The sequence below is a fragment of the Sinocyclocheilus grahami genome, unplaced genomic scaffold, assembly GCF_001515645.1.
Source record: "Sinocyclocheilus grahami isolate Dianchi unplaced genomic scaffold, SAMN03320097.WGS_v1.1 scaffold822.1, whole genome shotgun sequence".
Classification (NCBI taxonomy): Eukaryota; Metazoa; Chordata; class Actinopteri; order Cypriniformes; family Cyprinidae; genus Sinocyclocheilus; species Sinocyclocheilus grahami.
Genome location: NW_015506001.1, coordinates 609029 through 664364, shown reverse-complemented (window position 1 = coordinate 664364; position 55336 = coordinate 609029). Strand labels below are relative to the sequence as shown.

General features: G+C 38.2%; 1 protein-coding gene across 1 annotated transcript; it reads left to right on the top strand.

Annotated features, from left to right (window-relative positions):
• The first annotated feature begins 19771 nt into the window (after positions 1-19771).
• On the top strand, positions 19772-29632 carry lyplal1 (lysophospholipase like 1). The gene is made up of 5 exons (XM_016247041.1): positions 19772-19877; positions 24520-24619; positions 25628-25797; positions 28885-29000; positions 29095-29632. Exons 1-5 carry the CDS (start codon positions 19790-19792, stop codon positions 29317-29319), a joined length of 699 nt encoding a protein of 232 aa, XP_016102527.1. The 5' UTR covers positions 19772-19789; the 3' UTR covers positions 29320-29632.
• Positions 29633-55336: the final 25704 nt, after the last annotated feature.

Below are 55336 nucleotides of genomic sequence, written 5' to 3'. Positions count from 1 at the left end.
CATTTACTCACTCTGTGTCATTCCAGACCAGTATTATTTTCTTTATTCTAAAAGAGATCTTATGGAAATTGTGTAAGTTGTATAACAAAAGTGGATGACAAAAAGTTTATACAACATGTGCGCTATATTCCAAGTCTTCTGAAGTCATTTGATAGCTAGGCATATGATAGCAGATGAAAATCACGTTGTTGTTTTTTTGCCCTTTTCCTCTTGCCATTTTAAATCAATTGTGTGGAAAGCTAAAGCTAAATGGAAATTCTGCCAAACATCTTATTTTGTGCCTCACAGAAGAAAGAAAATAATACAGGGTCAGAATGAGGTTGAGTGATGACAGAATTTGAATTTTTGGGTAACCTATGTCTTAAACACCTGAAAACACAAAGCCACTTCGCCCCATCCAAAGAAAAATTATTCTGGCATTTAACTTAAATCTCCTGTCTTAAGTTAAAGCACTCCACATCACACATGAGTGGGTAACCTGAGAGCACAAACCCCAGACAGATCTTAATGAGAGCTGTTTAATCTACAGTACCCCACTCAGAGTGTCACTTCAGATAGAACATTCTTTCTTCAATGAATATGTGATTTTGAATCGCACTGCTTTGTCCAAACTGGTCTCCCGAATCTCTTCTATCATATCAATTTCCACATCTACATTATATCTCGGTGGATAACGAGTTTGTTGACTTGAACAGAGAGGTTGGAACAGTCTAATCTTTATCCTTCTCCAAGTCTGGATTTTGTTGAATAATTAAATTCAACTCAGGCTCATTGGAATAACATGCCTCTATCATTTTTGCAAAATACAATACACTTCAGTTTGCGGCAGTAAAACACCAACAACTTTCATTCCTTTTCACACTAAGTATGATTACAGGGCAGATTATTGATTGATAAAGACTTATTTTTGCACAGTTCCTTGCACAATACTGTGTTATGACCTCAAAACATTTAATATGTAAACCTATGCAATACACTTGTGATGTGGAGCGCATGGGTACGAGTCCTGTCAAATATGAGTCACAATAAAGAGCTCAAAGACTTGTAGAAGTAAGATAAAATGGCATGGCTCCCTTAGCAAGTGTGCATTTATCTCCCATTTGCGTTTGTTAAAAACATTGGTTAGGTTTAGTGTAGGTAGTGTTTTTTTTTTCAAATGTAATAGAGCATTAAAGGCAGGGTAGATGATTTGGTTCAAAAACATTTTTTGCTATGCTGGTTGAAAATCTCTTCACATCCCGACAGCAATCGCTGAGTTAAGTGGTCTAAATGTATTTATATGTATTTATATCGTCTGTGGAAAGCGTAGGACCATAAAATGTATTTTAATCATATTCCTCGGTCCGAGGGTTACAACAGGCTGTCTTACCTGCTTGTCAAAAGGAGATGTAGACATGAAACGTCATCAGTGCGTTCCTTTATCGATGCAGTTTCCAGTTGAAATGAATACTAGAAGCAGTAAAACTCTTTTATGTTATGACTTCAAAACAATTTGAACATGCTGCAAATTTTAGCGTCACACATCCCGCTTCATATGTATTGTTTTTTTTTTTTTACGCATTAGGTTTGCTTGGTAGCTCACGCAATACGGAGTTGCGCTTGTGCGGTGAAGCAAGCGCTCTGGCACAAATCCCGTGAAATTACGGTTAGACAAAACACCTTAAACCCGTGTTTAATGAAGTTCAAATAAAACGGTTGCATCAGCGAATGCATTTTTATTTCACTTTTGCTTTCATTAACACTATCGGCTAGGTTTAGGGTTGGGTTTGGTGTAGGGGTTATGTTATTTTCCAACATGATGGAGCATAATCCTTTTAGCGACACTCCCCGGACATTTGAATTATGATTTACCGCAATACGTACCTGAACCACCGTTAAAAAAAATGCCGCTATGCATGCCTGTATCAATAAAAACGTGGCCACGGTCACATATTGAATGTGCATTTAAGCGACACTCACTGGACATTTCAATATGAAACTACTGTGAAATGTGCATTAAGGCACATAACATCTGTTTTGCAGAAACATCACCATAAGCATTTACTCACTCTGTGTCATTCCAGACCAGTATTATTTTCTTTATTCTAAAAGAGATCTTATGGAAATTGTGTAAGTTGTATAACAAAAGTGGATGACAAAAAGTTTATACAACATGTGCGCTATATTCCAAGTCTTCTGAAGTCATTTGATAGCTAGGCATATGATAGCAGATGAAAATCACGTTGTTGTTTTTTTGCCCTTTTCCTCTTGCCATTTTAAATCAATTGTGTGGAAAGCTAAAGCTAAATGGAAATTCTGCCAAACATCTTATTTTGTGCCTCACAGAAGAAAGAAAATAATACAGGGTCAGAATGAGGTTGAGTGATGACAGAATTTGAATTTTTGGGTAACCTATGTCTTAAACACCTGAAAACACAAAGCCACTTCGCCCCATCCAAAGAAAAATTATTCTGGCATTTAACTTAAATCTCCTGTCTTAAGTTAAAGCACTCCACATCACACATGAGTGGGTAACCTGAGAGCACAAACCCCAGACAGATCTTAATGAGAGCTGTTTAATCTACAGTACCCCACTCAGAGTGTCACTTCAGATAGAACATTCTTTCTTCAATGAATATGTGATTTTGAATCGCACTGCTTTGTCCAAACTGGTCTCCCGAATCTCTTCTATCATATCAATTTCCACATCTACATTATATCTCGGTGGATAACGAGTTTGTTGACTTGAACAGAGAGGTTGGAACAGTCTAATCTTTATCCTTCTCCAAGTCTGGATTTTGTTGAATAATTAAATTCAACTCAGGCTCATTGGAATAACATGCCTCTATCATTTTTGCAAAATACAATACACTTCAGTTTGCGGCAGTAAAACACCAACAACTTTCATTCCTTTTCACACTAAGTATGATTACAGGGCAGATTATTGATTGATAAAGACTTATTTTTGCACAGTTCCTTGCACAATACTGTGTTATGACCTCAAAACATTTAATATGTAAACCTATGCAATACACTTGTGATGTGGAGCGCATGGGTACGAGTCCTGTCAAATATGAGTCACAATAAAGAGCTCAAAGACTTGTAGAAGTAAGATAAAATGGCATGGCTCCCTTAGCAAGTGTGCATTTATCTCCCATTTGCGTTTGTTAAAAACATTGGTTAGGTTTAGTGTAGGTAGTGTTTTTTTTTTCAAATGTAATAGAGCATTAAAGGCAGGGTAGATGATTTGGTTCAAAAACATTTTTTGCTATGCTGGTTGAAAATCTCTTCACATCCCGACAGCAATCGCTGAGTTAAGTGGTCTAAATGTATTTATATGTATTTATATCGTCTGTGGAAAGCGTAGGACCATAAAATGTATTTTAATCATATTCCTCGGTCCGAGGGTTACAACAGGCTGTCTTACCTGCTTGTCAAAAGGAGATGTAGACATGAAACGTCATCAGTGCGTTCCTTTATCGATGCAGTTTCCAGTTGAAATGAATACTAGAAGCAGTAAAACTCTTTTATGTTATGACTTCAAAACAATTTGAACATGCTGCAAATTTTAGCGTCACACATCCCGCTTCATATGTATTGTTTTTTTTTTTTTACGCATTAGGTTTGCTTGGTAGCTCACGCAATACGGAGTTGCGCTTGTGCGGTGAAGCAAGCGCTCTGGCACAAATCCCGTGAAATTACGGTTAGACAAAACACCTTAAACCCGTGTTTAATGAAGTTCAAATAAAACGGTTGCATCAGCGAATGCATTTTTATTTCACTTTTGCTTTCATTAACACTATCGGCTAGGTTTAGGGTTGGGTTTGGTGTAGGGGTTATGTTATTTTCCAACATGATGGAGCATAATCCTTTTAGCGACACTCCCCGGACATTTGAATTATGATTTACCGCAATACGTACCTGAACCACCGTTAAAAAAAATGCCGCTATGCATGCCTGTATCAATTAAAACGTGGCCACGGTCACATATTGAATGTGCATTTAAGCGACACTCACTGGACATTTCAATATGAAACTACTGTGAAATGTGCATTAAGGCACATAACATCTGTTTTGCAGAAACATCACCATAAGCACATATTTTCAATGAGCCGGTGTTGGTAAACTTGCTCATAAGCGCACCTGGTAAAACACTGCATTTGCAATGTGGAGTGCTTGGGTACAAGTCCTGTAAAAAACGAGTCACAATAAAGGAGTTTAAAGTCTCCTTTAGCAAATGCATTTTTATCTCACATTTGCATTCGTTAACACTATCAGTTAGGTTCAGTGTAGGTGGTATGCCATAACATCTGTTTTGCAGAAACATCACCATAAGCACATATTTTCAATGAGCCGGTGTTGGTAAACTTGCTCATAAGCGCACCTGGTAAAACACTGCATTTGCAATGTGGAGTGCTTGGGTACAAGTCCTGTAAAAACGAGTCACAATAAAGGAGTTTAAAGTCTCCTTTAGCAAATGCATTTTTATCTCACATTTGCATTCGTTAACACTATCAGTTAGGTTCAGTGTAGGTGGTATGTTATTTTCAAGCATGACAGAGCATTAACCTTTTAGGCATTTAATTTCTGAACTGCTGCGATACATACAAAAACCAATGTAATAAAACAAGGGCAGATTCATGTTCATTTGTTTCAAATAAAATGGAATGCTTTTCAGCACCAACTTCTAGACATTTCACTTCTTAAAATGTCGCAAAACATCCAAGAAGCAATGTAATCTCATTTTGCAGAAACGTCACACACTTTTTGAAGTGAGCCTGAGTTGACAAACTTCACTCTGTAAGATTTTGGTTGGGTGCAAATACTTGAAATGCTCTTCCAGTAGGGATGGGAAGATTCACCGATTCGCTCGTGCATCTGCAAAAAAAAGTTAACGATGCGATGCATCGGTTTAAAAAGTGTGCATCGGATACAAGTTGGCATTTGTGTTATAATGTTAGAAAGTCATGCAAATATATACATTTTGATTGCTGTCAGGAGTGGGCGAGGCATTCGCAAGTGAACGAGCGCTGCTGCACGCATGCACGCTAAACAGACGGAGCGCAATAATTCTGAGTCAAATATGCAGTTTGCTAAAATATTCGTTGTTGGACATTAAATGTGCCTTTTGTAGAATTTTATACCTACATATACGCAAAGGGTCTGAATATTTAGGACCATGTGATATTTCAGTTTTTCTTTTTTAATAAATCTGCAAAAATGTCAACAATTCTGTGTTTTTCTGTCAATATGGGGTGCTGTGTGTACATTAATGAGGAAAAAAAATTTACTTAAATGATTTTAGCAAATGGCTGCAATATAACAAAGAGTGAAAAATTTAAGGGGGTCTGAATACTTTCCGTACCCACTGTAGGTGTATTCTTAAGATATCAGCAACTGTAAAGGGACTATTGTAATGGGTAAATAAAATGTAAGCTAATACAGTCCTAATTACTAAGCTTACTACTTAATTACTACTTAATGTGTGTTTCTTATAGCAGTTCAAATGTAGTTTTAATTTAGTGATTTTCACTTTTAGTTTAGTGATTTTAATGCTTTAAAGAGCAATGTTAGATTGTAAAGTTCTAATGCTATCTGTTCTAACTATAACAGGTACAGCTGTCATAAAACCAGAGAAAAAGGCTGCATGGCTATGGTAGTATGTGAGAGAGTCAGTGGTAATATCATTGCATTCCTATTGTTCAGTGTTAGAGGAGCTCAGCTTAGTCTGACAGTTTGCCTGCCCTGGACCAGGTTAGCTTTCCAGCATAAGTTGCCACAGTGACTGATTTCGATCTTTGTTACATTTGTTTCATGGAACCAAATCATTTGACAGTGAGTCAGACTAACTGAAATAAGCCTGGCCTATTTGGTAAACTTGTTTTATGAAACAGGCCTCGAGGCGTTAGAAGTCAGAAGACACATAAGTTAATTTATGATTTGCTGTCTGTCTGAACCAAAGAAATAAATGCGATTATATTTTTCCATTGCATCATATTGCATCGAATCGCATTGTGTTGAATCGGATTGCACTGCATCGTAATAGGGGTGAATCGTATCGTATCGTATAGCATCGCATCGCTAGCTACTTCAAATGTATCTTCAATGTATCATTGGCTATGCATCAAGATGCTTATCGCATCGGCCTCAGTTATGGAAATGCACATCCCTATCTTCCAGATTCCCAGACTCATTAGCCAGCATTCACTCTAGTTGGGGGAAAGGGGAAACAACGCTTTGGGTTACCAGCAGATCCATGCACTCTGCTATGGCATTTGTTGGCAGCAGCTACTGCTCTGACACTACTGAAAACCTTGGCCAAAGTCATCAAGATAGTTTGCGCCAAGCCACAATAATTGCTTTACCACCATAGAAGATGGATCAACAACTGAAAAAAAACCTTCCAACTCATATGCAATTACAAGATACAGACCACACAAACTTATTGACTTAGGATCCAGAGGAAAGCTGTACTCTTCAGAGACTGCCCTTTCAAAGTTCATTAAATTCTCCTAAACATCCTCAGAAGAAATAAAAATAGATACATAGGAGAAAATTCTTGGCATCCAGTAAGTGTATAGAGCTATAAAAGTAATGGGATTTGCATAACCCTGACTAACTGACTCTTGATTGCAGATTTTGTTATCTTGGAAATCTCTTTGGAAACTCTAGAGGAGTTTTTTCTCAGGAGAAAGAGTTGAGAAGCAGGAGACTTTCGCAACAATAAACATCAGAGATCACAGTGAAGGCAGTCACAGAAATCTCTGAAACTTGAGATGGATTTAAACAAATCTGGCTTGATGTATACTTGAAACTCTCAAAGTTTCAAAGAGTCATATGATACCAGAAACTGGATGATCTCAAACAGGTCTGGATATGCGACATCACTGTTGAGGGTATGGATGTTTAAAATAACACAGGCCTGACTTCAAGGTCTGCTTCTGTGGGAACAAGTAGGTCTCTATGCCTTTACTTTGCATAGCTGCCAAGTTGAGATTTGGCCACTGTGCGTTCGGTAGCTGGGCTTGGATACTTATCGAGGGGAAGAACGAATATCATGTTGACAGAGAGAGAGAGGAGGAGATTTCAATAACTCCCTTTTCCACCGAAAGCCTCTTTTCTTCTCACTCTTCTCTCCCCCTCTCCATTTCCTCCAGAGGAGAATGAGTGGGGAGGACGGAGAATAATAAATAACTTCATCATTCCAGTGTCTAATTTCAAAGCGAGGTGAAAGGCAGGGTCGGGATATGATGAAGGAAGTATAGGTGGACTCCTTGGAAGAGCCATGTAATGAACTGGGACCCAAAAGCGAGGGTGGGGAGGAATGGGCCTTGCAAATTAGATCTGGAGCCACCCAGCCTTTCCTCTCCTGGAGACTATAGCATTTCAGCTGAGGACAAAGCCTCTTGCATCCAGTGCAGACTGCGTGTGACCTCGCGCGAGGAGGGAGGATGAATCATCTCAATTTTTGAATGTGAAACATAAAACATTTTCCATTAAAAGAAAAATATTTCTGGTGTTTAAAGATAAAGCATGTAATTTTTTTGATGCTACTCTCGACTATAAATAAGCCATTCTTGGGTCAACTTCCTGAAGAACACTGTGACCCAGTGGTGCTTTCAGAAAATTGCTTTTTTTATCACTCAGTATTACTATGTATTTAGAAGGCTTTTGTCCTTATGTAATGCAGGGATTGCCAAACTTTTTTTTGTCAGCCAAACCTGTTTCCACCTAACATGTTGACTTGAAGTACCTTGAGATTTTAAATTCATAGTTTTTCCCTGTTTGGGGCTTTGATATCACAGTTCATGAACATAGAGCAAGGAGTTGTAAAAATACCAATAAGTTTGAATAATTGCTTATGAATGTGATTCTCAATTGTAGTTGAAATTCAAGTCATGACACCATTTAAGGCAAATATAACACGTACGGTCAGCCACTCATTATCACAACATAAACCCCCACCGTGTGATCAAGCCTTCAACGTGAATCTCAAGCTTTGAAACATTTCTTTTTTTTTCTGTATAATTTTTATGTCCCCTCTCCTTGACCGAGCCATCATATTTCTACAGTTTTTCTTACTTTGTTCATTCCTAATGGCAGGTCTATGAAAACAAAGTGTGGAGATCGAATCCAGAGTGCCATGGCACTCCAAAGTCAACTCTACAGTCCATGACTCTCTCGTGCAAATATTTCTGTAATGCTTTTTTATAACCCTCATTTTCCAAAAATAGAGTTGCATTTGCAAACGTGAGAGAGATGAAGTGTGGATGAAAACATGGGTTCCCACCTCCCATTGCAACTGCTTTCTTCAAAGTGCATTCCACTGAAAAAAAAAAGACATATATGTAGGTGTGGAACAACATGAAGCTTAGCAAACGACAGAATTTTCATTTTTGAGTGAACTATAGGTCTATATAGTTTTATATTTTTGGTTCGGTAGATTTTTCCAAACTGCTGCCTTTGAATTGCCTCTCTAACATGAAAGTTTGATAATAATAATATCTTAAACCAGATGTGGCATTTACATTGCATTCAGCAGATGCTTTTAACTGAAGTGACAGCAGAGGAACATAAGCAAATGGTCACAAAGCCAAGCAATACAATGCCAGGTTTATATACTGTATATTCATACACTGAAAAAAATGAACATAGCAGGTCTTTGAAATTACAAAAGTGAAACATGTATGAACAACACAATTAATTTATATTTCTGTTGTGAGCATGCTTTAATCAAGTAGATTTCAATTGTTCATATTGAGTGTTTTATGTACACATTTCTCTCACGTTGATTGAAACTGATTGCATCTAAACTGAAATCAATATATAATGTATATATTCAGGCTTCCATATATAATGTAATATGGAGAAATGCAAAAAAGGAGAAATTATTTTTGCCAAAACCAATGAGACGTGACAATACATGGAACGTTTTAAAGTCTTATACAAGGCCCTCTTTTAACAATTCTGACTTTTTTGTTTTTGCCACAGAACAAAAAATAAAAAGGTAATTGTGGAGTTTTATCTTACAATTCTATATTTTTATTTTTGGAATTTTTTTAACCCTTTTTCCCTCAAAATTGCAAGAAACAAAGTCCGAATTGTGAAAGAAAAAGTTGTAATTAAATTTTTTTTAATGAGTTTACATCTCATAATTCTGACTTTTGTTGTTTCCGCAACAGAATAAAAAAGTAAAAAGGGTAATTTCAGCTTTTTTCTTGCATTTGCGAGTTTGTCTCACAATACTGACTTTATCTTCTCAGAATTGCGAAGTTCTCACAATTCTGTTTATATTTTGCAATTTTGCCTTTTTTCAGAATTGTGAGAGAATTGTCAGAATTCTGAGATTATTACTGAGGTTATTACCTTTTTATGACCTAAGCAATACCTTTTTTTCAATATATATATATATGGAAACAGGCTTCCATACTGTAGCAGAGGTGAAATGCAAACCAGGAGAAATTATTTTTAGCAAAGCCAATGAGACGTGACAACACATGGATTGTGATAAAAGTCCTATACGAGGCCAATCAAAATATGCAAATTTCCTTCCACCTACAAATAACTCACTTGTATTTGCTTTTGCATAGCTGTCTTGAAAATTATTCAGCTGTAACACTTTTATGAATGACTTTTTACTAGATTAAATTACAAAACTTAAGCTAAACAAAGAGAGTGGTACAAATTAAGTCACTTCAATATTTGTTCATAGTTATTGCTTTATAGGGGAGGACTTCTTATAACACACAACTTTGTAGTAACTGTTTGCGTTCTTCTTTGACCCTTGTGCTGACAGGCTCTCATCCAATTGTCCCCTATTAAAGAACGAACAGAGAAAACGTTGACCGACATCAAAGTCAAACTAGAAAATAAAATCACATTGGCAAAAAAATTCTTTGGCTCCACATTGCACATTACTAAAAACCCAATATCTCGTCATAGCTGTAAGTCTATGGAATTATGACCTGGGCATAATTGTTAATCACAGTGAGCGAAACCTGCAACAGCTGACTGCAAGCAACAAATAAACAAACCCACAAGGCTACGGCATTGTTCTCCTACTTATTAAACGTGTTTGGCTTCGGTGTGTTTGTTTCAATCTTTCGCAAAATTTACGACAGACTTTACTTTCATGTTGGCTGAGTTATGTGGCGCTCTCTGGCAGAGCTACAGTAGGAGCTTTGAAGTGCAGCCATAAATGCTGCACGTACGAGGCCAACATTGCATGCTGCTGTAGAGGTGGAAGCAGGACACAGGTTTGAGCCGACAGCGGTGGGGCAGAGAAGTGTTAAAGCCGTTCTGATATCACCAGCTCTACTCCAAGCTTTTGCAGACCCCATGAGAGATGAAAGTGCGCCGTACTTTTTAGCCACGCCAGAACGCCGGTCAAGGAGTGTAGCACACTGTTTCATGCAAAAGCTTGATCTGGATCACAAATATCAAAATGAAAGACAGGTGTTATAACATAATTACACTTAAGTAAAGCTGCCACCCCTTGTGAAAAAGAAATACACTTGAGCATACTTTTATAAAGAGCACTTATATTATTTTAAAAGAATATACTGAATGTAATGTTTTCGGACACTTAATTGCATGTTAATTGCCATTACATGTAAATGTTTTATAGTTTATAGCAATTTTTGATCCATTTGGACTTAAGTACATCTTTCTATATAATTTCATAATTCTATTGTCTTTGAAATATGATTAAAGTGTTACTGCTGAATGTACTGACAAGCATTTATGCTAAACTAAAATATACTTTAATTCCAATTCTATTAAAACTTGTATGTTGTGTATTTAAATATTTTTCAATTACACATTTGCAATTTACATTAAGTTGCACTTTAGTACATTTAAAATACATTAACTTATTTAAAATACACCAACCTAGTGTAATTCTGAATAACACAATGGTTAAAATACTAATCAAGTACTTTACATGTGCGTTAATATGTTAATCAACATCAAAATAAGTGTAAAAGATTAAGATTATTAAAACAATGCTTTCACTTAAGAGTACAGTTAAGTGGTCTTTTATTTCATTAAAATTATCTATCATTTTAAGTATACTTGAAGTACACTACAAGTGCACATTCAATACAATTAAACACTTCTTTTTCACGAGTGAGAGGACAATTCAAAACTGATTTTCATGATTTCACAATTAACACTGCACTACTTTATTTAAAACAAACATACATTTTCTAGTAATCATAATGGCAGTTATTCATCAAATTCAGGGGAAGATTTTTTTTTGGTCACGTTTGCTTTACCTGATTTCCATAACACTTTCAGTGAATCATTTGCTGAAACAATGTGCAAATAAAACACGCCATCCACAAGCACTAGTGAACTCCTCCCTGAAAATCATAATACATTCCGATTATGTGATCTTCATTTGAAGAGAGACTTCTAACGTGTGAATGACCAGAGGATGACCTGCGAGCTTCGTCTATGTGAAAGAAGAGCTTTGAGAGCTCATCTGGAGGCCATCATCCACTATTCATACTGAAAACTTAAATCACCTCAGAATGGGCTGACTCAGAATGGTCAGTTGTTTTAGTCATTGCTATGCTTACTATGAATGTGGCAAGACTTTCATCAACACTGACTGATGAGCACTAAGTGGTGTGCCATGAGAGCCTCACGGGTGATGAACCTGTGAGATCATGCTTTAAAAATTTTTTAAAAAACATGAAAAGAAAACTCAAAGAAAAACAATGTGATGAAAAATCACAGCCGTCAGAGAGCAGTTCCTCCCCTCTAAAACTGTCTAGTATGATAAAAGCAGAGAACGGTATTAAGCTCGTTGACATGACATGTTTTGTTATATGTCCAAGGTGTCAGGGGAGTGAGGTTTACCTGCACAGCACCTACCGCTGGCCTCCCGTTACACTCACCCCCCTAAAACCTCACTCCCATCTGGGTCACGGCACCAACGTAACCCCTCTCCCCCGGATCAAAAGGGTGCTTCTACTAAATACTGAGCAAAGGGTCTGAATACTTAGGACCATGTGATATTTCAGTTTTTCTTTTTTAATAAATCTGCAAAAATGTCAACAATTCTGTGTTTTTCTGTCAATATGGGGTGCTGTGTGTACATTAATGAGGAAAAAAATTTAACTTAAATGATTTTAGCAAATGGCTGCAATATAACAAAGAGTGAAAAATTTAAGGGGGTCTGAATACTTTCCGTACCCACTGTATATATTCAGGCTTCCATATATAATGTAATATGGAGAAATGCAAAAAAGGAGAAATTATTTTTGCCAAAACCAATGAGACGTGACAATACATGGAACGTTTTAAAGTCTTATACAAGGCCCTCTTTTAACAATTCTGACTTTTTTGTTTTTGCCACAGAACAAAAAATAAAAAGGTAATTGTGGAGTTTTATCTTACAATTCTATATTTTTATTTTTGGAATTTTTTTTAACCCTTTTTCCCTCAAAATTGCAAGAAACAAAGTCCGAATTGTGAAAGAAAAAGTTGTAATTACATTTTTTTTTATGAGTTTACATCTCATAATTCTGACTTTTGTTGTTTCCGCAACAGAATAAAAAAGTAAAAAGGGTAATTTCAGCTTTTTTCTTGCATTTGCGAGTTTGTCTCACAATACTGACTTTATCTTCTCAGAATTGCGAAGTTCTCACAATTCTGTTTATATTTTGCAATTTTGCCTTTTTTCAGAATTGTGAGAGAATTGTCAGAATTCTGAGATTATTACTGAGGTTATTACCTTTTTATGACCTAAGCAATACCTTTTTTTCAATATATATATATATGGAAACAGGCTTCCATACTGTAGCAGAGGTGAAATGCAAACCAGGAGAAATTATTTTTAGCAAAGCCAATGAGACGTGACAACACATGGATTGTGATAAAAGTCCTATACGAGGCCAATCAAAATATGCAAATTTCCTTCCACCTACAAATAACTCACTTGTATTTGCTTTTGCATAGCTGTCTTGAAAATTATTCAGCTGTAACACTTTTATGAATGACTTTTTACTAGATTAAATTACAAAACTTAAGCTAAACAAAGAGAGTGGTACAAATTAAGTCACTTCAATATTTGTTCATAGTTATTGCTTTATAGGGGAGGACTTCTTATAACACACAACTTTGTAGTAACTGTTTGCGTTCTTCTTTGACCCTTGTGCTGACAGGCTCTCATCCAATTGTCCCCTATTAAAGAACGAACAGAGAAAACGTTGACCGACATCAAAGTCAAACTAGAAAATAAAATCACATTGGCAAAAAAATTCTTTGGCTCCACATTGCACATTACTAAAAACCCAATATCTCGTCATAGCTGTAAGTCTATGGAATTATGACCTGGGCATAATTGTTAATCACAGTGAGCGAAACCTGCAACAGCTGACTGCAAGCAACAAATAAACAAACCCACAAGGCTACGGCATTGTTCTCCTACTTATTAAACGTGTTTGGCTTCGGTGTGTTTGTTTCAATCTTTCGCAAAATTTACGACAGACTTTACTTTCATGTTGGCTGAGTTATGTGGCGCTCTCTGGCAGAGCTACAGTAGGAGCTTTGAAGTGCAGCCATAAATGCTGCACGTACGAGGCCAACATTGCATGCTGCTGTAGAGGTGGAAGCAGGACACAGGTTTGAGCCGACAGCGGTGGGGCAGAGAAGTGTTAAAGCCGTTCTGATATCACCAGCTCTACTCCAAGCTTTTGCAGACCCCATGAGAGATGAAAGTGCGCCGTACTTTTTAGCCACGCCAGAACGCCGGTCAAGGAGTGTAGCACACTGTTTCATGCAAAAGCTTGATCTGGATCACAAATATCAAAATGAAAGACAGGTGTTATAACATAATTACACTTAAGTAAAGCTGCCACCCCTTGTGAAAAAGAAATACACTTGAGCATACTTTTATAAAGAGCACTTATATTATTTTAAAAGAATATACTGAATGTAATGTTTTCGGACACTTAATTGCATGTTAATTGCCATTACATGTAAATGTTTTATAGTTTATAGCAATTTTTGATCCATTTGGACTTAAGTACATCTTTCTATATAATTTCATAATTCTATTGTCTTTGAAATATGATTAAAGTGTTACTGCTGAATGTACTGACAAGCATTTATGCTAAACTAAAATATACTTTAATTCCAATTCTATTAAAACTTGTATGTTGTGTATTTAAATATTTTTCAATTACACATTTGCAATTTACATTAAGTTGCACTTTAGTACATTTAAAATACATTAACTTATTTAAAATACACCAACCTAGTGTAATTCTGAATAACACAATGGTTAAAATACTAATCAAGTACTTTACATGTGCGTTAATATGTTAATCAACATCAAAATAAGTGTAAAAGATTAAGATTATTAAAACAATGCTTTCACTTAAGAGTACAGTTAAGTGGTCTTTTATTTCATTAAAATTATCTATCATTTTAAGTATACTTGAAGTACACTACAAGTGCACATTCAATACAATTAAACACTTCTTTTTCACGAGTGAGAGGACAATTCAAAACTGATTTTCATGATTTCACAATTAACACTGCACTACTTTATTTAAAACAAACATACATTTTCTAGTAATCATAATGGCAGTTATTCATCAAATTCAGGGGAAGATTTTTTTTTGGTCACGTTTGCTTTACCTGATTTCCATAACACTTTCAGTGAATCATTTGCTGAAACAATGTGCAAATAAAACACGCCATCCACAAGCACTAGTGAACTCCTCCCTGAAAATCATAATACATTCCGATTATGTGTTCTTCATTTGAAGAGAGACTTCTAACGTGTGAATGACCAGAGGATGACCTGCGAGCTTCGTCTATGTGAAAGAAGAGCTTTGAGAGCTCATCTGGAGGCCATCATCCACTATTCATACTGAAAACTTAAATCACCTCAGAATGGGCTGACTCAGAATGGTCAGTTGTTTTAGTCATTGCTATGCTTACTATGAATGTGGCAAGTCTTTCATCAACACTGACTGATGAGCACTAAGTGGTGTGCCATGAGAGCCTCACGGGTGATGAACCTGTGAGATCATGCTTTAAAAAATTTTTTAAAAACATGAAAAGAAAACTCAAAGAAAGACAATGTGATGAAAAATCACAGCTGTCAGAGAGCAGTTCCTCCCCTCTAAAACTGTCTAGTATGATAAAAGCAGAGAACGGTATTAAGCTCGTTGACATGACATGTTTTGTTATATGTCCAAGGTGTCAGGGGAGTGAGGTTTACCTGCACAGCACCTACCGCTGGCCTCCCGTTACACTCACCCCCCTAAAACCTCACTCCCATCTGGGTCACGGCACCAACGTAACCCCTCTCCCCCGGGTCCTCTCCGCCACACCTCGTTCTCGAAATTATCTATCATTTTAAGTATACTTGAAGTACACTACAAGTGCACATTCAATACAATTAAACACTTCTTTTTCACGAGTGAGAGGACAATTCAAAACTGATTTTCATGATTTCACAATTAACACTGCACTACTTTATTTAAAACAAACATACATTTTCTAGTAATCATAATGGCAGTTATTCATCAAATTCAGGGGAAGATTTTTTTTTGGTCACGTTTGCTTTACCTGATTTCCATAACACTTTCAGTGAATCATTTGCTGAAACAATGTGCAAATAAAACACGCCATCCACAAGCACTAGTGAACTCCTCCCTGAAAATCATAATACATTCCGATTATGTGTTCTTCATTTGAAGAGAGACTTCTAACGTGTGAATGACCAGAGGATGACCTGCGAGCTTCGTCTATGTGAAAGAAGAGCTTTGAGAGCTCATCTGGAGGCCATCATCCACTATTCATACTGAAAACTTAAATCACCTCAGAATGGGCTGACTCAGAATGGTCAGTTGTTTTAGTCATTGCTATGCTTACTATGAATGTGGCAAGACTTTCATCAACACTGACTGATGAGCACTAAGTGGTGTGCCATGAGAGCCTCACGGGTGATGAACCTGTGAGATCATGCTTTAAAAATTTTTTAAAAAACATGAAAAGAAAACTCAAAGAAAAACAATGTGATGAAAAATCACAGCCGTCAGAGAGCAGTTCCTCCCCTCTAAAACTGTCTAGTATGATAAAAGCAGAGAACGGTATTAAGCTCGTTGACATGACATGTTTTGTTATATGTCCAAGGTGTCAGGGGAGTGAGGTTTACCTGCACAGCACCTACCGCTGGCCTCCCGTTACACTCACCCCCCTAAAACCTCACTCCCATCTGGGTCACGGCACCAACGTAACCCCTCTCCCCCGGGTCCTCTCCGCCACACCTCGTTCTCGCTCCGAGTGGGTCTCAAACCCAGGTCTCCGGCATGGGAGGCGGACGCACTAACAAGGAGGCTAAAGACTGCAGCCACTAGCGTCAGTCGCTAGTGCGTCTCTTGAGATCAGGGGAGTGAGGTTTACCTGCACAGCACCTACCGCTGGCCTCCGTTACACCAGCACACCTTGTTCTGTGGTAAATGCCCCTTATGACATAATGAACACTTCTTCAGCCTCCTGCATGGGTCCATGTCACAGTTTCCAGCTGTCTTTTATGTCAGGTTTGTGAAAAATGGGACAAAACAAATATAGTAGTCTGCCAACCTTTGGAAAGCACATGCCTGGGTTTTGATCCGTGACTGAGGAAGTTACTTCACTGCTTCAAACTTCTCCTGGAGCTTTACCAATCAAACCCATTTATCATACTTTGGCAGGCCAGGACACTTTTGGGGGTGTTGATGATTAGTCAAGCCCAACTAGCATCTTTTGAAAACCCAGAAGATGCTTTTTGAGGACTCTGAAGGAATCGCAACATCTCCCAGGTAGGCCAAGCCAAACTGATGGTGGAGTCCTGCTGGATACTGTAAATAAAGAGTTTAGAATTGGCAGCTAAAAGAAAAAATGAAACACTAAAGGGTCCACCATTTTGAGATCAGTTCAACCATTGCAATTAAAGTTTCCAAACAAACTGTCCCAGCTGGAGCAATGACACAAACCACGACAGCCCACAGAGCAAGGACAAATGCCACAGCCACAGCCTCTCTTTAAAACACAGCAAAGAAAGAAACAACAGCAACGTCATGCATGGGACTGAATCTAAGAGTACATTTTATGAGAGAAAACATATGAAAGTATTTGTTTTGTATATGCAATTGTGTAGTGTTTTTCAGGTTGTTATTTATATTCATATTTGGTTATATTCTAACATTAATGTTGTTCCAAACCTGCATACGTTCCTTTATTCTGTGGAACACAAAAGATGATACTTTGTACAATGTATTTATTTATTTTTTGTCAGTATGGTTTACATCCCACCATTCTTCAAAATGTCTCATTGATATGTGTTCACTAAAAGAAAGAATTCATAGAGATTTGGAACAACATGAGAGTGAGACAGCATTTCCATTTTGGGGTGAACTATCCCTTTAACATGGTATAAATAAACCCGTCATACAAATAAAAATCAGCTTTAATAATGCTTTATGAAACCTAAAGGCACCTTTTGACATCACGGAGGTCACTGTACTTAAAAAAAAATACTGTAAGTCTGAGCAATTACTCTATTCGTACAATGATTATTGCATTTGATCAAAACCTTACTGCATTAATCAAATTATCTATAAATAATCATAGACCTTGAAGGTTTTCTTCAGCAGCAATTGAGATTAATTAGCTACATTATCTCAGTCAATACCATATGAACAATTTATCATACAGTATATTCAGTTCAGACTTTGTGACAAAACACAGATCCACTATCAAGCTGCCTATAGCGGGCAGGCATAAACAGACAGTGTGGTACAGGACTGATTTAGCACATGGGGGATCTCCTCCAGTCATTTGTCAGTATTGGAGACAGAGTCACAGTTAAACACAAATGTAGTCCATCCCTCCCACACAGTGAGAGAAAAGGTGGAAGGAGGTGAGATTTAGGACGCAGAATGTGTGGTCTGAGCATTCAGAGCAACTGAAATTTACCAGAATCAAGTGAAACGGCACGAAAGATAAGACCCCAGTATGTGTTTAAAGTAACTTGTAGACATCTCCTAAATCTCTGTGAGCAAACAATGATGTTCAATGTAACATCAACATTTTATGAGACAGGGATTTTTATGCAAGTACGTAGAGCATTCTTCTTCAGCTAAAGGGTCTGATGTAGGTCCTGAATGAAAATTTGTAATGGGTGTGAATTAAGAAAAGTGACTGGCTATAAATATGTTTAAACAGCCATGAAACTATATTCTGCATTATCTCAATATATGCTAAATTCTGATGTTCTTATTAACAGTGCTGGGGAAAGTTACTTTTAAAAGTAATGCATTACAATTTTGCGTTACTCCATAAAAAAGTAACTAATTACGTTACTTAGTTACTTTTTTTGGAAAGTAATGCGTTACGTTACTTTTGCGTTACTTTTTAAATCTGGACAGGGCTTGCTTGTTTGTTTTTAAAATAAAAAAGTTATATTTTGGGCAAATATAAAAGCCTTTTCACACCAAAAGTGAAATGAATAAGCCTCAGGCTGAAGGGAAAGTACAGTCGAATGCAGAAGAAGAAATTCCAACACACTTCAGCAATAAACAACAAAGACACACAAATGTTCGTCTAGAGTAATTTGTGCTTATTAGTACGCTTGAACTGGATCATCAGAGGTCAGAAGCAAAGACATTGCTTTATAGAATGGGATTAAATACATAAAGGATATTTGTGTTGTTTAACATTTTATTATTGCAGGTTTGCGTCATATTCTGAGTTGCATTATTTGTATTTATTTTGAGGAATACTGAATCTGTTTTTTGTTGTTTTTTTGTGAGTGAGATGAATTAATGCACATTCATATTTATTTTAGAACTACAGTAACATCTTCTGATTTCTGTCGCCATGGCAACACCAGAGCTGTCAATCAATAAATTGTAAAAAAAAAAAGTAACTTGCGTCACTTATTTGAAAAAGTAACTCAGATATTCTCTTGTAAATTAAAAAGTAATGCGTTACTTTACTAGTTACTTGAAAAAAGTAATCTGATTACATAACTCGCGTTACTTGTAATGCGTTACCCACAACACTGCTTGTAACAGAAATGGGAAAGGGTCAGAGTATTGTTCTCACTTTGCAGTTGAAATCATGCATCATGTTATAAGCAGCCAACTAAAGAACGAGGGTGTTTAAATGTCCTGGGTTCACCTCACTTTAAACTACTGTAAAAGTCTAGATGTCAAAAGTTATCAGTACGTCATAACAAAGTCGATATATCGAATAATCATGCAGTGCTGACTATGACCAAAAACGAGTCATTTTAGTTCAGATTCGATTACTTTGGGATTTACTTGTTCAATTTCTACAGCCAGCTGCAAATTCTTAGTGATAATAACCTTGCAGTTAAAACTAAGGGTTTTATTAGATTACAGAGATTTTTTTGGCATATTAGCAATGATAAACTTCAAGCACTGTTTTCTACTTAACTGATGTTCTTTTGTTTTTATGTGCTCTTTTGCTTTACTTGTGCTTGTGTTCTTGTATTACTGACTTATAAGACCGTGAAGCAAGCCTACATGTGCCACAACTGGACTAATGGGCAAATGAACTGCTGTACTGAATCTTTTCTGTGTTACTTGACAACAAATCAGCTGTACTGCAACACTCACCCTAATATTAGCTCACCATCAGAAGACATGAGAAGAGAGGCATCTGTTTTATACTTACATGAAGCAGACCTCATTCATTCATTCATCATTAGTGAGAAGTTTCACAGTGCTGGAAGGTGAACGCGATCTGTGACGCAGTGAGTATCGCGAGATAACACGGGATGAATATGGCCGCAGTTAAACTACAGACGAGTGTCGTGAGTCAGGCTGGAAAACACACTGCTTCTGTCATCTTTCTTCATGGCTCAGGTGCTTTTAAAAAGATTAAAACCTCGCTCATGCAGACGCGGTGTGAAAACTATTTTTAAAAGAGAAATGATGTCCTACTAACCTCCGCAGACCAGCGCGGCTCACGCAGCACGCGACGCAACTGAATGAAGCGCAAGGGTGCAGAGACCGTGAGGTTGAGCATGCTCTGTTAAAAGTGCATGGCTTATGGTAAAAATAATTACAAGAAATAGTGAGCGTAAGAACGCGAATGCGCGTAGACATGACCACAAAGTGAACACGTTTCTCTGTCGCAATCTTCATAATCCTGCACACTGCATATCCTTTGGATTTATTTAGCATTTTAATACGGGTTTCTAAGGCAGACATCACTGTTATGGTGGTTCATACTTGGGGACATAGGGATTTGAACAAGCCCATAGTATTGGTATGTTGTTCTGCTATGGACATAATAGATATGGTTTTTCAGATCAATCAAATTAGCATAAGAATCCCAAAGATTTATACTGAAGAAAGGAATGTCATATCTCGATATGAGGTGCGTCTCAATACTCAATACTATTTAAGATACGCTTAAAAAATGAAGCATGGAAAGTTGGACTATTCATGCACTCGACTGTCACAGCTTTAAAGGGGTCATATGATGCTTTTTTAAAATACCCCTATAAAATTCATACACCTAGACTGTTTCCACCACTGAAAGAAAAAAAAAAAAAAAGGGTTATTGCTACTTTTTATCTCACAACCCTGACTTTTTTCTTGCAATTGCGAGATTACATCTCACAATTCTGACTTCGAGATATAAACTCGCAATTGCAGTCTTACTATTCCGACTTTATTCCTCGCAATTGCGAGTCTATTGGTGCATTTAAGTCATGTCGGATAGATCGTATTTACGAGTTGAATGCACATGAACACCACCACAAAGTTGTTATTACGAGTGGGAAACTCGAAATTTTCTTTAAGCCCAGAGTTTCCGAGTTGGGGGCGTGTCAATGAGAAACATGGTGGAATCGATGGATGCCTGTAGTTGACGTAAATTTTTGTTTAAATTGATAGTTTAGTTGTCCTATAAACTTAAATTGGTAATGTTCTTGTTATGCAGCTAGTTAATGAAATCCAAGTAAAAAAAATGCAGACCCTGTTGTATTTTCTTGTAATTTATTAAAAGAAGGTACACCGCCATCTTGTGCCGACTAAACTAACTTGAACACACCTGACGTCGTAATTTGTCAACTCGTTAGTACGATCGTCCCAGGAGGATTGAACGCAGCATAAATCTCATAATTTTTAGAAAAAAAGTCAGAATTTTAAGTTAAAAGTCTAGGGTTGCCCTCGACTAAAGATTTTTCTAGTTGACTAGTAGTCGTTCATTTTCGCAATTAGTCGACTAATCGCACGTTTATATCAATAAACAATATAATTCTTAATAATGAGCCTTTATTGCCTATAGCCTATCAGCGCTCAAGTGCATGCATAAAACTTTCCACAGCGCACCGGCAGAAGTAATAATTATGAATGCGTCAGGGATAAAAAAAAGGGGGCAAGAAGACTGCCTTAACATTAATAATGATAAACTAGTGTTTTCTGTATTTTCGGCTGCAGCGATCTTCACAGAGGACGTGCACGTTTCATATGGATTAGGCTACATAATCTGAAAATATTTGTTTTCCGTTTGAATTGGTTCATTTAAAAGTAGACAATTCTCTTTCTATAGATATATTTTTCATGTCAGTGAGGCAAACAGAGTTTCGGTGCCTTTGTTAAATTCTTTATATATATTTTTTTTTACCGCTCAAGTTCACAGAGACCTAATAATGTTTGCTTTTGTTATTTTACAAAAGCACAATGTTCTGTTGTTGTTGTGAGTGCACGCAAATAAAAGTAGACCTTTTACAGATTTGAAAGATGCATTACTCTGGATGAGCAAAAATGACAAACACTTCAATAGCGCACATTTTTCTAGGTTAACGTTAAAACGAGCGGCCATGTAATGTTGTGTTGCTGCTACTTACATGTTTCAGATTATAAAACACATTTGAGGTCGATGAACAAAATGAACGTTTGGATGTCCGATGTACTGTAATTACCACTTAAACCAGCTGTTAATGATCTGTCCATCACGACTTCATGACTTCGCCACTTCACCAACAATTTTGTTTCTGCGACTAATAAAATTTTGATCGACCTTGTTCACACTGCACAATTTTAGCCTGATTTTTCACTCACCAACAGGTTTTGCGAAATGGCCGACAAATGCCTGAAATCGGAGGCAGATCGGTGCTCGTTCATGCGAGTGACAATCACGCAGTGGCAAGAAGACTGCCTTAACATTAATAATGATAAACTAGTGTTTTCTGTATTTTCGGCTGCAGCGATCTCCACAGTGGACATGCACGTTTCATACGAATTACATACTCTGAAAATATTTGTATTCCATTTGAATTGGTTCATGTAAAAGTAGACAATTCGCATTCTATAGATATATTTTTCATGTCGGTGAGGCAAACACAGAGTTTCGGTGCCTTTGTTAAATTTTTTATATATATTTTTTTTTACCGCTCAAGTTCACAGAGACCTAATAATGTTTGCTTTCGTTATTTTACAAAAGCACAATGTTCTGTTGTTGTTGTGAGTGCACGCAAATAAAAGTAGACCTTTTACAGATTTGAAAGATGCATTACTCTGGATGAGCAAAAATGACAAACACTTCAATAGCGCACATTTTTCTAGGTTAACGTTAAAACGAGCGGCCATGTAATGTTGTGTTGCTGCTACTTACATGTTTCAGATTATAAAACACATTTGAGGTCGATGAACAAAATGAACGTTTGGATGTCCGATGTACTGTAATTACTACTTAAACCAGCTGTTAATGATCTGTCCATCACGACTTCATGACTTCGCCACTTCACCAACAATTTTGTTTCTGCGACTAATAAAATTTTGATCGACCTTGTTCACACTGCACAATTTTAGCCTGATTTTTCACTCGCCAACAGGTTTTGCGAAATGACCGACAAATGCCTGAAATCGGAGGCAGATCGGTGCTCGTTCATGCGAGTGACAATCACGCAGTGTGAATTATCAAAGACGCGATCTGAGTGAATCGCCGGTGCGTCGCTGACGCCCGTCAAATATTTGGCATGCTAAATATCTGGAGCTGTCGGCGATTCATAATCACGCTGTGTGAAATGAGTTCTGACTGAAAAACACATCGGCGATGACCTACAGCCAATGAGAGACCAAGATACAGGGCAGCGGAAAGTTCGGGGAGGAGTTATATGAAATGTAGTTTGCGGACCAGTGTTGCCCAATCCGCGATTGCCGCCGGTTGTTTTTTATGTCAGCAGGTTGAAGCGACCCCAATAACGTGATATTTAGGCCCTGGAATGTGAATTTGAATGTGAACGCGATTTTTACTGGGGGACCTGGCAACCCTGCACTAGACAGTCGTGCAGTGTGAACTCGGCATAAGCCTCTTCTCGTCGACTAATAGTTATGCCGAGTTCACACTGTATGATTTTCAAACTCGTCGGATCGCCGTTGTTTTCACACTGCGGGACTATCTGGGGTAGCATTCAGTTGTTGCTGTGTTCACATTGCACGATGGATCGGCGACAGGGGGTTTCACACTGCATGACTTCACAATAGGAAGAATCGCCGACAGCTCTGTCTGGTGCAGGGTTGCCAGGTTTTCGCTACAAAACCCGCCCAATTACTACTCAAAACTAGCCTGAAAATAGCCCAATTGCTTTCGAGGGGGTCCCCCAGTAAAAATCACGTTCAAGGGGTAAAATACACATTTTTTTGGCGGGGTTCTCCTGGTACAATTCACATTCCAGGGCCTAAATATCACGTTATTGGGGTCACTCGCGTGAACGAGCACCGATCTACCTCCGATTTCGGGCATTTGTCGGCGATTTCGAAAAACCTGTCGGCGAGTGAAAAATCGGGCTAAAATCGTGCAGTGTGAACTCGGCATTAGTCCACTATCAGGGGGCAGCCCTAATAATGTAAAAAAAAAAGACTATTTTCCTACAATTGCAAGTTTATATCTCACAATTGTGACTTTATAATTCTCAATTGCTTGTTAATATCTCACAATTCAGACTTTTTGAAATTGCATGTTATAAAGTCAGAATCACAAGATTCACAGAATTGTGATTTATATCTCGCAATTCTGACTTTGTAACTCGCAATTGCGAGTTTCTATCACTCAATTCTGAGAAAAAAAGTCAGAATTGCGATAAAAAGTCACAATTACCTTTTCTATTACTTATTCACTGGCACAATCAGGCTTCCGTACTGGACAGTTGAGTACGTAGTATGCAGTAAGTGCATATAGTGTGTAGTATGTAATTTGGGCCACAGCTAGAGAGTCGGGTTTGGGTTCTTTAGACTTGGTCCAGTACTACCCAGAACACTGTATAAACCACATTATAACAACCTAACAAACCAGAGCACCTTAGTAACCATATACTTATTCAACATGCAACTATTATTTCCATGTAAGTTTGTTTCTCTGTAAAAAAAAATAATAATAATAATAGTTTGTACTGTTTGCATATGTTTAGACCTATGTTTAATTTAGACACATTTGAATAATTTAGTCCAATATAAGACGTATGGTGGTGTAATAACTTTCATCCATTTCATTTAGGCGACACAGGGCCGGGTTTGCGCAGGTGGGTTTATGATGTGTTGGGACAAAACCTGGCATTTGAAAACATCCGGGTGATTTATCCCACAGCGCCAGCCAGGTAAACATTCCCTTTACATCGCCTTCACAACACCTTTACAGTTATTGGTTAAATACAATAATTTATTAAAACAGTGAGAGAAATTATTGGTTTTGTAGTAAATGCACATGTTTGTGTCTGACATTTTTCTATTTTTGTGGAGTCTGCTATAGTCTTAACAGTCAAAACTCTAGTTTTGTGAGATTTATTGATTTATAAAACTCTAGTTTTGACTGTAATTGAAACTGAAATAGTAATGAGTATTAATGAGAATTTTACAAAAAAGAGAATAATAGATAAAAAGCAACCTGATACAATATATTCTCTTGCTTTATAAGCAATATTATATTTGGAAAAATGGATTTGATGAGTACCTGTAGTGGATGCATGACAAAGATGGATGTGGTAGATCAACACGAATAAATGAAAACTTATTAAACAATGAAATCTCAAATAGAAACTAAGAAGACATAATGCTGTCTGTAATTATAATTCATAAATATAACTTTTTATGTCAAGTGGACTTATAAGCCCATTAACAAAGAACATGTTGAACCAGCTTCTAAATGGTATTTACTGAATTCATTGTGTTCAGAACACATCTTTTAACTCTTACCACAACACAAACTTTACCCACTTACCCGTATTATTAAAAAGACTTTAATAGACTAGGGAGTATAGGGCCTAGAAAACAATAGTAATTATAATAATAATAATAATGAAGTCTCACAAGCTTTTGATAGGAAGAACCTGAAAGAGAAATGTGATTCAGATTATAATAAAAAAAAATTACAATTTGGATTTGGGTGGGATTGCACTGTATTTTATTTATTAAAACCTTAATTGCAACAACTTTATAACATAAATGAAAATAAGATCACATTTTATTTTTCAAGCAGAAATCCATGTAATTCCAAACATTTAACAATCATTTCTCACAGCTGTGTGAATGCAGTCATTTATTTAGCAGTTTCTTCAGCTTTGTTTTGATTGAATTATTACTTCACCGCTACAGTTGTTTGTTTTTAGGCCGTACACACCCATGCGAGGGGCTCAGTCTCATGTGTGGTTCGATCGTCACAAGATTTCCCAGGATTGCCCGGAACATTTGGAGTCTATAGATTCCATGTGCGAAAATTTAAGCGCCATTGTCCAGGAGGAGATCCGAGCAGGGATCCCTAAACACAGGATGCTTATTGGTATGGCTACTGGCTCGTCTCTCTCCAATCCTCTCTCTCTCTCTCTCTCTTTCCTCCCCATCCATCTATCTCTTCCTACCTTATTGCTTTCCTCCGTCTTACACACTCTCACACTCCACTTGTTCCAAATTAAGCAGAGTCTCAGACCACTGCTCATAAGTCTCTCCCTCGTTGTGTAAAATGAAGAATGAAACTTATCAAGTTTCTCATTCCTTTCATTTGTTGCCAGAATGGGCCAAGAAGAATTTCTGGATGATTCTCATATTTCTGCTAAGCTTTATCTCAGAATATTTGGGTTATTGGGTTCACATATATATCACAATGAGATAAAAGTGGCAGAAAATCATTCAGTAAAAAGAGATCTTAGAAGAACGCAGGTAAATTCCCTCAGGGTGTGAGAAGACGACTGGATAGACATTAAAAAGAGGTTATGATTTGCTCAGCGAGTTAAACCAAATGGCAACATTCAAGGAAGGGTTAACCAAAAAGCCAATAACACATAAATACCCTTAAATAGTTGCAAGTAAAATGAGAAAAGTGAAAAGTCTTTGTGTGAAAAGGCTATGTGTGGAAGAACAGAAAAGCCCCTGAACTCGGTTCCAAAGAAACTGATTCAAAAAACACATGTTCCTGTGAGACTGCTGAAATATTATCTTCCTAAATCATAACATTTTGTCATTAACTATAAATACTCATTGGAGTCACTCGAAGAAACGAAGTGGTCTGTACCCTGAGTCCACTTCCTAGACTGACAAGCGGCATAACTTTCCATGGAAAACGCTTTCATAGATATATATATAAATACTGTGTTTTTCAACCTTTTAGGTGTCGTAGTTAATGGGAAAAGCCAAAGTCAAACATGCATGCATAGAATTTTTTAGCCAAACAGTATGTGGATTTCTCAATAAATTCAATATTAGGATGGAATTTTTTGGTTTTGTCTCTTTGATTAAAAATTAGTAGACTTAGTTAATTAGCCCTGGAGATATAATTGCTCACAACATCTAGGAGAGGTTTGAAGAACATGTGAACTCCATCCATCCTCCGTCTCAACATGGCTCTGACAGACTGATGGGTACGTTTTCCCAGATGTAGTGCCCAGATTTGCCCAGATGTGTAAGATTAAGCACAGGCATGAAAGAAGACTTCAGAAATTTTCTCAGTTTGATGATGTGGAACTGAAGGCCAGCTTTCTTTTCTCTTTCTTTTTTGTTTTAAATTTCAGTTTGGGGAAGACTTTAAATTGCATACACTTATTGATGTCCTCCTGACTCAATCACTCCAGAGTGAAAGGGTTTTCATATCCTTAAGTCAGACATAACAATTCTGTCAGACTGTGTTTGCATATAAAGCAATAATGCGACAATTGTCAATGACCAGAGTGTATACATGCCTGCATAATGCGACTAAACTCACAGACAGGTATAGAAGTGAAAAAAAAAAAACATTATTTAAAATATATAATAAAAAAAAAATAGTGGTTGAATCAATGACTCATCAACACTGATGCATCTGCCACTGCTGAATGAGAAAAGATCATGGAAAGGGTTTACAAGCAAAACCACCTGCGATTTGCCACTTGCTGCATGCCTTTCATTAAAAAAACTAGCTAAATATGCGACTGTCGCTGTTTGCGTTAGATGCAATAAACAAGCATGAGCTGAATCAATCTGCGACTTTATTAACAGGCCTCTGCGCGTGAACCAACACAACAACGCCATCACAGGATACAGGGCATATATGGCATTACGCCGTGTAACAGTCACATCCCATGTGAAGCAAAAAAATTATGCATTTACAATTACAGTGGTGCCTTTCCCATCTAAGAAGTTCAGTTCAATCTTAATCATGAAATTTTGGGGTTTCAGATTTCTATAGCCTTTCATTTTCAGACACTGGCTCTGTTGTTTGACACAAGGTAAATTGTCCCTTGTGAAAAAGAAATGTACTTTAGTATACTTTAACAAAAAGAGTACTTCTTTCAGAAATCACATGCTATGAAAGAATATACTTAAAGGGATAGTTCACCCAAAAATTTAAATTTGATGTTTATCTGCTTACCCCCAGGGCATCGAAGATGTACGTGACTTTGTTTCTTCAGTAGAACACATATGATGATTTTAACTCCAGCCGTTGCAGTCTATCAGTCGTATAATGCATGGCAATGGTAACAAAATCTATGAGAGTAAAAAAAACATGCACAGACAAATCCAAATTAAACCCTGCGGCTCGTGACGACACATTGATGTCCTAAGACACGAAACGATCGGTTTGTGCCAGAAACCGAACCGTATTTATATCATTTTTTACCTCTAATACACCACTATGTCCAACTGTCTTTGGGCGCGCGCGCGGCATCCGGTGCGTGAGGTGTGTACGCGCTCTGGCGTAGTTTACGCAAGCGGCGGAAGTGATCTCTCGCGCGTATACGTCACTCATTGTTTACACAGTGCACAGTCATTGTAGGTACGACGGCTAATCAAAATGGTACGTACTTGCGCTTATCCGGATTGTTCAAACCGACTTAAAACGAAAAGATTACGTTCTCTCGCGCGAACTCATTCGAGAGTGGTGACTTTCCACATATTCCCAACTTCTGATCCTGAAGTTATGCTTGATTGCTCTTCGGCTGGATATCAACACACCCATTAACGTAAACTACGCCAGAGCGCGTACACACCTCACGCACCGGATGCCGTGCGCACGCGCGCCCAAAGACAGTTTTTTAACAATTTATTAACTTTAAATATAATATTGAATGACACGTTGAAGTTTACATGTGCTTTTTTAAGTTAGTCAACACATCGAGGTAAATGAAAAAAAGATTACAATGATTTAAAATGTACTTTACAGTAATGCTTTAATTTAACATTATTACCAAGTGCACTTTTTTACAAAATGTACTTAAGTGTGTTAAGAAGAAGAATCATATATGCTGGCTGCTAAGATCACACATTTTTAGCAATTTGAGAGCATTGCACTTCATGACTAGCACAGTGGAAAAATTTTTACAAAAAAGTCAGCTCAACATGTTTTAATACGAAGCCACTGAATGCTTGTCTAATGTCTGTATGTTTGATACTATAGGTGGCTTCTCGATGGGTGGTGCCATGGCATTACACCTGGTTTGCAGGTACCACCAGGATGTTGCCGGCATCTTCGCTCTGTCCAGCTTTCTCAACAAAGACTCAGTTGTATATCAGGTAGTTAATACCCTCCAGAATGCCTTATGACCAAAGATTTTTCATATCGTGATGTAGAGCACAAGTAAAAGATTCTGTTTGACCTTCTGCACAGGCAGTAGAAGATGCATCCCAATGCCCGCCTCTGCCTGAGCTCCTTCAGTGTCATGGCACTGCAGATGAGCTGGTTTTCCATAGATGGGGCGAGGAGACCAACTCACTGTTGAAGAAAGCTGGCCTCAACACGTCTTTCCATTCCATACCAGACCTCAACCATCAGTTGTGTCGACAAGAACTGGAGTTACTACGCTCCTGGATCCTGAAGAAACTTTCCCTTTAGAACATCCATAATGCTGGACAATGACTACTGCTTCCCTATATACAATACAATAATCACCATTTACTCTCCCTTATGTTGTCACAAGATGTCATTTTATTATATACATATACTGTATATATATATATGGGGGGTGGGGTGCTTTTGAAAACTTTTTTTTTCTCCATAAGTGGAGGTTAACCCAACTCCAGTAATCTAATGTTAGTGTAATCTGTTAACAACGCACATCATAAACCTGTATTTTTAGGCAAGTGCCAGATAATGGGTGTCGTCGTAAAATATTTTTAATATGACCGAATTTGTATTTAACGTGATCACAATTTAATAAAAACATTGTAAGTTAGGCCTGTTAATTGTAACAATTAAATTTCCACGCTTATTCAAACAATGAATGAATAATATAAAGGAAGCGAGCAAAGAACATTTAGGCTACATTATCAAAGAATATTATCACTGACTTCAGTCTAGCGTGAGTTTAAGAACTCTCAGAAAATTATAAACACTGAAGCTCTATGAATACACTATGATGAATGAATCTCTTACATCTTAGGTACATCTGCACTTTGTTGTTTATGATGAGAGAATTCGCGAGAGAGCAGAATTCAGTCAGCGAGCGCACGCCCTGAAATAAACTGGCTTTTCAGCGATGGCTCATCTGAACGCTTCTGATTGGCCACTGCTTCGATAAGCTCAACGGAAACGTTTGTGATTGTTTCAAATGCTTAACACTGCAAAAACATTTCAAAAGAAATGCAACATCTAAATGCATGATGCAGATCTAAATTTAATGCCGCAATTGGCACACTTCAATTCATTTTCACTTTATTCGCGACAGCCGTAATAGATTTAGTTTAATTGTGCAAAGACATTTTTGCCCCAATTCCCCGTTAATTTCCAATCTGGCCAGAGGAACGCAAAGCTCGTCCAGCCTTACACACGCTCCAGCTGTTACAGTAAGAATTATATAATAATAATGAATTATTAATTGATCTTGAGAAACTTTGAGTAGATAGATTTCATAGCTTAATACTTGGTTAAAATGACAGTCATTTCTATCAGCCTGCCAGGAATGCAAGATCATGAATAATCAATCGGTAGTTATTGATATTTTGAATAAAATAACTAATAACTACATATTCAGTCACGGTTGCTCCCATTTATTTTTGAACAAAGAGCTCCGCTACTCAACATCCATTTGGGCTTTTTTCCTATTCACACACTCTAAAAAATGCTGGGTTAAATATAGGGGAATTATGACAAACTAAAACGTTTCTGATTGGCCATTGCATTCAAGAGATCAACAGATATGTCTGTGATTGGCTACATTGCTCAACACTGCAAAAACACATTGTAAATAGTCACTTTTGACGCTGTCCAGAGCGCAAACGCAAATACGCACTGGATAGTTTGCCATCTTGGAGTGTATTTAGCACCCTCTAGTACCCCTGTAGAACCTGTCTTGGGCTTGGCTAACCGCTCCAATTGCAGTAGGGCTGACATCAGGGATTTTATTTCCTGCAGAGCGAGGTATCTCTCACTCCTGTTCTACCTGTTTTGTGTTTTTTTCCCTCCACACCATTATTGCTCACCATGAAATCTGCGGTACACGTGTTTGGAGGTTCGCTCGAACAGTATCTTCATTAATGGTTATTGGGAGGAAGTGGTTAGCAGGTTTAAAGTCCTGTAGATGAGGTGAGGCTACAGGCCAGTACCAACATGCACCGTCTGGACACTGAGTATGACTTACCGACAGCGCTAAAAGGCCTTAATTCATCAAAGATACTGCAAATATCATCTGTAATGGGCACAGTGGGAATATACACTTCCAGTCAGGAGTGCAAGCACACAGAATCATTCTTTATTATGACTATTTTTCACATGCTAGGATAGTCATCAACAGTAAGAAATGACACAAATGGAAGTATGGGAATAATTTAGTGACCAAATCTCTCATATCTGAGCTGTTTCTTTGTCTGGATTCCGGCTGAGCTTACTTTGAGTGTTATAAAGGGTTTAATTTCTTTATCTTAGAGGCAATAAGACATTTGTAGGTTGATTACCCCAAAAGCATAATGGCGTAAAGCAGTATCCAATCATTGCTCTGTTTGTTGGAGCATTTAAGCCAGCCCAGCCCAGCAAAATTGACTCCAGTGTCGTGAGTTTGGTTCGGATTAACAGTTTATCTGAGCGGACACAGAGCAGGATGTTTGAAAATGCAAAAATAATTACCTCATTGTTTGATGATGCTACACACTTCACCTTGAAAATATGTGTAAACCACTTTTACAGACAAGACAAGTAGAATTTTTTTATTTGAAAGGTCAGCACTATAAAAAGAATATTTTATATATAATGCAGGGTTATTATTAAACTAAAATAAAACCATAAACATTTTCATTACTTGAAATAACCACTAGCTGGAAAATAAAAATCATTTTCATTTGGTTTAAGTTGAAATACTAAAATAACGAAAACTAAAACAACTAAAACTTAAAATGATATTTCACCCAAAATGGATAATTCTGTCATCTTTTACTCATCCTCATGTCATTCCAAACCCATAAGACTTAATCTTCAAAACACAAATGAAGATGTTTTTAAAGACACCTAAGATGTTTCTGTCCTTCCATTGAAAGTCTAGATAAACAAACCTTAAAATATCCAAAAAGGTCATAAATCGTAAAACAAATCCACAACAAAACATCAACATTTCTAAAACTTTAAAATGAAAAATCTAATTTAAAATATTACTTTTAAAAAAAATTTAAAAGTCTTAAAAATTCTTAATTCGCCCTTCCACAAGTTAAGGCCTTAAAAATTCTTAAATCTGAGCCAAAATTCTTGCATTCATAAAGTTAAGGCATGAAATGTTTAAAGTATTGCAAAAAAATGAATATCTTCTCCAGCATTTATGTCTTGTTTTCAAGTTTAAAGTCCCCATGAAATCAAAATTAATGTTTTTTTGGTGTTAGTATCAATATATTAGACTTAAAGGGATAGTTCACTCAAAAATAAAAATGTGATGTTTATCTGCTTACCCCCAGGGCAACCAAGATGTAGGTGACTTTGTTTAATCCAAATTAAACCCTGCGGCTCGTGACGACACATTGAAGTCCTAAGACACGAAACGATCGGTTTGTGCGAGAGAACCGAACAGTATTTATATAATTTTTTATCTCTAATACACCACTATGTCCAACTGTCTTAGAGCGCGCGCACGGCGCACGGCATGCGGTGCGTGAGGTGTGTACGCGCTCTGTACGCGCTCTGGCCACTTAAATGAAGATACTTAAATGAAGTCTTGTTTTTTTGAGAAATTTTACATCAAGTCAGCTTATTACAGAGCCCCGCACATGGCATGCAGAAAAAAATAGTAGGCTAAATTTACTATTTACTAGTTTGTTCCCTCGATTTGCTAAGTCGTGCACACGATTTATAAATCGAGAGAATGAATTAGTAAATCGTGCGCACGATTTAGCAAATCGAGGGAATGAAATAGTAAGCGTGTGCACGTTTTAGAAACATTGAGGGAACGAATTCGTAAATCGTGCGCACAATTTATTTATTTTTTCTTGCATGTCATGTGCGGGGCTCCGTAGTTTATGCTTATCTGTCAATGGGGTAAGAAAACTCGTTTTTCCTTTGAATCGAGTTGATTTTTCTGACCCCACAAGCAGATGTTTGTTTTAATCATAAACAACAAGACTTGTTTTTCTTCTGAAGTAAAATGATCTTGATTTAAGACCCTTTAGACATTAGCACTGGAAAGCAAGACAAAAACACTGGGAAAAGACAGCACTTTTTGCAATGCGATCAGAAGGTACAGTAAAAGTTATTTCCAAACAAGTAATACATATCTCTTGGAAGTTGTATTTTCAAAATTTGAAGTGTTGCTAATAGAACTTGTGTGCTTCTTAGACATTTTGTCTAATTGTGTTCAATTTATTCCTTACATTTTCTTTACTTGGTCTCAGAAAGATCTTAAAAAGTCTCAGATTTAGCTTCCTAAAACCTGCAGACCCTGTATTAACAAAAGCTATGAGTACATTAATGATACTAATATAGCACTGGTGTGAAGGTGGACACAAAGGGTTAAACTTGTTATGATACATAATATCCGCACATTTGTTCTCTGCTTTCCTCCTGGACTTTCTGTCCTCTTCGTTTTCTGTTTTTGTCATGTCTCTCTCCCTCTCTCTCACTTCCAGCTGTTTGTACAAAGAATGGTAGAGCAGGGCGTCCAGCAGCAGCTCTTCCCCACCTCACTCTCTCATCCTCTCCCACACTCCCTCCACTCCTCCTTATCCAGCGGCGGAGCCAGACTGCACTCAGGCATTTTATGATTTAGCTGCAGGGATAGATGACGGTAATGAGGACGGCTCCTCGCAGTCTGCTCATCATGGGGTAACATCAGGTGAGCAAATGAACACATCAGTGTCTTTTAAACTTGATGTCTTTAAGGGAGTTGTTCTCACAGAATGAAAATTCTGTCATCATTTACTCAACCCATATGAATGGGTCTTTTTGCTGTGAAGAATCTTCATGCATTTTTTTTTTTTTTTTGTCAAACAAGCACAGCAGAAGGACAAAAAACACTATTAAAGTATAATAAAAGATGTCCATAAAACCTGCACGCCACTTTCTAACTCTTCTGACATCAAAGAAAACAGACATATACATGTAGTAATAATTATAATATTTTATTTTTATCTCACAATTCTACGTTTTTTTCCTCTGTATTGTGAGTTTCCAAACTGAGATATAGATTCAGAATTGTGAGCAAAAAGTCAGAATTGTGAGATAAAAAGTCGCAATTGCCTTTTTATTTTTCATTCTGTGGCCGAAATGGGCTTCCATAACTACTTTTATATAGCTTTTATATAGCTGTCGGTAAAAAAAGATGTAGTTGCACCTACCAGTAGAGACTAACTAGTGTATATAACCCGCCAAATTTTCAGCACAGAATATCAATATCATATCATGCACTCAATAGTCTCTTGTACTCAGATAAAAAAAAGTGTAAAATAACATGCACACTGATTGTTATTACAACAGACTTTAAAAAGGAGAACTATAACGGCGCATCAGCGTCCTCTGATATTTTAGAACAGTGTTACGTTCACATCGGTGGAAGAATGCAGACGTTCCAGAACTGTTAGCGGAACCAAAGTATTTCTGAAATAATGGTTTCCCAACCCGAGACTCAACTAGGATGATGTGTAATATTTACATTCCACAAACTCCCGGTGACCATTTCCCAAATCCCATAACTGCCTCATTTTCCCATGGTGCAATTACCCTCCGTGAATGGTGTTGTTATAAGGTACCTCCTCACCCTGCCTTTGAGGTTTCCATCTTTCTCCAAACTGTGCTTTGTCCACTTAGATGATAATCTGCTTCACAGCATATGTGTCAGATGGAAGGAATGCTAATCTGGAAGAGGTGCAGAGCTTGGACTTTTTGGCAGCCAGTTTCCACTCTGCACTTATTTTCCATGTGGTGCCGCTCCAGAGGCTCCGGGCAGGAGAAGCCTGTTTGGGGAACGGAGGTGTTGACGGATCCCAGATCGCCCCATTGGCCACGCCCCCCATCTGAGGGTGACGGCTCTGCTGGACAACTGACCTGAACTTCTGTTCCCACACCGTATCCAGATCTGTAGTTCATATTAAGGGTAATACAATCACACTGTGTGTTTGCTCTCACCCTGGGCTTTTACTCAAATCATCTGTCAGACAGTGAATAATCAAGACTTTCCTCTCTTTTTAGTCTAGAATGGAGAAACGTGATTTCTCAATGAAGATGTTAAATGTGTGAGACCCAGTTTCCTGATCTTCACCCATCATCAGGTTTTGCACCGGAGAGCTGTTTGTTTGCACTCTACAAGCCCTGAATGGTAAATTCATCAGATACTCAGTACTGTGCTTAAACTATGGAACAGCAGTGATTTATATTAGATCAGCACAGAGTTATTATAATTAACTAAAATTAAAACCATGAAAAAATAATTTTTTTGTTATTTAAAATAAAGTTTAACTGATGTAAAATAAAATCAACCTATTTTCCAAAGCAACATCTCTCTTTTTCATTTAGTTTAACTTGATATACTAAAACTAAAATTAAAATAAAAAATAATGACATGTTTAAAAACAAAAATGACAAAAACACAAATTACTAAAACTTTAGGTAAAATTAAAATGAGATGAAAATATTTAAGAAATAAGAAACTAATTCAAAATAATAAAAACTATAATAGTATCTCAATTGCGATTAATCGTTTGACAGCACTGATATACTGTATATATATATATATATATATATATATATATAAACTCCATCTCCCAGCATCCCTCCCGCAGTATAGCCGCAAGAACAACAATGCAGCTAAGCAGCAATTCTCCGGTAACCAATCCCTTTATATGTGTCAATACTCATCGTCCAGTACCAAACTGGTAACAACCATCAGAGCCAAGCCGCCATCTCATCTTGACAAGTCGGCCAAGCACAGTTTAAAGCGATCAGCACCAGTGAGTATTTGACTAACTTCTAAAGTGGAGGATTTTCCCACCATGTCCATCTATAAGGCTAGGAGATCAAGATCAGCAATTCCAAGTCAGCCCATTTTGAAGTCACTTAGTTTCCTGCCAGTACATGAGTCTGCTCCAGTCCTAGATTCTGTTCAACATAGGCTCATTCGAAATACATGCCTCTAAATACATTTCTGCAAAACTGAAAAAACATACCTATACATACGAATCGCTGCAGTTTCCAGTTGAAATGAACACTAGAGGCAGTAAAACTCCAACAACTTTTATTCAATTTTCACACAAAGTAGGATTAATGTAACGGGTATAACTATTAAGAGAGAATATTATTGTTGTTGCTATTTCATAGTTAATATGTCGTTAGGTCCTGTAGTCTGTTATGATGCAGTACCGACAGACTCCAGCAGAGGGTGGGGCGAGCATAGAGGGTTAATAACAGGCACACGGGTTCCCTTCCCCCACTCATAATACAGAAGTTGAGGGAAACGCAACAAGTGTTCGTGTCTGTCTGTTGAAAATATCTATATGCCCCTTTTTCAGGTAATCCCCTCAATATCTTAATAGTGATGTTCAAATGAGTTTGAGTATAAAAGATGTTCGTATAATTGTTATCTGTATTGTGAAAAAGGGATGAGATTGAGTTGCACATGGCGAAGGTGAATAGTTTTCAATGCTAGGCTATCGTTAGCACATTTCATGCACTGTACTATTAATATATTAAGTGTAAGGGTGTCTAACAAATCGTATGAGGAAAATACAGTATTATGCTGTTTAAGACGAGTTTCCTGTGACGCTATTATCTCTTCACACTTTTTATTCTCATTTTGAGTTTGTATCGTAGATGAGTGAGTGTTAATGGGTCACGTGCTGAATCGTCCATGTTAAATTAGCGCCAGCTTATCACCTCATTAAATTGATAACGTGAAAGTGTTATATTGTGATAACTGAAATGTTATGAGATTGAGATACATTTTAAGTACAGAGTATTTGAGTACAGATGACCTGTGAGTACAGCGTATAATGTATAGTCGTACGTTCATTTTGATTTGAGGTAATATGATTTATTTTGCCTTTCTTTATTTTATACAAGTTATTTTGTCACATACAGATGCAAGCTATCTTGTTTATTGTGTGTACCAGAATGGATATGGTGTTTTATGCCAATTGATGCTCATCTCTTTATTTGTTTTGTCAGCAAGTACAATATGGGTAATTTTGTGTATAAATAGAAGGCAATGATGTTATATGCAAGTTGGTATGCATTTCTTGGTTATTCTGTAAAAATTGAATGGTTCTGTTACACTCATAATACAGAAGTTGAGGGAAACGCAACAAGTGTTCGTGTCTGTCTGTTGAAAATATCTATATGCCCCTTTTTCAGGGAGACTACATTTACAGGTCCACAGTTTCGATTAATAACGTCTAATTTCCGCACAATTACTTGAGGAATATTATGCTATATATTCAAAACAATTTTAACATGCTGCAAGATTTCAAAAATGATACTTTTGAATGTTAGCATCACATATCCAGCTTCATATGTATGGGTTTTCATGTACAGTAGGTTTGCTCGGTAGCTCACGCAGTATGGAGTTGCACTTGAGTGGTGAAGAGCTCCGACATGAATCCCGTGAAACTATGCTTTGACACAACAGTTCAAACCTGCATATAAGGAAGTTCAAATGGCATGGTTGCATCAACACATGCATTTTAGATCAGTTTTGCATTTCTTAACACTATCGGGTAGGTTTAGGGTTCGGTTGGTATAGGGGATATTTCCAACACAATCGATCATTAACTTTTAGCGACACTCCCCAGATATTTGAATTATAAACCGCCGCAATACATACCTGAAGCAATGTAATAGAAACACAGCAATACGTGCCTATATCAACGTAAAAAAAAATGTGCCAGGGTCACGTATTGAATCTGTGTTTTTGCGCCACTCACTGGACATTTCACTCTGAAACTGCCGCAAAACATGCAGTAATGTACGTAATAATTTAGCGACACTCACCGGATATTTGAATTATGAACTGCCGCAATACGTACCTGAAGCAATGTAATAAAAACACAGCAAAACGTGCCTATATCAACGTAAAAAAAACCTGCCAGGGTCATGTATTGAACCCGTGTTTTAACGCCACTCACTGGACATTTCACTCTGAAACTGCCGCAAAACATGCAGTAATGTACGTAATAATTTAGCGACACTCACCGGATATTTGAATTATGAACTGCCGCAATACGTACCTGAAGCAATGTAATAAAAACACAGCAATACGTGCCTATATCAACGTAAAAAAAAACGTGCCAGGGTCATGTATTGAACCTGTGTTTTAACGCCACTCACTGGACAGTTCACTGTGAAACTGCCGCAAAACATGCAGTAAGGTATGTAATAAAGGTGTTGCAGAAATGTATTTAGAGACACGTATTTTGAATGAGCCTGGGTTGATTCTGTTCCTGTTAATACCCTTTCAGATTTCACTCCAGCCCAGAAGACAGATCAGAAGCCTTTTCCAGCCTCAGTACTCCATTAAATACCCACTCAATCCACAGAGCTAAGTTTAAAATCCACTCAAATCTCAGCGATTCATGAGTTCACCCCTGCTCTTTAGCTCAACCTAGAATCTTCCTCCTGGTTAAACACCACCCTAACCTCAGCACAAAAGAGGAAACTGAGGAGGAAGAAATCAACCATCTGGAGTCATCACTCCAGAACATGTCTCAGAATTCCTCCCGGATGTTAATTTGTCTTTTTCATAGTCCACTCCCGAACCCACTCCAGTATATGTGTCCATTCCAGAATCTACTCCAGTTTGTCAGCACGGACCAGTGTTGGCTCCAGCCCCTGAGCCTGGTCCAGTGCGATTCCAGCCCCTGAGCTTGGTTCAGTGTCAGCTCCAGCCCTTGAGCCCGGTCCAGTGTGATTCCAGCCCCTGAGCCCGATCCAGTGTCGGCTCCAGCCCCTGAGCCTGGTCCAGTGGATTCCAGTCCCTGAGCTTGGTCCCATGTTGGCTCCAGCCCCTGAGCCAGGTTCAGTGAGATCCCAGCCCGAGACTGGTCCAATGTTGGCTCCAGCCCCTGAGCCTAGTCTCGTGTCGGCTCCAGCCCCTCACCAAAGTCCAGTGATGGCTCTAGCCCCTGGCCAGTGTCCAGTGATGGCTCCAGCCCCTCACCAGTGTCCAGTGATGGCTCCAGCCCCTCACCAGAGTCCAGTGATTGCTCCAGCCCCTAACCAGTGTCCAGAGATGGCTCCAGCTCCCGAGCACAGTCTAGTGAAGGCTCCAGCCCCTGAGTTCAGGAGACTGGTCCAGTGTTGGCTCCAGCCCCTGAGCCTAGTCTCGTGTCAGCTCCAGCCCCTCACCAGAGTCCAGTGATGGCTCCAGACCCTGACCAGTGTCCAGTGATGGCTCCAGCTCTTGAGCACAGTCTAGTGAAGGCTCCAGCCCCTGAGTTCAGTCCCGAGCCTGCTCAAGCCCCAGAGCTCAGCCCAGTGCCCATACTCATTCAAGAGCTCAGCACAGTACTTGCTCTACCCTACTGATATGCCTGAGTCTCCTGATGTTACGGCCATCATGACAGAACCCATCCAGATAGTTCCAAGCTCGGAGGATTCAGAGACGCCTTTACCATTGATTGCTCTCCCTGTTACGGCGGTGGCCATAATATGTGTTTGGACTGCACACTGCTATCCAACTCCTATTGAAGTGGCGGTATTCGTCAACGAACTTCCTATATGCCCTGAAGCAACCATGGAGGTCGTTCCTTAGTTTCCTGTTAGCACAGATGCGACCACAGAGCTCGTTCCTGAGTTTCCTGTTTGCCCTGATGTAGCCACAGAGGTTGTCCCTGAACTACCGGTCTACTCAAGCACAGCCACAGAGGGTGATCAATGTTTCCTCATCACGGACACAGAGACTAATCAAAGTCCTCTCATCACGGCCATGGAGGCCGCCCTTCAATTCTCTGTTTGCCTTTTTGTCTCATTGGGTCTGCCGAAATCAGCCCGACACCCATCTCTTAGCTGGCACGCCAGACACCTGTCTCTCACCCAGCCCCCCAAATGTTCTCAAGCCAGCCACTCATCCAGACGTTCTCAAGCCAGCCGATCCTCCTGTCGGTCTCAAGCCAGCCAGTCTGCCTGGGCTGTTTCGTCTGCTCGGCTGTGGTGGTCTTCAGCTCCACCATGGGGATCTCCTACTCTGCCAGCTCCACCATGGACCGCCTGCTGTGGATTCTACCCTGGCTCATCCTGTCCTGGCTTCCTCCTCCTTCCACCCCCCAGTTGGACTTATTTTCGCGCCAGCTCACACCTTCTGGGAGGGGGAGTACTGTCACAATCCCCAGTTACCACAGAACTACATCTCCCAACATCCCTCCTGGTTCCCACCTGACCTCAGTCAGCCATCACTACACCTGCCATTGATTAACACCTCATTTAGACACACATATAAACTCAACTTGCCTACCCTCATTGTCTGGTCTTGTTTTGACTACCCAGTTTGAACTTACCTGAAAACTTACCTCTGATACTTACCCTACTACCTGCCTGTGAGACTTTCCTGTTGTTACCCTGTCGTCAGTTATGTTCTGTTTTCAGCCCATCCGGTTCCACCAGCCAGCACCTGAAAAGAGAAAGGACTGGTATTTACAGCTAAGTGTTTGCTACTCTTTGAACTGTTACTTTTTTTTTGTAATGCTTATCCTTCTGTGCTTTTTTTTATATATATTATCTTGTTAAATGCTTATTTTTCTGCAGCATCTGCTGCTTTAATCTAATAATATGTAGATGTTTCAAACAAATCCTTTATATGAATGAAAACCGAGAAAAAAATACATCTGCTTTGTCATTATTCAGGATTTTCTGCAGTCTTGCATTGTTATTGTGCATGTAATTTTCAATAAAGGGAATAAATATTAAGACTTGATTCGGTCATGAACAACTCACTATTTCTTACAACTTGGTTGTGTTGATGATTCAATTACTCACTTGAACAAAATTGTGGTACAAAAATATCGTCACAAGTCACTTGGTGTCATTTACTATAATGTAATCTCCAGAAAGAGAGAGTGAATGATTCTTTTTGGTGAACAGATTCAAAACAATCTAGTCACTGGGAAGAATCAAAATCTCCATCATTCACACATAGCATTTATTTAACATACATTAGCTTTTATTAAAATTATTTGTGAATTATACTTAATGGAAACTACAAAATGACTAGAATTACATTAAAAATGGGCTTTTCATTTAGTTTAAGCCATATCTGTCTCCAATTCTATCCCAATACAGATAAATTCACAACCCTAACAAACACTCATGCATGACATCATCACAGTATCCTCGTATGCGAATTCATGCATCCACGTCAATATTAAACTATGGGGGTGCAAAAAGATCTACAGTAATACTACCACACTCATAATTATTCCAGACATTCTGTTCCCATACCCCAAATTATTCTTCTCTTGATCCCATGTGCTCCAAACTCCCAGTGCTGACTCTGCCCTCCTATTATGGCTTTTCCATTTTCATGCTATTACAGTCTCGAGTGCCGATGCAGCAGAGCTGTACGATGTTTCTGGGAGTGTGGGACTTCCCAAATTCAAGGCAGTTGAATGTAGTTGTAGCTGGCACAAGAAGGCCACCCCTGAGCTCAAAGACATTGATGTTTTTAATTGTCATCCTCTGTTTGTCAGTGGCCTCGCAGGGCCTCTCAAAATTACGCAGTGAGAGTTCCCGTAGGGTACGTTATAGTGTATATGCACATGATGGAAACGTATTACCTCCTGCTTTCTCATGGGCATTTGAGAACTAGCGTAAGGAGCTCCACGCTGACTTATCTCCCTATATGAGCGCCAGGCCTCTCACTGAGGAGTAGCTTGACTGCATGAGGCCATTAGGAAGCAGCTTTAGCTGAGCTCATCATAATTGTCCTAATCCAATTGGTCTTTTCCTGTTTCTTACAGATTGGCTTTATAACTCTGAATACAACATTAAAAAGCCCTAAAACTAGCTGGTTCCATTATGCATTCAGCGGTAACCACATAAACAAGCTAATATGGCTGTTTTACTGTGGAGAGCAACAATGAGAACAAACCCAAACATAGGAAAAAAAGATCTTAAAAGGATAGTTTATTCAAAAATGTTCTGTCATTATTTACTCACCCTCATCCAGTTTCTCCAACCGGTATGACATATTTTTTTCTGTGGAGACCGTTACACTACTTACCACTACTGTTATGTGCACTATGAAAATGAATGAGGACAGACATCATCAAGTTCTAAAGCATCATAACAATATTCTACATGTCTAGTGTTTTCTGAAGTCATATGAAAGCCTTGTGTAAATCATGACAGAAGTTTGTTTTTCTGGGTCAACTAACCCTTGACATTTTGTGTTCAACTCAAACAGCAGTATTTGTGGCATAATTTTTGATTCACACACACACACACACACAAAGATCATTTTGACACATCCCTAATTTAAAAATAAACATGTTAATGTAAGGTTGGTTACGGTGAGGCATTTACAATACAAGCTAATGGGGCCAAATTTTTTAAGGATTTTAAATCATAAATTTGAAGCTTATAATCAATTGTTATTATTAATTAAATATAAAAAAAAATTGGTGTATTCGGTAATTTAAATAAAATATACAATATAAGTAATAACTTTAAAACTTTATAAAAAATGGAAATAACTGAAATAAACAAGTTTAAGCACTATATAGACATTTGAAAAACTAATAAAATTACTAATAAATAACTAAAATATAAAAATAAAAGCTAATTCAACAATAATAAATACTATTTCTTTAATATGGCTGTTTTACTGTGGAGAGCAACAATGAGAACAAACCCAAACATAGGAAAAAAAGATCTTAAAAGGATAGTTTATTCAAAAATGTTCTGTCATTATTTACTCACCCTCATCCAGTTTCTCCAACCGGTATGACATATTTTTTTCTGTGGAGACCGTTACACTACTTACCACTACTGTTATGTGCACTATGAAAATGAATGAGGACAGACATCATCAAGTTCTAAAGCATCATAACAATATTCTACATGTCTAGTGTTTTCTGAAGTCATATGAAAGCCTTGTGTAAATCATGACAGAATTTTGTTTTTCTGGGTCAACTAACCCTTGACATTTTGTGTTCAACTCAAACAGCAGTATTTGTGGCATAATTTTTGATTCACACACACACACACACAAAGATCATTTTGACACATCCCTAATTAAAAAATAAACATTTTAATGTAAGGTTGGTTACGGTGAGGCATTTACAATACAAGCTAATGGGGCCAAATTTTTTAAGGATTTTAAATCATAAATTTGAAGCTTATAATCAATTGTTATTATTAATTAAATATAAAAAAAAATTGGTGTATTCGGTAATTTAAATAAAATATACAATATAAGTAATAACTTTAAAACTTTATAAAAAATGGAAATAACTGAAATAAACAAGTTTAAGCACTATATAGACATTTGAAAAACTAATAAAATTACTAATAAATAACTAAAATATAAAAATAAAAGCTAATTCAACAATAATAAATACTATTTCTTTTTTTCTTTTTTGTGATTATCCACATTAAGCCACAAAAGCTGTCGATTGCGTTTGACCGCAAATATTCCTTTAAAGTAATGAAAAGTGTTTTTTTCATTTAAATTCAGCAGGTAGTTGTGATCGTGTAAAGCTAATTAACTACCCAGTGCAGTCGATTTCCTGCAGTGACTAAAGATGCTGTGTGAGCGAACAGCTCAGGAACTCTGTCAGAGATAAAGCAGTAGACTTTCTTTACATAATGATGTCACGCTTAAATTTACTCACATCTACCTTGAAACCAGTCTATTTCACTAGTCATAGCACATATAATTCAAATGTGGTAATGTCACGACTAAATGACTCATGTTCTGTCTGTCTGTCTGTCTGTCTGTCTGTGTGTCTGTCTGTTTTTCTTCCCTCACTCCTTTTTATGTTTATGTGAGTTTTTATCTGGAAAACATCCGCACTTGCCAAGAGAACGAACACTCATCCTTCTTTGAGACGGCCAACACATGGTATAAAATTTTGGAATTAAGATGTGAATACCTTGCAACAGATCAGCCTGCTCTTACAGTGATGATGTCACACACAATGGCACCAGTGTCTGTGAAGATTAGTCATGCTGCCATTTTCAGACTCAATGATATCACTGCAGTTTTGTGAATCACTCACTGTGTCAGTGCTTCTGAATTTTACTGGGAGATGGGGAATAATGTGCTTTAAATAATGAAAGTATAAACAGCGGTGTGCATGTCATCGTGAGAGTTTGGGGAATTGGGCACACGTAACCAAATGACTCATATTAGTCTACGTGGATGTAGTTGTCCAGCAGTCTGATTATTTGTCTATATTGCCAGTAAGTCATGTAGAATAATTATTTTTAGGGAAACTGCTTTGAAACTGTATAACCTGTCATACTACGAACTACATTTTTTAACTAGTTAAAGGAAGGGTAGGTGATTTGGTTTTAAAAAAACATTTTTTGTTATGCTGGTTGAAAGTATATTTACATCCCGATAGCAATCACTAAGTAAAGTGGTCTTAGTAATATGTATTTATATTGTCTTTGGAAGGCATAGGACCATAAAATGTTCATCCAATCATATTCTTCGGTTCGAGGGCTACCATTGGCTGTCCTACCTGCCTGGCAACGTACGTATTTGCATACCTCTGTGCACCCTGTTCGCGCAGACATGATGTGCCATCAGCGCTTTCTATTACGCTACTGCAGACCGAGCGAGAATGGAAGGTGCTATTATTGTAATATTATCCGTCTCTCATCGTGTCGCTGGTTAGCCTCTCTGGTCTCCCTGTGCGTGTTCATGTGTTTTGGAGGAGGTGTGGCTTTGGAGAGTGATTTGCAGCGAGGGTGGGGATATTGTTTTCAAAGCTAGTTTGCTATTGCTAACCTCTCCAAAATCGCCTACCCTACTTTTAAGATACAATTTACGGGGGAAAAAAGTTAAATACATTTAAGTTAACCAGTGGTGTTATCCGCGACAAAAAAAAAAACTTAATTGTGACTTTTATTCTCGCAATTGCAAGTTTACATCATAAAGTCAGAATTGCATGATATAAAGTCGCAATTGCGAGTTATAAAGTCAGAATTGTGAGATATAAACTAATAATTGTAAGCAAATAGTCAGTATTTTTTTCCACAGAATTGACTTTATAACTCGCAGTTGCGAGTTTATATCTCACAAAAAGTCAGAATTGCGAGATATAAACTTACAATTGACCCTTCGTAAAGACCTGCCTCCCTTAGTTACTGTTGCTACATCAGACAAGCCATGGCGCTCTCACACCACACATCATGTTCTCATGCAGCGAAAAATACATTGCAGAGCAAAGAGGAAACTGACAACACGCCAACAGACAAGAGTAGGTTACTTTTGAAATGACAAAGTCTCAGCTTTCAAATTTTGTAATTTTTTAAGAAATTCAAACAATAAAAACAAGCGGCACATGAACCAATCATCTCTTCCTCTTTACTAGTCATGGCACAAAATAAACATGAATGAACATCAGAAGGTATGTTCAACACAGGTTATAACTGTGGAAAGATGCCAATACACACCATTTTTCAAGTTCAAGTCCACACTTGTGAGAAAAAGTCAGAATTGCTAGATAAAAATATGCAATTACCTTTTTTTATTCAGTGATGGAAACAGGCTTCCATAAGAGATTCATTAACCTCTATATATATAACCAGAAGAATAACAAAATGCAGTAAAAGGTCAAATTATTTATGCTACAAACAAGGCATTTATGACACAAGGATTTCCAGAAACACAGCTGTAGTGATGATTCGAATGAATTGGTTCTTTGAACCTATTCAACTAAAATGAACCATCCAAACAAATCTACTTACTAAAAATTAATCAGACTTCCCAACCCTATTTGAGAACAACACAGTCTAGACATTGACTGAAGTGTGTTTGATTATGCCTCAATGTTTGATTATGCCTCACATCGCTCACTTGGAAAAGCTAAACGGCTGTCACTGCTGAAAAATGTGACCCAGTTAGCATCTCTACCTTTAGTTAGTTAGTCTCCAACAATGATGTATTGTGCATTTACAGGAGTGACTGTGTGTATGCGTTTGTGACTATTGGTTCATCGAGAGCTCTGCTGATAGGTTTTCCTGTGATTACAAAAGCAGCTGCAAGCGTCTGCCAGCGGAAGGAGGCAGTATTGACTCAGAGCCCCGTGAGGGCGCTCATGTTTTCATTCGGTGTTTGGGGGCCAGGCAGCTGGAGCGCTCAGGGTGACAGAAACTTGCTCAACCTTTTTTATTTCTTTTTCTTTTTTTAAATCATCCGCCACTTTATTTGGGCTGCGTGGGGCCATTCCTGCCAGAGAAAACCTCTTGCTTGTATTAACTGCGATCCAGCACATGGGTAAACACTTCTCTCTCCAATCACAACACATGCTGCCCATTGCTGCTTATTTTGAATATGGATCACATTCAGATTTCACACTATCACACTATATTTCACACAAATTATTGAACACATTACTTTTAATGTGATGCCCACATCCGCAGGTGGGACGGAAGCAGTGACTCCTCACAATAATAATCAACAGTACTTATGGTTTCATTTCTGGTGCTCTTTTGAGATGCTCCAATGAGGTTCATGGCGCATTTGACTGTTGGCACTGTTTATAGTTAATTTGTTGACTAAAGGGTTCACACACCGGATGAGAAGCACCATGCCATGTCGCAACTAGAAAAATGTATGCTTGGTACAGTCGGTGCCAGTGCTATAGTCCGAGTTCTTGTCATGGACTGAAGCATTTGGGCTCAATCTTGAATCTGAATTGAGAACAGAGCCCCACACATGACATGCAGAAGAAAGATTAGGTCCTACCTGTTCCCTGTCAAAAGCTACACTCGATTCTGCATTTCATTAACACTGATGAGAAAATTTTTGTTCGACCGGTTGTGACGCATGTGTGTCAAACACCTCAGTCAGTGACATAATTGGAATGCATGCAATTGAGAGGTTATAAATAGACATGAATCACAGAGCCCCACACATGACATGCAGAAGAAAGATTAGGTCCTACCTGTTCCCTGTCAAAAGCTACACTCGATTCTGCATTTCATTAACACTGATGAGAACATTTTTGTTCGACCGGTTGTGACGCATGTGTGTCAAACACGCCAAAAATTTGGCTTAAATAACCTCAGTCAGTGACATAATTGGAATGCATGCAATTGAGAGGTTATAAATAGACATGAATCGGACGCACATTCAGGTTTCTTTTTCTTCAGAGACCGCTTTGTGTTTGTGTGATATGCTTCCCATCATAGTGCTCCACTCTTGGCTCGCTTTCTTTTTCAGAATACGCTAAAGTGTTGCGAAGATATAGCCTCATGTTCAACTCGTTCACGTGTTATTCAAGAACTGCTTGACAAATTGACTTGAATTTAATAACTTTTTGTCGGCATGGTCTGAAGATGAACTGGTTCAATTTTCGTGAAAATCGGAGCAATGGCCTTGGAGGAGTTTGAAAAAGTATGTTTTTTGAAAAAAATAAAATAAAAAATTTTGTTTCTAGCCCTTATGGTTAAAATTTTTTATTAGTATAAACATAAGTGCAAATTTCAACAGTTGGTGGTGCTAGAGGGACTGAGTTAGAGACTCCAAATTTGCTATGGGAACAGTTCAGACAGTCCTCTATCTGTGTGCCAAATTTCATAACTTTCCCGCAAGCGGTTCTATGGGCTGCCATAGACTCCCAGAGCGCAAGAAGAAGAAGAAGAAGAATGCCAATGGACACAATAGGTGTCTACGCACCTTCAGTGCTTGGCCCCTAATTATATTTCAAATGGTACGACATCATTATTTTGCTCATTTCAGTACTTGATACACTGCTGTTCTGAAGTTCACTGCTATGCGGCAGTGTTTCTCAAATTGATGCAAAACCAGCAAATGTGACAACAGAGGAATAAGATGGATCAAATCGATAAAACTCACTTTTCACCATATTTATGCTGACTGTATAAAAATAGAATATCATAAATGTCGATTGCACTTTTTGTATAAGTCAATAACAGTAATTTATTAATAGTTAAGGGTAACACTTTATAATGCATTATAAAGCTATTCATAATGTACATTGTAACCCATTATATCTTTTCATAAATAATTGTAACCAAAGTTAAAGGCATTATAATATTTGAAGGTTTGTTTGTCGTGTTTTAATCAAGCGGCAACTTCCCCCTCTCTCTCGTGAAGCCAACACGGAAGTGACTTAAACTGTAATTCATCGACTGGCCGCTAGAGGCTGGCTCCAAAAGGGAGTCAATCCCATAGACTCCCCGTGTTTAAATGCCCAACTTTACAGCAGAAAAAAACATGTTTACAGCCTGGTTCAAAAAATTATTTTCTGCCAAGATGGCGACGGCCGCCTCCGTCCACTTTTGAACTTCAAAAACGCTCTTCGGAAATCTACGGGTGACGTCACGGACACTATGTCCATGTTTTTATACAGTCTATGGTTTTAATGCATTATACTTTCTAAAGGTGTAACAATGAATAGATAAGTATTGTAATGTATTACAACTGTGGTTACAATTATTTATTTGATCATACAATGCATTATAATGTGCATTACAGGGCATAATTAATGCATTAGAACTACTTTCATAAAGGCTTTATGCAAAGTGTAAACTTTTTTGCAATTCAAAACACTGAGTGTCACTGTTGGTAATTCATAAAAAGGTTTTAAAAAATGGTGCAACCATGCAATCTGAAATGTTAACATTTTGGGATAAATACATCATAATTGAATGGGAACCTATACAAGTAGCACCAGAAACTTTATATAGTTGAGATAGACCAATGGTAGGCTATTACAAGGAATGGGAGAAATTGAAACGGCCAATATGACTACTCGGGTAAAATAAAGAGTTTGTTTGTTTGTTTTTGCAGTTTAAAAATGTTGATGAGTGGCATTAGTGAGTTTGCACTCATGAGTGTCTATGACTATATGAGTGTCTGTAGAGACTGTATACGTATATGAGATAGGCCAATGGACCAATTGCAATGAATGAGACAAAAGTGGAATGCCTAATATGACAGCTCTAATAAAATAAGTCCTGGCTTCCAAACTCATCAGCTAATACACACCACTGGCCTCTGTACAGCCCCTTTGTTTCTCAATATGCTAGAGAGAAATTCATGGAAGACAGCCCCTCTGTGTGTCTGTTCCAGACACAATAAGATGGTAGAAGTCCCCAAATGTCTACATTAATGCCTAAAGGAGGTACTTTAACAGTGGGCACTCCTCCAAAACACATATTTTTCTACAGTCTGTGCTATCATGAGTCGGTGCCTGCACTGTGTTCAGAGATGCTATAGATGGCCTTCCACATTTAAGGTCTGTGGTATAGTACAAAGCCAGCGCCACACAAGCAAATTCAGTCACGCTTTGATGTGGTGCACACATTCAGCTAAACAGCCATCTATTTAACTCCCCTTGTTTTCTTTTACACTCCTTTTTTGTGTCTCACATGCACTATTTTCCCTTTCCATCGTGCATTTTTAAGTTAAACAAACAGCGGTGTAAGATCACACCCCTCGCACCTCCACACAAATATTCTTCTGATCTCGCTGCCAATGTAAGGTGGAGTCATGCGGTGAGCTTTTTTATAGCCTCAATTTACACAATGGGAATGGTGCGCTCTGTAATTCTACCTTGACTTTCACCACAATGTGTTTCCATTGATTACTGTCAGCTGATGGAGTTTTGGCTCCTTGCCACTGTCGCCTATGACTCCTTCAGTAATACTGCACTGACACTATTGGACGAGAACACAATTTGAACTGAATTGAGCTGAATAATGACACTAACTTTGCAACATCGACACTGTTATTGAACTGATCTGAATCAACATTGAACTAAACTGCACTGAATGATGACACTACTATGAAGTTGCGTATAACTAAAGTTGAATTTGTTTCATAACTGATTAATTGAGGGCCATATTTACTAAACTGGACTAATAAACCTCAGACCACAATCCCATAAAAGTCCTAAGCAAAGGGGGCCCTACACAAAACTTTGTCAGGGAGGCCCCTGCCAGTGCATTCATAAAAACCTCAAACACTGATGAGCCATACATTATGACCACCCCCAGCCTGGAGCAATGAGGTATCTGAACATCGTTGAGGACCAAGTGCACCTATTCATGGCAACTGTGTTCCCTGCCAGTGATGGTCATTACCAGAAGGATAATGCACCATGCCACACTGCCAGAATCATCAAGGAGTGGTTCAAGGAACATGATGGTGATTTCCTTTTAATGCCTTGGCCTCCAAAATTCACCCGACATGAACCCAATCGAACAGCAGGTTCGCGCTACATCACCACTACCCCGCAATGTACAGGAACTGGAGGACCTGCCTGTTGACATTAGGGTACTAAATACCCCTGGAGACCTATCGCCAAATCAGTGCCTCGCTATGTGACTGCTGTTTTGTGGGCTAAAGGAGTTCCAAAAGGTTATTAGATTGGTGGTCATGATGTAATGGCTCATCTGTATATATTACAACAGTCTTGTCATGTGATTTGACTGATTTGGGTGTTATGTGGTATTTCATAATCGTTGGAAGCCAAAATCAAAAACTAAAATTCTATTAATGACACAGTCATTAAATCATCCCCTGGTGGTTCAGAGGCCCCATAAACCCTTTGCATATAGGGAGGACTGGCACTGGAAAATTGGGGATGTACTGACAATGCGTATATTAAAGACTATTTTCCATAAAGACGTAATCTACCAAGAGCAGCACAAATGAGCAACTATCACAGTCATGTCAAGTGCAAAATGTGTTAAGGCATGCTTTATCTTGAGTGGTAAAGTATGGCGGAGATACCAGTTACTCCTACAAATACACATGCAATAAGGTCAGCTGCAATAATAATTGAGTTTTAAGCAAATTTTTCACTGTGTGTCTTCTGACAGTTGGTTTTTAACGCCAAAAGAGGGTTTGCGCTGGTGCAAGCTTTTAGTAAATCTGGCCCTGCCACTGTTATTTTCCTGCTTATTAATGTGAAGCTGCTTTGAAACAGTCTGTATTGTATAAAGTGCTGTATAAATGAATGTGATTTGACTCGACTAATAAAAAACAGTGAAAGATTAGACTGTAGGATACACCGCATGGAGATTTGTGAAATGTCACTCCTATCGAGAGTGAGTTAAAAATACAAAGTGCTGCTGGTATAACGAATTTAGCCAATCATGTAATGCTTGACTAATAGCATGAGTGATCTGGCCAATAGTTGTAGACATTCTAGATCGCATTCCAGCAGTCTGAATCCATCCAGTGGTTGACACACGGCATTGCATTACAGACAGACTGTGCTTGTATTTGTCATGGATTTTTGATAGGCCGTCTTTGCCAGGTTCTATGGGCTGTGACGTTCAGAGCCAGATTCACAGGGCGTTCAAGGGGTGTGTTGTTTATGAGACCACTGATGGTTTTACCAGAGCATATTCTTTTTTATTTTTGCTTTATTTATAGAAGTGTCATAAAAACTTGAACTGTTATATAATACAGGGAGCAGTTGTTTAAGCCATTTTAACTAAAAAAAAGTGAAAAGCCATTTAATGCATTTCATATGTCGAGAGATGATTACTGACATCTTTACTAATGTAATATAGGAAGGGTGTGACCAACCATATGTGCCTATAAACATATAACAAAGTCATTTCTAAAGAGTGGAAACTACACAGGAATTGAGATAACCAAAGTAAAGGTTAAAAAAAGGATGAACCCTAATGCAAAACAACTATGTGTAAAAACACTTGAAATGTAGCAAAATGCAAGGTACTTATATAATGATTGTGAATCAAGACACAAGTAAAAGGGATCAAAGATTCAGTTCAGAATCAAGTGATTCAGATGAGGACTGTAACCACCAAGGAGGTTTATAATTCCTGGAGAAAGCTATCCGCTAATATTCCCATTTATCTCAATGGCAGCTGCTTGGCTGATGCAGTCCCACATCCCATCTACCTTCAACTGGACCATTACAACCAGCCAAACCATGACTCCTTGGTAACTACCACACAAATTTAGTGATAGATGATTATGGGTTTTCAATAGCCAGTTCTTAAAATTTTACCTTTGATTCCCTCAGTAATGCATTTTGGGATACATCCTTTGTCAGTAAATTTGAAAAATTGGTGTGGATTTGGTAGAGCCCCACTCTCTAAGAGCAGCTCTGGCCTCTGGATCTACAAGCAGATGGATCTGGATGATTTCCGTAAGTCTGCAATCCAAGGTCGAGATTGTCCTCAGTTGAATCCCATTATCTTGGTTATCCTTCTCAGTCCACCAAATATGACATATTATAACCCAGATGATGCGGGTCCATCCTAATGCACGTACCATTTAAGATGGACTGCCACCAGAGTCAATGAATAGTTGGATAAGTTTGATGTTAATGGACATTCGGATCTGAGCAGTTGACTGTAGCAGCCAAAAACTGAAAATTATCATTTTATTTAATGAATTCTTAATTTTTAATGATTCTTAGTATTTTGCCAATGTGTCTTGGACCCCGTTTCCAGAAGGACTGAGGACGAAGATCACAGATTAAGTGCCACAAAGTTACAGTAGTTTAGCCAAAGTACATTCTGCTTAAATGTTTGGATATTCTATGATTAGTTTGAGATGTTCATATGGTGCTTGCTTGGTATGTACAGACTTTTCAGTCATCGACTGAGGCTTCCCCAGGTTCCCAGGATCATGGGAACTAATGTCAGGTATGCACGACACAACTGTAGGCCCGATTTTCACCGTTTTCTGGAGGCTGCTGACAAAAGTCGAAAATCTGAGCCAAATTGGTGCTCAATCACATAGTGTGAATTATCAAAGACCTAATCTGAGTTGCCAGTCCATCATGTAATGTGCAAACAACAGCAGCTTAACTCTTTCCCCACCATTGACAGAATTTTCCAGCTTTCTGTGTTTGCACTGTTATACAGTAGGAGGCGCTATTACACATCTTCTGAAAGAGTACTGAATCTCTGGATCAAAACACAGCAGATGCCAATGTAAAATAAGGCAATCATCAGACATGAAACAGCATATAAATCAAAACTGCCTAACCTTACCGAATGAAATGACAATCCAGGGAGTGGTTTAGGATGTTCTAACTTGCACTGAGTAAATACAGCTGGATAAAACGGCGTCTGTCTTCATTTCAGGCTGCGAAGCAACAAAATGTGATTATTGTAAAGGGGAGTGATCTTTTTCTATACCCACTGTATCTGATAATCCTCTCAAACAAGCGCTTGTCAATGCAGGTGTCTGTTGTTGCAGTCTCTGGTAATTTGTTGTTGTTGTTCCTACGGTTCTACGGTTCTGGCCAGTGTTGCCACCTTGTGGAACAATTGATTAGTGTAAAACAAATTAAATGCACATGTGTGACCTGTGCTTGTAAAGTACACACGGTTACAAATATCGGGTGGTGTGTGTACGCATACTATTCTGGTGACGAAATTTGCACTGTACGTGGACCCTCCAAATCGAAGTATACTTTGGGCTCTATGCTGCTAGCTTTGCATTTGAACACTTTAAAGTTAATTAAAGGCCTAAAGCTGCTTTGACACAACCAGTATTGTATAAAGCACTATACAAATAATGGTGACTATCACTTATTTCAGACAAACTTTTAAGTGCAATGGTATTGAAAGCAACATAGCTGCATTACTCAGAGTCCATATTTCTCTAAAGCAATACATGTCAATTTTGAGGGCTTCTCTCGCTGTCCCGTACCTCCCTGAGCAAGAGGAGCATGTTAACCAGGTAAAGTGAGCTTTCGAAATGAGTGCTCAGTAGGGAAACAAGACCACAAGTTTGAGCCACATCTGTAAAGCTCATTACAGGCTAGAGATTGGTAATGTTTTACTGTAATTCACCTCATGATAATGAGGCTGCCTACATGTGAGCAGCAGCCACCATCTGGGACGGGGAAGAGAGCGTTTTATTTCACTCGAAATGACCCCTGCCCTCATTTTCTCAACTGAACTTTCAGTGGCAGCTCCCACGAAAGCGCACGTCTGGTCGTACATCTCTCGAATAGGGCGAAATAACACGCCGCACTGAATCACAGCATGTTTGCCTTATAAACCAGACGTATCATTTTATTATATTTGCGAGAGCGTGCGTGCAGGCGGCAGGGAAAGTGATGTCATGAGCATGAGAGGAGCCCCCACCGCAAAGCCGGCAGCCTAAAATGTACTGTTACACATGGCTTTGGCTTCAAGCCGCACATCTCCCTCATCATTGGGAGCATTAGGGGCCAGACTGTATGTCTCTGGGTGTCTCTACAAATGGGGTATCTCAGCCTGCGTCTTCTAACGCACACCATTTATTTTTATCATTAGCGTAATCACTCATCCTCTTCTCCCTGTCAGCGTCCTATATTCCAAGCTCTCTAAGCTTGTGATGTCAGCTCTGTAAGACTTTAAGAGAAGTGTGTCTATCCTTTGACATGTCTGAATTGTGATGTGGCATGGTGATCCCGTTACCCCACAAAATCAGTTTTCCAACTGTCTGGCGATATTTCCCGCTGGGCACATGGTGGGCGAAAAAGGTATTAAAACAATAGTTGATTTTGAACAATTCTCAAAAACCATCAATGAAGATATGATTCAGTTGTCTTAAGTTGTCATGATGGGAGTTTAAACTTTTCCAAATTTAATTAGCAATCCTTTAAGCAACAATGTTGAGAAATATAGGGTATGGCTTTCATTTCAGTTAGTAGCGTCACTGATTTCAGGCAGAATTACTATAATGTTATGGCATTGTGGTTGAAAATGACTTTACTGTGGTTAAAAATATTTATTTCATGGTAAAGATTCTGGTCATATTGCACACCTCTAAATAATTTAAACAGAGCTGCTAGAAAGTCATCAGATAATGATTTAAAGGGGTCATATGATGCGATTTCAATTTTTACTTTCTCTTTGGAGTGTTACAAGCATTTGGTGCATAAAGAAGATCTGTAAAGTTGCAAAGACTAAAGTCTCAAATCCAAAGAGATATTCTTTATAAAAGTTAAGAGTCAGCCACGCCTACCTAAAACGCCTCGTTCTAACACGCCCCCACATGTCTACCTCACGATGTGGGAAGATTTGCATAACGCCGCCCAAATGTTCACGCAAAGAAAGAAGGCGTAACTTTTATTCTCGCTGTAGTATTGTAGTATTGCGCCGCCATGTCGCGAAGACGCTGTTTCGTTGTGAAAGCGAAACTATTTTGTTTGGTCTTCCAAAAGAGGACGATATCCGCTTCATCATGCCTGGAGCTGATCCATACTGGTTGCTGAGGAAATACAACTTTGCTGTGGATCGGCTTTCACCGTGGACGAAGCGGAGTCCAGCCCGG

Excerpts from the sequence above, each read along its gene's own strand:
- lyplal1 (XM_016247041.1), top strand. The coding sequence starts at position 19,790 with ATGAATATGGCCGCAGTTAAACTACAGACGAGTGTCGTGAGTCAGGCT. Across the intron at positions 19,878-24,519 it reads CATCTTTCTTCATGGCTCAG|GCGACACAGGGCCGGGTTTG; the intron begins GTGCTTTTAAAA and ends CATTTCATTTAG. Across the intron at positions 25,798-28,884 it reads TAAACACAGGATGCTTATTG|GTGGCTTCTCGATGGGTGGT; the intron begins GTATGGCTACTG and ends TTGATACTATAG.